This window comes from Vipera berus (assembly GCF_964194415.1).
Source record: "Vipera berus genome assembly, chromosome: 7".
Taxonomy (NCBI): Eukaryota; Metazoa; Chordata; class Lepidosauria; order Squamata; family Viperidae; genus Vipera; species Vipera berus.
Window position 1 is genome coordinate 64,818,543 of NC_138209.1, and position 72,089 is coordinate 64,890,631.

The 72,089-nt window shown below is 38.9% G+C and overlaps 2 protein-coding genes across 3 annotated transcripts in view; both read left to right on the top strand.

Annotated features, from left to right (window-relative positions):
* The first annotated feature begins 4,948 nt into the window (after nt 1-4,948).
* Nucleotides 4,949-54,901, top strand: KLHL2 (kelch like family member 2). Of its 2 annotated transcripts, XM_081332124.1 has the most exons (15): nt 4,949-5,337; nt 8,410-8,535; nt 10,641-10,747; nt 14,066-14,187; nt 24,431-24,593; nt 27,827-27,936; nt 32,394-32,510; nt 34,748-34,897; nt 35,588-35,705; nt 36,429-36,626; nt 37,353-37,454; nt 44,485-44,613; nt 49,034-49,174; nt 52,950-53,093; nt 53,943-54,901. In XM_081332124.1, the coding sequence occupies exons 1-15, from the start codon at nt 5,309-5,311 to the stop codon at nt 53,969-53,971; spliced, it is 1,785 nt and encodes a 594-aa protein (XP_081188250.1). In that variant the 5' UTR covers nt 4,949-5,308; the 3' UTR covers nt 53,972-54,901. The 2 variants fall into 2 exon arrangements, with proteins under 2 accessions (XP_081188250.1, XP_081188251.1); XM_081332125.1 differs by lacking the exon at nt 36,429-36,626.
* An 11,459-nt stretch (nt 54,902-66,360) lies between these two features.
* MSMO1 (methylsterol monooxygenase 1) overlaps nt 66,361-72,089 on the top strand; it is a 23,420-nt gene continuing 17,691 nt past the window's right edge. The window contains exons 1-2 of the mRNA XM_081332333.1: nt 66,361-66,508; nt 68,878-69,182. Coding sequence (XP_081188459.1) covers nt 68,928-69,182 — 255 coding nt within the window. The 5' untranslated portion in view covers nt 66,361-66,508; nt 68,878-68,927. The remainder of the gene's footprint in view (nt 66,509-68,877; nt 69,183-72,089) is intronic.

Here is a 72,089-nt window from a genome sequence, read left to right on the forward strand (position 1 = left end):
TAGCTTATGAATTCATTTTATATAAGGCTTATTCTTTATAAAAACTGCTTAGAGTTAGTATTTTAAAGTATAATTAAGAACCAAAGTGCAGCCATGTTTAACCGAAGCATGAACTCTATTACAGACATAGCTTCTAGATACAAAGCAGGCATTCTTATAGAAAAACAAGGGAAGACATAAATCTTTTATAATTGCAATTATCCAGCTTGGGTAACAGTTCACCTTGTAGCTAAGGCTATACCCCAAGTTAGCAGGATCTTACAGAAAAGGGAGTGAAGATAAGATAGAAACAAAAGGGCATTTGATCTAATAATTGGAGGTTTTGGTAATTGTAATGGTTGCTAGGCGGTCGGAAAGCATGTGACCAGGTGGGCCTATCAACTGGACTAAAAACCTATGCAAAAATTGTTTCAGATGTGGACTCTGGGATTTGCCATTACAACAGTTCCACCGCTTTTGCAAAAGCTTTAATAAAACTTGTTTTGTTTTCCAACATCCTTGGAGTTGAATTTTTTTTATTCCTCACACTTTCAAGCTATTTGTTACTAGTCAACTCATTTATGAGATTATTCTTTTATAGTGAAATATGATTGTGTTGGATCCTGCTAGCAATTTCTCGGTAACGTGCGCTAAATGCAACAATAGTTTTGCAACCACTGTTTTCTGTCAGTTACAAACATTTACATTTCACACCACTTCACAAGCACCATTTAAGTTTAATTCTAATATTGTTTCTTCCCCTGTCAGTTCCAAGGACAATTGTTTTAAGACACAATGATTGAGATTCATTTGGGGGTGGGGGGGAGCTAAGAATGATAATATCCACTCAGAGTGAGAGTGAGTGTGAGAATCACTGAAGTCCTCCATTATTACAGTTGCTTCTTTGCATGACTCCCTGATTTCTTTAACCATTAAAGATCACCATCACTATTTCAGTTATGTGGGAAACAGTGTATTCATGGATATAATTTATATTTCTAATTTATATTTGTGGCAAGATATCATGTAAAATTGAAGGGGAATTCAGTCTTTCAACATTATATTTTATACCTTCTTTGATATTAAGAGCACCACCTTTCTCAGTACTGTCCTTGCTCAGTCATTTGATTACTTCTGATAGACATAATTTCACCAGGAAGGTCTTTCAAAAATTGTTGCTTTCAGTTCTTATATGTTGATGTTTTATTAAATACTGCAATACTAAATAGCCATCTTGTTTTCTGCCCCCTCTTTTTCAATTGCCTTGTATGTTTTCAAGCATCCATTAGAGTCTGCTCTAATAAGCATTATCTATCTATCTATCTATCTATCTATCTATCTATCTATCTATCTATCTATCTATCTATCTATATATATATATATATATATGTTTTCTGAGGTTTTCGCGGGTGTTTGTATGTAGATCTTTGGTCATTCGGGTTTTTCCCCACGTAGAATTGAAGGTATAAGAGCAACGTTTCGACAAAATCTCATCCGTCATCCTCAGGCTGGCTATATAATCATTTTGATATCTTGAATCTTGAATAGTTTGCCTAGATCTACCATATCTTTCTCTCAAGTGGGAGACCTTTCTTTCTTTTTTTTACACCTATATAAAATATAAATATAAAAAGGTGACAAAAATCACAGAAAATTTGAATCTCAGCATAAATTCAAAATCCCAGGAGGGTCCCTAGCATACTGAAGGGATGTGAATTGGCATAACTTTCTTTGTTTTAATATTTATTCAATATAATCCTTTTTATCATTTACCCTGATCTGATCCTGTTGCCTTTGAATCCTAAAGGTGATTGGGGTACCAGCAGATTATGTTCTCTTGCTTTGAACTTTTTGTCCTTCCAAATAAACTACTGTTCTCAATGTATTGGCATTAATTATATCTGAATAAAAACACCTTTCTTTCTCTTCTTTGCAACTCAGTTCTTAATTGAGCACATTTTTCTTTATCTTTTGCTTTCTACTTTCTACTTTTCTTCAGCTATTTTTGTGTAGGCAGACAACTATTTCATTTTGATGAATTTTAGGATATTTTTATTGGTTACATCTCTAATGCTGTTATACATTTCAGTTTAGAGTTTTTCAAACACTTAAACAATCTATCCATATAATATATTCTTTACTTTTGTTGCATAACCATACTGAACATTGATGAGGTCATTTCTTATTAGTCTGTTTTATTAATTTTCTTTAGTTAAAATTTTAAAAGTAATTAAAAATCATTAAGCATCTGGGTTGTTTTTTTTGGTGATGAACTGAGCTTTTTTATCTTTGCTGCAGAATACATATTCAAATTGATTTCATTGTTGCCTATGTTTTGATGTCAATGTTTATAGCTGTCTTTTACATTATTGGAAGATATTTGATATTAACATTTAATTTTCTTTTCAGAACTCTATTAACCTTTCCCCTGCTTCATTTCATACACTAAGAATTTTCCCCATTATTCCAAATGCTATTTCTAACTTTAACATTCCTGTCTTCTATAATTAGTATGATATCTGTTTTGATGTTTTGTCAGTGTCATAAAGTTGCTAGTCAAGCTTCAAAAACTTGGAAGCTGGGTTCATGTACTTTATCCCTTATCAGTGACTGTGTTTACAGCTGAATCTCACTATTGCCTTTGATCTTGTTTCTTACTGAACTTCGTTTAATGGGAAATAACAAATCACTTATCTTTTCGAATAGTACTTTCAATGGTGTAGCTCATAGTTTCACTGGAATCACAGGTTACAAGTTAACAACTCATGAAGGGCAAGCCATAATGCTCTTAACTGTAAACCATTATTTTTAAACCACAATAGGTAGGTTCACGTTAAGCCAAAACCAGACAAACTATGTAATGGCTTAGAACAGTGCACTGAAATCAATTGGCAGTTTCCTGTCTTTTCAATAGGAATAATTTATTAAATGTTCATAACGGCTGACTCTAATGTATATGGCACCTGACCCTGGGTGGTTTACAAATTGTTAAAACATTTTAAAACAAGAAAACAATACAAAGGAAACAAAGATGCCAGAGATAACAAATCCAGATGGGAAAAAAGAAAAGGGGGCTTCAATCATATTTGTCAAAAGGCTGGATGAAGAGTTGGGTCCTCAGAGGCCTTTAAAACAGAATGCTGTTAAAAACAATTTGAACCTTCAGTTGATCTCAATAGGTGGAAGCAGGGCTTTTTTGTCATAGAACGCTCAGAACGGAGTTCCGGCACCTTTTTTGGATGGAACCTTGTAGGGTAGGCAAGGCGGGTTGTATGACATGTGTTGAGTTCTGGCACCTTTTTCTTTTACAAAAAAAGCACTGGGTCATGGAACATATAATAGAATCCACAGATCACTGAGAACAGTTCAGGTGACTGAAAAGTTTAGCTGACAGTTATCCACAGGTCTACAAGTACGGCATTACTTACACTCTGAATGCGAGACCTCATCATAAAAGTCATTTTCTAATCTTTCATTCACTGGAGAAGAACCTAATGGTGGGAAAGATTGAGGGCAAGAGAAGAAGGGGACGACAGAGAATGTGGTGGCTGGATGGAGTCACTGAAGCAGTGGGCGTGAGCTTAAATGGACTCCAGAAGATGGTAGAGGACAGGAAGGCCTGGAGAAACATTGTCCATAGGGTCGCGATGGGTCGGACACAACTTTGCAGCTAACAACAACAATCTCATTCTTTCAAATCATTTACAACCACTTAAAGACATCTATGAAGAAAAAGCGTGAAAAAGAACCTCCGGCCAACTGCTAGGCACAATGACCTGGTACCATTGAGATATTGTGTTTGTTGGGGATTCACAGACACATCCACTTCGACAAGGACTGCCTACACTTTGGCATCTAGGAATTACACCACTTATGGCTGAAGTATAACTTCAAGTAAGTTTATAAACAACCCTGTGAGATTCAGTCGGTTTAACGAAGAGCAAATGCCCCAAATTTAACCAAGGAGCTTTCATGTTTGAGGGTGAACTTCAACCCGGCTTTCCCAGATGCTAGTCCAGCAATTAAACTGCTCCATCACCTTGGCTGCCCTAGTTCCAGGACCACCACCCAACCACCCCTGCTCGTTGTGATGGGGGTCTCCCGATACTCCCATGTAACACCTCTACTCCGCGAGCTGCATTGGCTTCCGGTTGCCCTTCGGGTGAGATTCACGGTGCTGGTGATGACCTATAAAGCCCTAAATGGCGAGGGTCCGGGATATTTGAGGGAACACCTGCTGCCAGCATCAGTTTCCCATCGTCCTGTGCGTGCCCACAGGGAGGGCCTCCTTAGGGTTCCGCCAGTTAGAGATTGCCAGCGGGTGATTCCCAGGGGGAGGGCGTTCTCAGTGGGTGCGCCTACCCTGTGGAACCAGCTGCCTGCAGAGCTTAGGACTGCCCCCCCCCCAACCTCCGTTCATCCCGCCGGGACCTGAAGACCTGGCTCCTCGAGCTCTCCGGCCCAGGCTGAGAATTGTTTAATTTTAATTTTAACTGGGTTTTTTTATTTTTCTCAGGGTTTTATTTAATCTTTTTAAATTTGTTTTAACGTCTGTATTGATTTTTTTTAAAATGCCCTGTAAACCGCCCTGAGTCCTTCGGGAAAGGGCAGAATAAATAAATAAATAAATAAATAAATAAATAAATAAATAAATAAATAAATAAATAAATAAATAAATAAATAAATAAATAAATGCTAGGGCAGAAGTTACTTAAAATGTCTGTAGGGACCTGATATGAAGAAAGCTGCAGGGGGGAAAAGACGAGGGCGCATCCTTCAGCTAGTCATTTTCCAAACGGGAAAGAGAACCACGCTTAAGCACCAAATTGAATTTCCGTGTTTCCCCTCCTCTGCCTTCCTTGTATCCACCCCAATACCAGCTGCTTCTATGGCAAACCTGGTTCTCGCCTGCCCCTTAAGACAGGCAGAGGAGGAGGAGGAGGAGGAGGGGGAAGACGTCGGAGTCCGTCCTACTCCCCCCCCCACAAGTACGTGTTGACGTCACATTTTTTTCCCGATGAAGAGGATAAATCGGGTTAAGCTTGTCCAGACCCCGGAAGTAGAGGGGTTGGCAGGCTTGGAGGAGATGGTGAGGCGTAAGTAGGCGCTAACATTTGGCTCACGCTTGAGCGGAGGAAGGAAACGGTAGTAGGTTGCGCCGGGGCTGCGTTCGACGGGGAGGCTAGGCTGATTTTTCGTCTCGGAAAGTCTTGCCGCTCCCCCGGGCTTTCTGCCGGGAGAGTCCCAGCGTTTGCGGCTGGCATGGTGCTGGCGCCGGCGTTCGGTGCTCGCGTTTTTCGGAGGGAGCAGCCGGAGCGGAGGAGCCGCGATGGAAATGCTGCTGCTGCAACCGTTGGGGTGAGTCTCGGGGCCCGGCTTTCCCCCCCCCCCCCCGTTTGATCTCTTCCGGGTGTGTTGGCTTGAACACCCATCGCCCCCAGGCTGGCTGAAAGTGATGGGAGTTGAAGTCCAGAGGGACGCCCAATTGAACAGGACTGCTAGATAAGTCAAGGTGGGCCGGGCACTCTCCTGATGAGGTTTCTGGAGAGAATTGCCCCTTTGCAGAGTATCGTTATCTTCGAACAGCCCTTGGTCCTATTACTTAAACTGGAATGTCGCGTTTGTTTCTGGAACCTACGTCCCAATAATCCCCACCGTATTCTGAACATGTACAGAGGGCATTTCATATTTGATAGTAGCTATGGTAAAACAACAGCTCTCCTTTCTGGGTTTGGATAATTTGGTCGCTCTGCCTGGAAGGGCTGTTTCCAACCCCGTTATCTTGAGGGTTTGGCTGTGGTCAGTTTGAAGTTAGAAAGCCACCGAACAAACAGCCAGAGATGCTCCTTTTGCAATTTATATACTGTTCCAAAACAGGCCCTTGAAATTCCAAACAGTTTCTGGGTGAGTTCTGGCTTAGTTGAAGATTTGGATTACTTCAACCAAAGTTGCCAGCATATTTTAAGTAAGAGAGCAGCTTTTTTAGGTAGGTTGTCTTTACTTTGGTTAGCCTTGTGCTAAATAATCTTAAGTATTTGAGGGTCAACTGGGACCCACTGACAGAAAATCCTCAGGACAATGCAGATTAATCCTTGTTTGCTGCTTTTCTCTGCATGGAGAAAATTACTTTTTTCATTCTAGTCACACTTTGAATAACCAATAATGATAGTTGAATACTAGCAATGTGTACTTAAAATTGACAGCTGAAATGAAGTTTTTACTGTCATTTGGAATATCTGTCATTGTTGGTTTTGTCCAATAATAATCATTGGGTGAATAAAAAGCACCTAATGTGTTTCCATCATTCTAAATAGAAAAATGAAGGTAGAATAAAAACTTTATTGTCACTTTGAATGTACACTAATCAGCATACATTAAAATGAAATTTTGTTGCATACAGCTCTCAAAGGTTTCACGACCTCCAATATACACCAGATAAACATGACATAAATAAAAACAGTATTATGCATATACCCACATATATGACATAGAGAAACAACGTGGTCTAGTTTGGATTATACATGTGCATGGTGAGAAAAATGAACCTTGGGAGTTTACCAGATGGATGGCGTAGGGAACAAAGCTATTAAAGAATCGGGTAGTTCTGCTAGAAATACTTCAAAACCTCCTCCCAGAAAGGAGCAACACAAACAGACCATAAAGTGGGTGTGTGGGGTCTCAAAGCTTTGAGCTCTAAGCACATAGCGCTTATAAGCAGCATCCTGAATACCAGGTAAGGTAAATTATGTTTCTGCACCGGGAGTTTTCAATTTTAAAAAGTTCTAGGAAAAGTGGAGATTCATGACTGAAGAAATTTATGTGCACATGAAATGTTACTTTTGACTTAGTTTTTTTTTCAAAGTAAACTCTCCCCTGGGGTCTCTGCCAACAGGTATTGGATGAGGGTGGCAAGGAAAAGAGCTGATGGCATCTTAACTTTGGGATTCTTTCAGATGCTTATTAAGATTTAAGCACCTGATCTAAATTTGCCTTATTTGTCCAGGTGTTACAATGATTCAGTGAACCTGAAGCTGTTTTTAAATATTTTATTCTTAGTAAATGCTGCTCTTATTTTAGGTGTTTCATTTTAGAGGCAATGCATTAATGTTATTTTGTTGTAGACTACAGTACTTAAAAAACCCCCACAAATTTGGAACATATAGGTCTTTCACTAGGACCTTCCAAATTTATCTTCCAGTTGCATGTAATTCTTCTGCTACTGTACAGCTAGCTATATAATTTTTGTGGGCATCATAAAAGATCCATATTTTATTAGATTTTTTTTTTGTTACACGGAGTCCTTTCCAAAACTGATCCCCCCCACTCTGATTCTAATTACATTTTCTATTGGCTTCAGGTCTGGCATGAATTTTCATGAAGAAAGTTTTGGAAGATGTTCCATGGTTTCCTTCCAATGTTTTAGATTTTAACTCCAATAAGATATGGAGCATGTGCCAGTGACTGCAGAATAATTGGTAGTTTAGTGGCATTAAGCTCAAAAAAATTAGGGATTTTCTGGTCATTTCAGTGACATGAAGTTGGGAAAAGTTATTTCCTTATTATTAGTTTTGGTTATAGAGCAGCCCCATTTGATCAAATAAGATATTTTTTAATCAGATTTGTTATTTCTGTGATGAATCATTTATTATCTTTGTCTGAATGTCTTGCTGTAATACATGGTTGGATATATTGTGATGCTGCAAGTACTGCTAAACTACAAAAGCTTGGAAGTCCAGGTAGCCAAGCTAGTGGTAAGAGTATTCTAGGAACTGCACTTACTTCCCTGTTCCTGCTATAAGACTAAACCATGTATGAAGATATAAGTTGGGTCACAATATTGTTTTTGGTATAATGTTTGTTGGAAAGAAAAGTAACATTGGTTTTTTTTTCTTTCAGACTTGGTTAAAGGACAAGTGGTGTTTCACCTTTTTTACTGTATGCTGTTAGCGCTAACTTCAGTTTAGTGTGTTTCAATGTGTCTAATTGTAGTTAGTTAGGTCTCTTATCAATGATTTAATTAGATTGTGGATGTTTAAATTTTGGGCTTTTCCTAGTTTGAATTTCACTTGGGAGTTGGGGTGTTCATCCCAAAGCTTAAGGCATAGTCAAAGCTAAATGCACATTTCACTTGGCTTAATTGCAGAACTGTAAGTGAATATGTATGTAGATATTACAAGCTTTTGTGCCACGTCAGTCAAGGACTCTAAAGCAGCTTATAAGGCTATATAACAATAATATAGTGGAACAATAAAAACACACATAAACTAATCAGTATAGCTATAGTAATAATTAAGTTGGTTGTAAACTCTCATGGTTAACAAATTTTCTTTTTTCTTTTTCTTTTTTTCCAGATATACCAAATTATGCCTGCAGAAACCTCTGGATTTGAAATATGATTTAACACATTTTCTTTTTTCTTTTTTCCCCCAGATGTACCAAATTATGCCAGCAGAAACCTGTGGATTTAAAAGATGATAATACTGAAAAGCACTGTCCTGTTACAGTGAATCCTTGGCACACGAAGAAAGCTTTTAAAGTTTTGAATGAATTAAGAAGGTATTGTTCTTGAAAAGTAGGCAGTATCTTTAGTAGTTTTCCAGATTTTGCTCTTATTGGAATACAATGCTGAAAATTAAATTGCATTATTTAAATAAGATGCTGGGCTGGCCATTGCATTTCATACAATTGTTATTTTTTTTCTCTCCAAAGCTGGTCAATAAGATTTTGAAGGGGAAACTTGAACTGCCTAATACAAGTTTTTTGGATGGCAGAAATTTCAGCTCTTTATTAATGACAAATCTGTTTTCAAATGCTGATAGTGGTTAAATGTTGTAGATTAAGGATGTCATGTCATTTCCCCAACCCTGAAAAATTATGAAAGTATTCCTGTGAGAATAAAATATGTGGATAGGCGAATGATGGGATTTAGGCTTTGAGGATGAGATTTTATCCTCTTAAGGTGGTGTCTCCTCTTCAGGGTAAAATATTACTGGACCACCATTGGGTCACTACTACACTAATTATGCTCTTTTCCCATGTTTTGTAGATGCTGCTATTTTGGGTTAGGTCCCCTACTTTTTCTTCACTATCTTGTGCTAACTTGAACTATATACACCTTACATCTTTTATATCTCCTACGCCTCACTCATTTTGGCATATGACTAAAACTATAGTCATTTTTTTTGTTATGCCATTTATTTATTTTAAATGTTTCTTCCTAATGTCCGATAAGCTGTTAGCTATGATATGTTGAAATCTGGCCACCAGATTTTGCTGTATTGCTATGGACATCTGCAAAGGGAAAGCTAAGTATGAGCAGTATAGCATACCATGCCCCAATTAAATGAACTCTAATACCATCATAAGCATTTTGTGCACATCCATAAATGCATCAAACAATTAAGGAGACCAAGGTCTTATTCCATTAGGGATGAACCATTCATTAACCATCCTACATAATCTTATACTTGGTTTGCTTCCATTGTATTCTACTCTTACTGCATTCCACAATCAATTTTCAACTCCCTTTTGTAATCTTCTCAGCTGACTTCTTGTTGACTTTTTGCGGGAGCCAGAAGAGAAGTTTGTAAATGGTGATTGCATTATTATGGAGCACTTGGTAATTGGTTGTAAGTGCAAACAGGTTTCTCATATTGTGATCACGAGACTCTGGGGATAATGGTGCAATGTTTTTGTGATGGCTGGAAGTGCTTTGTAGGCCATAAAGCACCCATTCTGTTGGCGTTCTAATTCCAGATCATCATTAATTGAATCCTCATAAGTCGAGAATTACCTGTAGTAGCATGACAAGGTGGAGAAAACTGTAGCCTTTACATAGTATTGAATTACAACTTCCATGTGGCCATTTGTTACAGATACTGTACATCAGGGGTCCCCAACCCCCAGTCCATGGACCAGTACCAGGCCGCAGCATGCCAACACACAAACAAGCAAAGCCCCATCCACAGGATGCAGGCAGCACACAAAACCACGCACCCTCCGATCCGCGGAAAAACCTCTCTCCACGGAACCGGTCCCTGGTGCCCAAAAGGTTGGGGACCTCTGCTGTAGATTATAATTCAAGTTTCCAATCCTGGAATTAAAGAATAAACTGCTTAATTTCTCAAAAATGTCTTTGTTTTTAGTCTTATGTGTTTACTGTACTTATGTGGTAAAAGTAAGCTTATTAAGTCAAAATACATGTGAGGGAGGGAATTGTATACAGAAGCAAGGTTCTTAAGCTTTTTACTACTGTTGATAATGATAAACAGATTTATTCAACCTTCCTATGATAAAAGGGATAGGACTGTGTAAGAAATAATGTTCCTCTTTTAATTTTTAATTTTTAATCTTTCTGAGATAGGTTCTTAAATCTAATGGAGCTTGCATAGAAAAGGTGGGGTCCAAAGCCTGAAGTGAGTTTTGGTAGCACTTAAACTTTGTCTTTACAAGTATGGTTAGGTTTTTTAAAAAAAAATAATTGCAAGATTTTTCCTTCATAAAAAAGATAAGCTCAATAGCTCTACTAGCAAGGAGAATGATAAGATCCTGAATATTGATATTTTATTAAACTTGTTGAATATCCACAGTAGCCTGTAACTAATAAGGCAATGCTTATCTTTCCTGTGGTCTTAGGTTATTTTTGTTTTCTTTCTTAATAGTCAAAACCTATTATGTGATGTGACAATAGTAGCTGAAGACATGGAAATTGCAACTCATCGAGTTGTATTAGCAGCTTGCAGTCCTTATTTCCATGCAATGTTTACAGGTACCTTTTTTTCTTCTTGTCTCTTGCAGTTGAACTATCTCAGCCTATTTTGAAAGGCATAAGCTTAATGGGTATTTCCTCAAGACATTGCTGTGTTGTATGTAAATATGCACAGTGTATTTAAAATACTTTAATAAGTAAACTTTGTTCTTGAAGCTGATTCCTAGAAGTAAAAGCTGTGCCTTGGAAGCTATATTCTTGCTAGTACTGCTATCTTTGGTGTCACCATTAGTTGGTAAAATGCGTTCTGTAAATTGCTGAAATACTGTAGCAGAAAAAAAATATATGGATTGAGAAACTATAGAATTGAAAGAATGGATGGAGGATGATAGCTTTACATCTTACGTTGGAGTGCTTTTTGGGCCCAATTTCAGATGATTGGACCATGTGTTTTGCCATGATGCTTTCTATGCCAATTGCATTTTTGAATGTTCATGCTCTGCACCAACTGTCCTGTGTATCCAACATAGGTATGTAAATTGGTTTGCAAGTAATTGTTAATTGTTAATTGAGTTTAACCACATTCAGTTCATTTGAAGAAACATTCTTTCATCTGTAATAATTGTATTAACTTGAAAATAATACAAACTAAAAGGGAAATGAAGGGAAAAGTGCATGAAAGCAATACACACACATATCCCTTACCCCTAAGAAAATGACTTTCCATCCCATCATACCAAATATAAGCAATTCTATAATCTTTCCACCTCCTCATAGCTAACAACTATAAAATTCTTCATCCCATTATGTCTTTTAATAATATTTCCAATCTGATTAACAGCAAATCTTTCAATTCTAAAATATTAATTAACATCTATAAAATGCAACAAGTGTATCCTGACTTTTAACTGTAACAAAATCCCATTTAAAAAGCATAAAATGGTCCTTTTGTGCCAGGAGTGTCAAACTCCCGGGCCGCAGGCTGCACGCAACATCTGGAAGCCACGCCCACCCCATTGCCGGCAATGGCAAAACTGTCCTGATATGTTGCACAACTACGTCTGATGAAAATAACTATTTTGGCAGGGATGAATTAATATCATGCATTTTGGGTTATAGGAGCATCTCATTCACTTGAACCAATGTGATCATATCTTTAAAATGGTATGTACAAGCCATCAATAATGTGGTTGCTAATATAGGTAGGTCTGGCTTATGAGCTGTTTGTATTTAAGGAGATGCTCACAACAAATTCTAGTTTATTTGGTGAATGCCTGAAAGATGCATTACTTCATCTAAGCCAGACATGTCAAACACAAGGCGCGGGGGGCCGGATCCGGCCCGTGAAGTGGTTTCATGTGGCCCGCGAAGCCATCCTGGAAACAGTGAGGGAACGGCCCCCACTGCCTTGGCCCTGGCCCAGAGACCCTCCTTTTGCCAGAGACCCTCAGATCTGTCCCACTCCTGCCCAGGCCCCCATAGGCACCCTTGATGCGAACGATGTAGAGCTGGCCATGCCCACCCAGTAGGCCATATGCACTCTAGCCACGCCCACCCAGTAGGCCACGCCCACCCTGGCCATACCCACCCAGCCCCTTGAGGGCAACCGCAATGCTGATGCGGCCCTCAATGAAATTGAGTTTGACACCCCTTATCTAAGCCAAAAACAGTTGAAAAAACTAAAGGCAATTATGAATTAAACTTGGCTCAAATCTCAAAGATTTGCAGGACGAGAATTGGACAAAACTTTGGAATTTACTATGAACATTTGCCTTAAATACAATAAATTAAATTTATGTTAAGAATTCAATATATAATTTTTAATTATATAAATATATAAATAAAATTATATAAATAAAAGATTAACAAGATGAGAGTTCCTGCACCTTTTTTTTTTAAGAAAAAAAGCACTGCCTCTTCCAGAAACTACCATCTTACACTCTTTTCATGAGGGGCAGCCATAAGGAAAAACAGCTTGGGCAATCTCACCTCTCTCTCTTTTTATCCACAAATGTTAAAATGTCCACAAACGCTAGTTTCACTTTTCCATGGAGCTGCCTTCAGTCCACCATCTTCTCCCAGAAGGTCCAACAAATATTTTTTTCATTCATCTTTTGAGTAATAGCATCTCCTCAACCAAGTGCCTCTTTTAAAAAGAAACAACAACAACACCACAATTCTTCTGTTTCAAACAGTAATGAATTTTGGCTGCAGCATTCCTAAGAGATATTTAGATAAAAAGGTAAAATGTTAGATTCTTGTTAAGGATAGGTAATTTCTGCTTTTCTGAGATGTATATAAATAAATGACAGGTGGTCAGGGTCTAGTTAGTTTGGTAATCAGCCAGCTTCTGATGTTATGAAGCTAGAGAAGGATTTGTTTTCCTTAGTATTGCTTGAAGTTCAAGTTGCTATTTTAACACATTGGATATTGTAGGCATTTTCCATTGTTAACCAATAGATTTTGGATCTACATCAGAAAAGCTCCTCAGAGCTGAGATTTGCTTTAAATTCTCTTTTGTAAACATTCATTCTGGCACTACAAATAGTTCTATACCAATCTCCACAAATTAAAAAGGTATCTTGTTATATTTGCAAAGTGATGAAATTGTTTTATATTACAATAAATCAAAATGTTGCTGCTATTAAATCGTCTTGATCCATGCTTGCAATTTGTTTTGAAACTTTTTTTTAAAAAAAATCACTTTACATATAAAATGAATTGACCAAATTGGTGTACATTCCACTATTTATTTATTAAACACTTTTTTCCATATACCGTTACGATATGATACCATACCATATCTAGCAACTGCTGGCAGTCAGACTACTCTGTAGATTTTTCTGGCTTTCAAATACATGGCAACGATGCTAGTCCATGTATGATATGCCATAAGATGGATGGATGGATGGATGATCATAATATAAAATATGTAAGTCCAACAGTGCTTAAGCTTCCAAGCAATCAAGTTATGAGTAATAGTGAAACATATATGTACCTGATCTTTCAAAATATTTGTGTAATTTGAACAGGAGGTAAATTAAGTTTGATTACTGCTTTTTAATTCCAGATTTATCCTTGTAGAGTAATGCTTAAAAATCAGTTTATTTCTCTTCCTTAAGAACAGAAAGACCTTCCTTTCTAGTCCCTGGGGCTTTTGAATTATGGTTGTACAAAATTAGAAAATTATGAATTCTCGTCTAAGATCTCAAAAATTCTGAAAGGCATTCAGTATCTCTTGGCTGGTACTTTGGTACCTGTGGGTATTATATTGTCATTTCCTCTTTTATTACTGTGGATTTTTTTTTGCTTCCACATAAGATCTTTTTGCAGCATGTCTATTCCACTTGCCAATGTCTGAATCAATCTGTTTTGCAGGTGAAATGAGTGAAAGCCAAGCAAAGGAGGTTCGAATAAAAGAAGTTGATGGTTGGACCCTTAAGATGCTCATTGAATACATTTACACAGGGGTAATTACGGTTACAGAAGAAAATGTTCAGGTGAGTGAGATGATTATGTTCATTTATCATAAAATACTTATGATGGTGGGACAAATCTCTCTGGGTTTGGCAAGAGTAATATTTATTTCTTAGCATATGACTGAAAAAAATGTGCATCTTTTAACAATATTTCTGTGGTCTTCTTGCCCTGTTGTGGCACAAAACAATCAATGAGCAACTTGCATCTGATTGCATTTTAAAAAGATCTGCTGAGTTGTACAGTCCTTTACAAAGTACTCTTAATGGTATCAAGCAAATGGACAGAAAGGGTTAGGGTTGGAAACCATTGAAAATCTAAACAATCTATTGTTTGAAAAATACATCTTAATATATTTTTATTTCAGACTAAATACTACCGTGGGCTCTGAAGTAAGCACTGGGACTTACTTTTGGGTAGGGCCTACTTTTTGCCGGTACCAGCAGGCTGTGAGCGCGCAGAGCGGTGTGCGGCCTGCGCATGGTGTGGAGACACAACACGGCGAGAGCATGGTGGCGGACCAGTTTAAAAATAAAAAGCACAGTGCATATTGTAGTAAAATATAAAGGGGAAAAAACGTTATGTTAACTTTTTAGTACTATTCCAATTGACAAACAGCCTAGCAATTTGGGCTTAACCTTTTCCCATATGCTTTCATGACAATAGATACCAAAACAAGATCTTTTTCAGAACTTTGATCGCTCTGCATGTATTCTGTCTATTGAGCTTCAAGTAGTTCCAGAACTTGTCAGCAATTAGATATCTCGAGTGCTGTTGATGGATGGCTTCAGTGTCCTTGAAGAAAAGTTGTCACTGAAGTTCAAATATTGCAAAATTTTAATGATTTTTGGAATGTTTTTATTTTACATTAGATGAGGTAAGTAGTTGTTATTTGGAGTGCAAACCATGTAGACGGTTCCCAATGTAGGAGTTTACTGAGGTTTGACATTGTCTCATAAACTAAATATTCTTTATTCTTTATAAGTGTGATTGGACACTTATTTCTGGTGCATAAGCTCTCAGTGTAGATACAAACAACAAAGCGATATAAGATGCCAATAGGAGAAGGTAATAGGAAAGATGAGAAGGATAATAGTAATACATCCCTTCCGCATGAGTAAATATGCTTGAGCATAAGACAGGTCTGTGGGAATTAGGTATTTAGCAGAGTGATGGCATGGGGGAAAACCTGTCTTTGTGCCTAGTTGTTTTGGCATGCAATGCCCTCTAGTGGCATCCTGAGGGGAGAAATTGAAACAGTTTATGTTCAGGATGTGAGGGGTCAATCTATAGATATTTCCTTAGCCGTCTTTCTGGCTGGTGTAGTATGGAAGTCAGGCTGGTTGCAGTTGTTGTTGAAGTCCTAACTATCCATTGAAGTCTCTACCTCTCCTCTTAGGTTGCTGTACCAAACCAGACAGTTTTAGAGGTGCAAATGACAGACTCAATAATTCTTTTGTAGAACTGTATCAGCAGCTCCTTGGGCAATCTGAGTTGACGCAAGAAGAACATACTTTGCTGTACCTTTCTAATGATGGTTTTAATGTTAGGTGTCCATTTCAAGTCGTGGGAGATTGTAGAATGTTGGAATACATGTTAGAATGTAACAACTGCAACAACTACAAAATTATTCAGCCAGTAAACGACAGCAGTTAGTTTGCATTTATAGTTATAATCTGTGGTTCCTTTATGTTCTGAGGTGAGTTTCCTGTGACAGTTGAAACCTTTAAGCAGCAAGGCCCATGGTGAGTGTACACTGTACACTTTATTTGATCTGTATGGCTGTGTAACCATCCTCTGCTACCAATTTTTATGGCTATATAATAATCCTCTGCTACCATTTCTATATAATAAAACAGAATTTCTAATATAGAACCTAGAAGCTTGAAGGTCTCTACTGCTGACACTGTCTTGTCTAATATTGTAAGATGAAAAATACAACAAAAATGACCAAAAAAAAGAATCCTTTTCTTCCTCTCTCATTGTTTTTGGTAAAATGGGAAGTAAAAAAGAATTGGAACTAGTGGATTTTACTCCACTAGTCATTGCTGACTGTAAGGGATGGTACTCATCTCCATTTCCAGGCCATTGAGCCAGTGCTGTCCAAAGACGTTTTCGTGGTCATGTGTCCAGCATGAGATCATGAAGCACTGTTACCTTCCCACCAAAATGTTACCTATTATCTACTTGCATTTTCATGCTTTCAAATTATCTAGGTTGGCAGGAGCTGGGGCAAGTTTGGGAAGTCACCCTGTTGCGTGGTACTTGGGTCTCAAACCTGGGCTACCAGCTTTTCAGCCATCAAGCCCAGTGTCTTAACCACTGAGCAACCGCACACACTAAAATGGGAAGTAAGGTAAAGGTAAATGTAAAGGTTCCCCGCACATGCGTGCTAGTTGTTTCCGACTCTAGGGGCCGGTGCTCATCTCCGTTTCAAAGCCGAAGAGCCAGCGCTTCACCGAGGACGTCTCCGTGGTCATGTCGCCGGCATGACTAGATGCCAAAGGCGCACGGAACGCTGTTACCTTCCCACCATAGTGGTCCCTATTTTTCTACTTGCATTTTTACGTGCTTTCGAACTGCTAGGTTGGCAGAAGCTGGGACGAGTCACAGGCGCTCACTCTGTTACGCGGCACTCAGGATTCGACCCGCCAAACTGCCGACCTTCTGATCGACAAGCTCAGTGTCCAAATCAGACCTTTCGTTTAGTATAGTATTGGTTGCAGCTGACACCCCACAATATCCTCCTTTGTGGGGGTGAATTTATCAGAGATCAAACTTTGCAAGAAACATATGCTAAATAATCAGTGAACAATGGTTCCTTTATCTTCAACATGATTATTTGTTGCATAATTATATCAGCAAAATGCACTTGAAACAAAAACGGTTGTTAAAATCATATTGCAATTCCACTTTGTTATGAGACCCTGTTAAAAATTGCTGTGAAATGTAATTTCTTCTGTAGTTCCACTACCCTACAAGTATGAAATATGACTAAAATCTTAGCACAGGTGGTCCTCACTTAACAACCACTCATTCAGGGACCATTCAGATTTGTGATGCCACTGAACAAAGTCCTGGTCATTTGAGTTCCAGCCATTGCAGCATCCCTGCAGATCTGGTTACGCTTTGTGACCTTCCCTGCAAAAGCTTCCCACAAGCAAAGTAGATGGAGAAGATGGCAGAAAGTGGGAAGTCTCGGTCACATGAAGTCCTCACTTAATGAGGGCATCTGTCAGAATAGCCATTGCTAAGTAGCACAGTCACATGACATTGCACTTTATGACCACATCACTTGCCAACAGTGATTCCGGTCCGAACTGTAACCAATCACTCCCTCTAAACTACTCTTCTCAGTTTGGGGGCAATTGGAATTTATACTCTAAACATTAGAGCTATGCTAAACATTTTGGAAGGGTACTTCAGAAAGCCCTGACTGGAAATATTAAAATAGTTGCAGTTTTAATGGTTCAAGGAACATTAAGGCACTTCTATCAAGCAACAGGCTGGCTTTAACTGTTGCAGTGAAAGCACAATTTCTAGTTGTATGCTTGGGCAAGCCCAGCCACTTAGTTTTGGTGGCAGTCCCTGTGGAAGCATTGTTTGACAAGTAGTGACAGCAGATGTGAAAGCCTTCAAGAGGATGTGGATCTTTTATCACTTCAAGTTGGAATCCTTCACTTAATGCTAACATATTTTGAGAGTGTTCAATGCTTTGCCTAGGCTTAGTGAAGGCCATTAAGCTACTAAACAAGGTAGAGTGTAATCATAACAGAAACTTTTACTGAAAGATGTTGCCAGTTGCTCACTACAAACACTCTTAAATTGCCATTTAAAATGTTTAATCCACAGTATGCTGTTTCAACCTTTTTCTGATCCCTCAAGAGTATCAATATAATATACAACAGTTTTCTGTTCCATGGTGATCTCTAGATGTGTGAAGATAGCAATTATCAGAATTCCAAACACATTCTAGGAGCCGGAATCCTAGGCATATCTAAAAGGTAAAGGTTCCCCGCACATGCGTGCTAGTCGTTTCCAACTCTAGGGGCCGGTTCTCATCTCCGTTTCAAAGCCAAAGAGCCAGCGCTTGTCCGAGGACGTCTCCATGGTCATGTGGCCGGCATGACTAGATGCCAAAGGCGCACGGAACGCTGTTACCTTCCCACCGTAGTGGTCCCTATTTTTCTACTTGCATTTTTACGTGCTTTCGAACTGCTAGGTTGGCAGAAGCTGGGACGAGTAACAGGTGCTCACTCTGTTACGTGGCACTCGGGATTCGACCCACCAAACTGCCGACCTTCTGATCGACAAGCTCAGCGTCCTAACCCACTGAGCCACCGCATCCCTTTGTGGCATATCTAGAGGGCAGCAATCCATTTTGTTAAGTGGCACTGAAAAAAAGTGACTTATGACCATTTTTCACACATGACTGTTCTAGCATCCCCATGGTCACATGAATAAAATTTGGATGCTTGACAACTGACTCACATTTATGACTGTAGTAGTGTCCCAGAGTCGAGTAATCCCTTACCTTCTGACAAGCAAAGTCAATGGGGAACCAGATTCACTTAACAACTGTGTTACAAATTTAACAACTGCAATGATTCACTTAACCAATGTGGCAAGAAAAGTTGTAAAATGGGGCAAAACTCACTTAACAAGTTTCTCACTTAACAACATAAATTTTAGGCTCAATTGTGGTTGTAAGTTGAGGACTACCTGTAGTGAAAATTATATGTGTGAATATAGAGTCAAGGCTTTTTCATTCCTCGTGCTTTCTTTTTTCACAGAGTTATCTTCAGGAAGATTAATAGCGAATCCAGAAATAATGTGATACCTTATGACTTGTTGTTTACTGCATAATAGGGGAACTTCTAACTCTATTGAGCAGTGTAATATTTTGTACTTGCAGTCTGTTTCTATCCATGGGCTGTACCTGGATTATACTGTAGTATAGAGTAATGATTACTACCCGTTGAGCAGAAGTGTGAGTCCAAGAGGATCCCCATATTGTGCAGTATCCTTGAATAGGGAAATACAATCCCATCACAGGCTAAAGATGGATTATTCCAATCCAATGAAGGAGAATATTTGTAGCTCAGGGTTGAAATTTTGATTTTGATTTTATTAAATTTATATACCGCCCTTTCCCGTAGGACTCAGGGCGGTTTACAAGGTGCTTAAAATATCAATACAAAAATTAAAAAAACAATTAAAAAAGATTAAATTCAGGTGTCCTTGAGGTGTCCTTGATGCTCTCTCAGCTTGCTTGTTTTCTTGCAAACGTTTCATTACCCTAACTAGGTAACGTCATCAGTGCTGGTAAGGAGTGCTGTTTGCTGTCAGTTTATATTCTGTTATCTTGCCTGTCTGGGTGGATGGGGGCAGTTTTAGGGATTCTTTGGTTGGGCTGAAATGCCAGGGGGTTTCTAGAAGCCTGGCACTCTTGACAAATCAGCCATCAATAGAAACATAGACATTAACAACATCTATAGACTATGCAAAAGAGACTATCACCCAGTCCAAAAAGGAACAAAAAGACTCCAGCACCTCTCCACCAGCAATCAGCACTCAGATCAGCATACATTTAACTCCAAGGTCAACTTCAGACCAACAATCGAGTAAGCAATACCCCAATCAAGAGACTGCCAAATAGCCATTAGTAAACTGCCCCCATCCACACAGACAGGCAAGACACCAGAACATAAACGGACAGCAAACAGCACTTCTGACTAGTATTGATGATGTTACCTACTTAGGGTATTGAAACATCTGCAAGAAAACAAGTAAGCTCAGAGAGCACTAAGGACCCCTCATTCCAAGCCCAGGTGCCCCTAATAGCCACAGTCACTTAGCCTTGGTAGGATTCAGTCAGAATCAATTCCGGCCCATACAGCCTCCAAGCACTGGGGCAGAGCTTTGACAGCCTCACTTAGCTGGACTGGAGTTCTAATATATTGAACCCAAGAATGGTGGATTATCTCATTCAGTAATTTCCTGTGGATACTAAAAAGTGGAGATCCTGCAGGAAGGAAAAGAATTACAGGTAGTCCTTGACCTATGGACATTTATTCAGTGGCTGTTCAAGGTGCTGAACAAATGGTGGTTACAACCAGTCCTCAGAGTTCCAGTATCCTAGCATTTCCATGGTCATGTGATTGTGATCTGGGTGTTTGGCAACTGGTTCATACTTATGACCGGTTGTAGCAACCCGTGGTCATGCGATTGCCATTTGCAACCTTCCCTACTGGCTCCTAAGAAAGGTCCAGGTGACTAGGGTAATTCCTCAGCCAGACACAATTTTCCGGCCCTTCTGCACTCAGGCTACACCGGCCACTTTCACACCATCTCCAACTTACACCACACCCCATTACAACCTCACACTCCATCCTTGACCTGCAATACACACCTCTCGCATAACCACCCCAAACCCAGGCTGTGCCCTTCACACACCCCCACACTCTTCTGCCTGCACCTTGACCCATGCCGCATCTCTCATGCACTCTCCCCAATCCATGCCATGGCATAGACTCACACTCTCACACCTTCCCTGAACCTCCCTTGTGTCATCTCACACCCTCTCCACACCTACCCTGCACACTTTCATTCCCTTTTACATGCCAGCCTACATTTACAAATTCCTCCCAAATTCCTGCCCCACTGAATTTGGTTGTGGGTAGCTGGTAAGAAGTTTTGTCACCTAATAATTAATTACAGTAACCAGGACTGCTAAGCAGTGCGCTAAATAATGCAGACCACTTAGATACTTAAATTCTTGTCTCAATTCTGCCGTACATCAAGGACTAGTTGTACCAAAAAACAATGCCCCCAATTCCCAATCTCTAGAGCCAATCCAGATGTTGATGTTATCAAAAGGTGCTGAGAAATCAAAGAGCACAACAATGGATGTACCACCTCCATCTCAGCTGTCTTACATCATCTATAACACGGGTATCAAACTAGATCGCGTCATGTGATGTGACGTAGTGCAATGTTTTTTGCCTTTGCAGAGGCAGGGTGGGCATGGCCTGTGCATGATGCATCCAGTCCATGGGCCATCACTTTGACACCCCTGATCCATAAGTAGGTCTCTTCTAAATACCAGACGGAAATGGGGGTAGATGCATATTAAGAGCATGTTGTGGGAGCAACTAAATTTATTTTGACAGAAGATCTTTTTGGTTCCAGGATGAGATGAGAGCATGTCCAAGCACCTGTGTGATTGATTCCCAAGTTCCTTTTACTATATGCTTTACTTTTGATAATTTACCGTATATACTTGAGTATAAGCCGAATTTTTCAGCCCACTTTTTGGGCTGAAAAATCCACTTCAGCTTATACTCCAGTGAACAAAAAAAAGAACTTACCGAGGACTTGCGCGCGGCCGAGCTACTTTGCCTGACGCTGCTGGGGTTGCGTCTCGGCCGGGCCTTGCAGGATCTGGGCCGGGCGCCTCTGCTCGCCGCTCCGGCTCCTCTGCCGGGCTTGTTTCGCATGTGATTCCGGGCCAGGTGCTGCTGAGGGCGAGCAGAGGCGCCCAGGCCGGATCCTGCAAGGCCCCGGCCGAGACGCAACCCCAGCAGCGTCAGGCAAAGTAGCTCACATGCAAAACAAGCCCGGCAGAGGAGCCGGAGCAGCTCCGCTGCTGGGGGCGCGTCTCGGCCGGGCCTTGCAGGATCTGGGCCGGGCGCCTCTGCTCGCCGCTCCGGCTCCTCTGCCAGGCTTGTTTCACGTGCGAGCTACTTTGCCGGCCGCTGCTGAGGGAAGATCTCTGGAGAGGAGCATAAGGTGAGCTGCTGCATTTCCCAGCCTCGGCTTATACTCGAGTCACTAACTTTTTCCATTTTGGGGGGGGGTGAAATTAGGGGTCTCGGCTTATATTCGAGTCGGCTTATACTCAAGTATATACGGAAGATTTTCTATGGTAGACTCCAGTTGAATTGAAATAATATTGAAAGAAAGAAAAAAAACAGGTAACAGTTCTAAGTTTTTCTGGTTTGATTTTAAAAGTTTCTATGTCTGTAGACACTTTATGAAGAGCAATATATTAGTATGGTGGAAAGAAAAAAAATAAGAAATCTGGTAGCACCTTTTGCCCTTATCTCATCCAAATTTAAATCCTACATCAGCTTAGCCACTCTGTGAGCTGTGGCTCACAACAGCTTATCCCTTTTAATAAAAGTTGTAAACTGGGAAATATGCTTTTTGACAATGTCAACAGACCACTTAAATCCCCCAAAATGCAAATGGAGTTTGGGTCATTAATAAACAGTGTTCTGTACGTATGCTGCTATGGGCACTAGGACATTTAATGGCTGTCAGAATACAGGCATAATATTGACCCATCCTTGTGTAAATGTTCGGTGCTGCTGAACAACAAGCATTTTAAATAAATCTACCTACTATGTCTATAAATTGTATTTGAATGTCAAATGTTACTTTAGTTAATAACTTAAATTTCCTGTTCTAGTAAAACCTCAAGGTGCAACAAATGGTTTCTGAAATCATTCACATCTGAAACGGATGTTAATAGCCTTTTGGCGTGAAATGTAAAGTATTAGCCTTCTGCTTTGTGGTACCGATGTCACTTTGTATTTTTAGCTTTCTTTACTGCCACCTGCCCACCATTACAGCTGTTTATGTTGACTCATATGTTCTTCAAAGACATTCACAAATATAATGACAAGTGTTTTTGCTTGAAGTATCTTGGCATCTTTTGTATCAGTCCAATAAACGTTTGGAAATCTCACAGATTTTTTAAAATCTAGTCTTGTGTAGAAAAGAATGAATTAGAAACCTGATTTAGTAACTAGTTCAAAGTTCTCTCAGTTTGTTAAAATCAGAAATTTTTGTTACATTCAAATTTTCAAATATAGCGTAGAAATGTTTAGGACAGTAGAAAGACATAAAGAGCTTAATAGGAAAAAAACTTCTTGAATTTGTCTTAAGTTAATGCAAGCAAATAATAGTGTTCCATTATTATGAAGGCCTTATATGTCAGGGGTCCCCAATCCACCCGGTCCGTGGACCAGTACCGGGCCATGGCATGCCAGCAACAGGTCCACACAAACAAGCAAAGCTCCATCCATGAGATACAGGCAGCACACAAAACCACACACTCCCCGGTCCGCGGAAAAACCTCTTTCCACAGAACCGGTCCCTAGTGCCCAAAAGGTTTGGGGCCTCTATTATATGTGATACTGTGTCATGTTAATCTTTCATAAATCTGCTGGGATTTCTGATCCTGTAGTTGTTCTGTCCCCTAGATAAGTAAGTTATATCACATATTTATCAAATCCAAATACAGTAACAAAGAGACTGTTGTTGATATTACTGGGTATCATGCCATAAAATGTTAGAGTAATATTGAACAAAGATAAATAATATTTGGTAGCTGCTTGTTTTAAGGGGAGAAAACTGCTAAATTTGATAGCTGGTTGCTTTTTTCTTTTCTTTTTTTACATCTGTTACGCTATTCACAAAGTAAAATGAGTGTGAAATTGTAGACCATCAGAGGGGCAGCCAAAGAAATAATAAATAGCCAATGTATCAAACTGTAGTGAAGATTACAGGGCTCTCTTTTTAAAACTCTCGTTGCTATTTTCTATTCCATTCACACTGGAATACATTTTGTTAGCCAGTCCTACCTGTCTGAAAGATGTCAGATGGTCCAATGGTTAGTGTACCTGAGCTAGTTTCTCAGGTAATAAAGATTGTAAGCTGCCTAGGGTCATCTCTAGGTGAAATAGGCAGCATGTAAGTTTAATAAATATAAACAAAAATAAACCATTGCAGTTTTTGCAAGCATTACACAATGAATCTTTCCAGACAAGATAAGATATGGAACTATCTCTGAACTATCTCTTCATATCCTAATCTTGTTTGACAAGTTTTAAGTATGGTATACAAGCAATTTCCTAGACTGAGTCCCTGCTCGCTACAATGAAAAAATTATAGAGAAGCAAAGCACATACAGTATACATGGATATTATGTATATCCTATCTATTGAGTCTGGATTCATTTGTTGAAGTACAGCCTACAATTTAAATAAACAGCTGTGTTACTGCTGTCCTTTTCTGTCAGTTCTTCATCACTACCCATGATGGGTAAAGGTGCAAAACAGAATTAAGATAGAAGCATAGTGAGAATTTGCCTATTAGTTATATAATTAATTAACCACTTACAGACTGTCATAGACTTAGAAATTCCTTTTTTATTTTTCTTGCTAATGATACTGACTCCTTTAATTTTGGTTATTGTAGGTACTACTCCCAGCAGCTAGTTTGCTTCAACTGCAGGATGTAAAAAAAAGTTGCTGTGATTTTCTGGAAACTCAGCTTCATCCTGTCAACTGTTTGGGCATCCAGGCGTTTGCTGATATGCATGCCTGCATTGAGCTTCTAAACAAGGCCAACACATATGCAGGCAAGTGCAGTTCTAAAAAGGAGGATTGTGGTATTATTTTTAACATTCCTTTTTTTAACAATCCTTTCTGTATTGCCCACGTGTAAGAGAATGTAAATTATAATGAAGAAATTAAAGTTGTAAGGGTAAACAAAAATTGTTTTATGATTTGATATTAGCAAAGGAGCCAAGAGGCTAAATAAATTGCAAAAAACTAAATTTAAAATAGACCTTTAAATTTAAATAAAACAGTATTAAATCTTTGAAAACAGGCACTCATTCTTTTTCTCAAAATATTAATGTAGTAATACAATAAATAGGATTCAATCTGCCAAAATAAAGTAGGAATTATTGTTAATGTGGAAATTCAGTAGACAGTAATTCAGTTTCCCAGAATACTTCAGCTATAATATTGATAACATGGCAAATGCAACTAAAATTTTATCTGGCCAGCTATCATTTCTGAGAAGCGTTCTTCTGCATTGTATTTTCAAGGGCCTATGTTGAGAATTATTCCCCTTGTATTAACCATGCATGTATGCTTGCATCTATGGAGTTCACCTTATGGAAAGCAATTTCAGTACACTTCATTTCATATGTTAATTTTATAGATAAAAAATACTGAGTTCAGGCATATAGTAGCAATAGCACTTAGACTTATATACTGCTTCACAATGCTTTGCAGCCCTTTCTAAGCAGCTTACAGAGTCAGCATATTGCCCCCAACAATCTGGCTCCTCATTTTACCGACCTCGGAAGAATGAAAGGCTGAGTCAACCTTGAGCCGGTGAGGCTCGAACTGCCGAACTGCTGTCAGCCGGCAATCAGCAGAAGTAGCCTGCAGTACTGCATTCTAACCACTGTGCCACCACAGCTCTATAATACTTCATGGAGTAATATTTCCAGTTATGGATTGGGTGTTAATGTCTTTCCTTTGGGAAAATATTGCATAACAATTCCAGTCATAGCTATAAAAATGAGACTCTGCCAAAACTGTGTTCTCTTCTAACATAGGTTTTCACCACTAGTCTATGCCATTTGGCACATAAGCCTCTTGTTCTGCAGCAATGGGAGGTTGCCCTGGCCCAGCTCAAGTAACCCAACCAGATTATGGGAAGTATTTTTGGTCTGGTACCCACACATTCTCCTGTCTTCATGGGTGCCTGTTTTCTTGAACTAGAAGGTGCAGACAAGAATGGTAATTAGCAGTGCTTTTTTGTAAAAGAAAAAGGTGCCGGAACTCACACATGTCATACAACCCACCTTGCCTACCCTACAAGGTTCCATCCAAAAAAAGGTGCCGGAACTCCATTCTGAGCGTTCTATGAGAAAAAAAAAGCCCTGGTAATTAGTAACACTCCCTTCCCAGTTGTTTTTTCTGACATGGAGTTCCGGTTCCTCCCTAATAGTCAGCATACTCAGTTCTTCCTTCTTAAAATTTGTTTGTCCCCAGCTATTTTTACCTAAATCATAGAATTCCACCGTGTTTCCTCTTGTCATCTCCTACAAACATGCAAGCACTACTACGTATTTATTGGCACATATGCCTAAATACCAGAAATAGGGTGAATTATGGAATTTTCCCCCCCACTGGATATCCGTCAAGCTGCTTCCCTTTCTTTATTTAAACAACGATTTGAAACTTTGTGCGTCAACTAGCATCCTATGGAATGGTGCTCATAAGCTTGTGAACACTTTTGAATTTTCAATATTTATGCATAGTTATGATTTGAAACGTGATCCGTTCTTCCACAAATCCTGACACTAGTTTACAGTATTTATTGAGGAAAGTAGCTTTTAAGCACCACCATATGTAATCAGCTTTATTTTGTTTGTATGATTTCTTGTATGATTTTACAGAATTAGAAGATATGTTTTAAATTGGATATGGTTATTTTGCTATCCTGTGTTCTAATGTTTATTTATATCATGCCTTTATTATTTTTACTAGCGTCAACTAGCATCCTATGGAATGGTGCTCATAAGCTTGTGAACACTTTTGAATTTTCAATATTTATGCATAGTTATGATTTGAAACGTGATCCGTTCTTCCACAAATCCTGACACTAGTTTACAGTATTTATTGAGGAAAGTAGCTTTTAAGCACCACCATATGTAATCAGCTTTATTTTGTTTGTATGATTTCTTGTATGATTTTACAGAATTAGAAGATATGTTTTAAATTGGATATGGTTATTTTGCTATCCTGTGTTCTAATGTTTATTTATATCATGCCTTTATTATTTTTACAAATAACTCTTACAAATACAAGGTGGCAAACATATCCAACACACCTTCCTTCTATTTTCTCCACCTTCATGACTAAACTGAACTCACAATCTCCCAAATTGTAGCCTGGTGCCTTAACTACTGGACCAGGGATAGGCAACCTTGGCTCTTTTAGGACTCATGAACTTCAACTCCCAGAATTTCTGAGCCCGCATGGCTAAGCATGGAAACCTCTCTCTTTTCCCTCAGCATGGCTGTCTCAGGAATTCTGGGAGTTGAAGTCCACGAGTCATAAAAGAGCCAAGGTTGCCTACCCCTGTACTAGACCAAACTGCCTCTCAAATAATGTTGCCTTATTCATGTACTTTATAAATTTATATGATTTTATGACCATCCACCACATGCAGGTGATTATGAGTGGCTTACAGAAATCAAACAAACCCATCAAACATAACCCTTCAGCTTCCATGGATAAATTGTTAATCCCACTTACCATTAATAATAGTAGAGTTCGTCTATCACGTTTGCCAATATTTGTTTATATATGCTCTTGGTGTATATAACATTATGCATGCTTTCTAACATGCTCAAGTGTACTGGGAAAAAAATTATAGACAGGGTGTTCTAAAAGTCTTAGTATAGTTCTGCATTAAGATTTTGGGACACCCCGTATATGAAATAGGATTTATCCAGTCACAGCCATGATTTCAGTCTTTGAATCTTATTATGTATTACATGTTTCTGAATGAAGCTCTTATTGTCAGTCTTATTTTCCAAACGTAGTGGCCTTATTTTAGAAATTATGTTGGCAGTTGCACACAAAGTCCAGTTGGGTTTATAAATGAGATTTCCACATTTTAAATGACATTACTCTTTCATAGACATGATGTAGACAGGAGCTGTATCTTCTAGCAATTTAACCAGAAGGAAAACTATTCCGTATCTCTATAAGGATAAAGTGCCTTCTTCATGTTGCTTCTGTTTGCTGCAGTCTATATGTTTATATATATTTTTTCTTGAAATAGAACAGCACTTTACTGAGGTTGTACTAGGTGAGGAATTTCTCAGTCTTGGTGTAGAACAGGTGTGCAGCTTAATATCCAGTGACAAACTAACAGTAGCATCAGAAGAAAAGGTAAGGTAATATCTTCCTTATTTGGACATTATGATATGTAATCATGTAGAGGTATGCAGACTGTTTCAGATGCGAATGTTTAAAATTTGAGTTTGAAATGAGGGTTCTGTTCTTTTTTTATCTGATTACTCAGATACCGTGTCCTTTTTTTTGCCAGAAATATTCCAATATCAAAACAATTCCAGTAAGGTCAGAAGTGTCTAACTTTGGGGGCTTCTGGTTATGGTGTTGCGGTGAGGCAAATGCTGGAAGACGAGCTCCAACTTCCGTATTTGACTTTGCCCCACTGGGGGACGCTGAAAAGGGTCAAAAGCCGCCCCATAGAGGTGGCAAGCAAGGAGGGGACCCTCGTTTGATCATGGGGGGGAGACGTGTGGCAGCCCTCCCATTTGATCCAAGAAAGCCCTCCAAATTGGTGGGGGAAAGACTGGCTACATTCATGTAGCTGAGGGGTGTCAAACTGCCGGCCCACGGGTTGGATGCATCATGCAGAAGCCGCGCTCACCCCATTGCTGGAAATGGCAAAACCGTCTTGATACGTTGCACGATGTCACGTGATGTCACAAGTTTGACATATCTGGTGTAGCCAGTCAGAAACTGTTGTCAACGGAAGATACCAAGCACTACTAAGCAAGTTTACAGCAACATGGATGAAACCAGGTGAGATCTAAGCCCCTCTTTATGAATTTAAGACCTTTTCCTGAAAATCTGCCCAAAGCACTCCCCCCCAAAGAGAAGGGGAAGGGAACTTCCATCTCATTCCCTTAGGAAAGCAGCAAATTAATTACCTGAGGAAAAGGAGAAACCTATAAGATTAACTTGGAACTAATATATAAATATGACTTGGAAATTTGGGGACTAAAAGTGTTTTCTAAGACTTTTTTTAAAAAAAAGCTGGAAAAGCTTATAAGTTTTGGATTTAAAAACTGAAAAATGGCGTTGATGACATCTAGTGGTGAATGTACGGCACTACAATTTATTTTTGCCTAAAAGCAGCCTGGCTTGAAGCCCAGAGTCAGATAAGACTTTGGCTGGCCTTGAAGCTCTGACTTTTGAGATTTGCAACTGAGAAAATGGAACAGGCTTGGGACTGCTTGAGACAATAATATCATTTTAAAATTGGCCTGTCTGAACTATGAACAAAAATACTGACTTCTAGAACTGTATTGTGGATCTGTTCTCCTAAAGAAGACATATATACTATTGCTGGATATGATGGAACACTTTGGATTATAAATCTTGATTATTAAACAACTTGTAATGGTTCTTTTTTTTCTCCCTGGACAGAAAGGATATCTTTCTCGTTGGACAGAAAAAAATGAACTTTACTTATATCTGATTAGGGGAGGTTGGATAAACTCATAAAGAATACTTACAAAATATATAATGGATGTTTCCTACTTAATTTTAAATGGTGAAAAAGCATCTTTAACACCTGTCTCCAGAAGCCTCAGTTTGCCATATTACCAAGAAAATACTGAGGAATCACAGAAAGAAATTCTCTCCATGTTGAAATCAATACAAGAAACAATCACTTTAGCTCATGATGAGTTTAAAAGAAACACAAAGGAGATAAAAGAACATTTTTTTAATTTTAATCTACAAAGCCAGAAAATAAATACAGAGAAGGAACCAGCAACTCAGAAAACAGAAGGAAAAATAGAAAATGCTGACACAAACATTGAGGATCTGAAGGAAGAAAATTTTGACCAGACTCAGAAAAATGAAGACTTAGAAGACACAATGAGAATATTGGAAATGGATCAGACAGTCTCAGAACATACTGGAGGATAAGGAAGGAGAGCTGATGGAATGGAAGAGAAAGCTGTCAACAGAATTGTGGGAATTGGAGAAGGAGAGAGGCTGTTTAATGAATATCATTGGGCCGGTTCTGCCAACAATACCTTAATGAAATTGATTCTCTTGACTCAAATAATATATACAAAAATAGAGGAAGAACTATTTGATGATCCAAGTGTACTGACTTGGAAAGTTAGTTGGCAAAGAAAGAAAGCTAGAGTAAGACTGACAGAAACAGAAGCTTTGACCTGTTAGAGGGGGATGTTATAGTATCAATTTGATGTTTGAATATGGTTAAGAATAGATTGTTAGAAATAGAAATATTATTATAATTAGATAGATAGGATTTGTAACCAGAATATCATATCTTGGTATAAAAAGGAAAAGAAGAATATGTTAAGAATTTTGAATAGGGGAAACGTTTGGTTACCCAAATATACCGTATATACTTGAGTATAAGCCGAATTTTTCAGCCCACTTTTTGGGCTGAAAAATTCCACTTCGGCTTATACTCCAGTCAACAAAAAAACTTACCGAGGACTTGTGCGCGGCCGAGGCTTTGGTGCTTCCGGGATCGCGCGCACCTCTCCCAAGCCACCGCCGTCCGGAGACCTGCCGAAGTTTGGGGAGGTTTGGGGAGGTGCGCGCGCACCTCCCCAAACCTCCCCAAACGTCGGCAGGTCTCCGGACCTCCGCGCCCTGCCTGCCTGCTTCTTTCCGCTGCCTGCTTCTTTCCGCGGAGGTCCGGAGACCTGCCGACGTTTGGGGAGGTTTGGGGAGGTGCGCGCGCACCTCCCCAAACCTCCCCAAACTTCGGCAGGTCTCCGGACGGCGGCGGCTTGGGAGAGGTGCGCGCGATCCTGGAAGCACCGAAGCCTCGGCCGCGCGCAAGTCCTCGGTAAGCTCCGGGCGGTCACTTGCTTCGCGTCTCCTGAGGGAAGGGGGGGCGACTGGAGCGGGCGTGTTTCCTCGCCTGCTGGGCGCCGCGATTTGCCCGGGGAACGCGCGGGCCCCGAATGGCAGCGTGGAGTGAGGAAGCGGACAGCCAGGGCTTCCCCGAGAGCCGCGTCCACACAGGGTATTCCTGTGTATTCAGGCTTGCAAAATGGCGGATCGAGCCTCTGCTGGCGGCAGAGGCTTGCAGAGCGCGGATCCAGCCTCCGCCAGCGGCGGAGGCTTGCAGAACGGCGGATCGGCTTATACTCGAGTCAATAACTTTTTCCAGTTTTGGGGGGTGAAATTGGGGGTCTCGGCTTATACTCGAGTCGGCTTATACTCAAGTATATACGGTAACTTGTTTTGAAATTATAAATGATTGGGATATTTTGAACATAGATGGGGAATTAAAATTGTAAAAAGCGAAAATAGGATTTAGACTGAATAATTGGATATTGAATGCAAATGCAATTAATATATGTTTTGGTTAGAAAAGCTATTTTAAACTGATATTATTGACATTTTTAGAAAAATATATCGATAGGCAATTCTATATTTACTTACAATAATAAGAATTATATTTGCTTAGTGTGGAAAAATGTTTATTACTAAAAGGGAATTAGAACTGAAAAAAGCAAAAATAGGATATAGATTGAATAAACGGATAATAAATGTAAATGCAATTAAGATATGCTTTGGTTAATAGATATTTTAAACTGACATTATTGATACCTTTAGAAAAATATAACAAATGTTGATAGGCAATTGTTTATTTATTTACCACAATAAGAATTGTATTTTCTTAGTGTGGAAAAATGTCTCTTACCAGATGAAGAGAGGATGTATTGGAAGATGTAATATTGGATTAAGTATGAAGAAGCTTACATGTACCATGAAATTACTAATGGACCCAGTCATCATGTTGTTTAATTAGGCACTTGATTGTAAAAATAGAAAATCAATAAAATATTTATATAAAAAAGAACTGTCTAACTTTGGCTTTGAAATATTTCTAATGCAGAAATTTTTACCTTTAAAATCATGGAATCAGATTAGAAGGGCCATTGTTGAAATATTTATTCATTTACAATATAGTTTGATAGGAGGATATAGGAGAAAGATTTTTGAATGTTTTTTTTCCCTTTCACTCCAGTCATTTCATATTTTTTTTCCAGTTGTGACTCCCAAGGCAAAAATGTGTGAAACTCAAAGAATTAGCTGGAACTAGGGTTTCCTATCAGTATTTATACTTTTAAACTCTTGTACCTGTTTAGCAGTATGTGTATCATTATATACAGTTTGAGTCTGATTGCTTTTTTCCACAATTGGTTTTCCTTGAGGAAATAGACATTACCTCCACCAGCTTATTAATAGTTGGAGATAATGTAGTAGTCCCCTTTCTTGCTTAGAGAAAAGTCAGAAAAAGAATACATAGGAGGAGAGGAAATTAAATGTGCTATTCTTTGTAATGCCCAAACTGGCAAGTTATTGTTACATTTTAAAACACATTAATCTGGTCTAGATAAGTTAAAACTTCTGTAGCCAATATGTCTTCACTTCTAAGAGATGAATGGGTGGAGACAATGGAGAATTAGACAAGACAGTTCCAGCTGGCTTTTGTTGGAAATGTTCTCCCTCTCTAAACAAAATAATAGAGTTCTATATGTATCTGTCAAGCAAACCATATGCAGAACTCATGATGTGTCTTTATTTTACACAAGGTATTTGAAGCAGTGATTGCTTGGGTTAACTATGACAAAGATGTGAGGCAAGAACTCATGGCACGTCTGATGGAACATGTTCGATTACCTTTACTGTCAAAGGAATATTTGGTCCAGGTAATTAACTGGAGGCATTTCATTTGTGGTCTTGTTATACTACAAGATAAAAGCTTGTGTAATTGGGTAAACATAACAAAGGGTCTAGGCCAACTTGCTGCAACCAACTCACCACAGCCAACTCGCCGCAGGACAAGTCAATTGTTGTATTAATTGTTTTATACTTTTACTATTGTTGACCACATTTTTGTCGAAATGATTGTAACTCTTGTATTTCTGTATTGACTTTATTTATTTTATTATTATTGGCCATGGTTCTGTCGAAAATTTAACTTTTATTTGTTGAATTGTCCTGTGGCAAGTTGTCTCGTGGCAAGTTGGCTACAGCAAGTTGGCCACAGTGAGTTGGCCCATTTCGGATAATAAAATCCCCCAGATTGATGCTTTCTGTAAAAGTTGGATCAGTCTTTATAATCATACTAGGCAACTTATGCTTTGTTGGGTCATCGTTTTGTAAGTATTTCCTTGCTTAAACAGAGAAGCAAATGACCATACGTGAGGGGGGGGGAATCAGGGAGAGGAGAGCAACTTCCAATTTCCTGGTGGCTTCCCCATTTAATTTCTTTGTGGGAAGTTGGCAATGAGTGTTGGAAGTCAATCAACCCTCCCTCCCTCCGCTGTCATTTCTTCCTTCCTTCCTTCCTTCCTTCCTTCCTTCCTTCCTTCCTTCCTTCCTTCCTTCCTTCCCTCCCTCCCTCCCTTTTCTCCCCTCCCTCCTCTTTCTTCTTTCCTCTCTTCCAATGCAAGACCATTCATATATACAACTCCTGGGGGGAAAAACCTTTGAGTTCCTGTACAAAGATGGGGTATGGATAAATGTGCAGGTTTGTGTGCCAGATAAAGGGCAAGTAAAGAGGGAAAATATCCAGGCCTTTCTGACACAGTGAGTCAATTCCTTGCTGCTGGTGTTACAGAAGTGTGCTCTTAGGCTCAGCTTATGTAGACACTCACAGGCCTAGAAAATTGCCGCACTCAATCCCAAATCAACTGAACACTGAGGCACAAATGGTTCTTAAAGTACACAGAGACTCAGTGAAATTAAAATAGCAAACTTTTACTGATATATTTTTGCTTTTACACACACACATACACACACTCATCCACACTTACCCAGCACCCTCTACTAGGCTGCCAGGCACTAGCCAGAGGGATGGAAACTGCCAAGTCTGGGATCCAAAATCACTCAAAGACTCGGAAGACTTCAGGACCTCTTTTTATCCCCCAGAATTGGTGGGGAGGGGCTTCCCATGCAGGCCCAACTCCTTTGTTGGTGAGACCTGAGAGGGGGAGCTTCCCATATGCTCAGACCCAACTTTTGTCCTTTTGTTTTCTTAACAACTTGATTCCTTCCCCCGAGGGAGCTTTTCCTGGCTTTTGTCCACCCTGCTTACGTGCCTTTCCCACTTATAGGTATGGTGGCTTTGGCGCAGTCTTACACTGGGTACGAGAGGGAGTGAAGGATTGCGAGAGTGTCAGGGAAACTGTTACAGAATGATCAAAATGACCATCATGTGACCACAGCAGCAGCCCAACCGTAGCAGCAACGTGAAGAAGCCACGACTTTTCAAAATTTCATTCCCTCTAGATTGGATTTTGGATACATTTTCATATTAATCCATTTGAGTTATCTTAGTTCAAATATTGTTGCCCTGTGATGCATCCTCACCAACATATTGGTAGTGACAATGAGAGTTTTTAGTAGTATTGTATATAGATTGGGCTTGTAGGTTTGAGAGTTATATGACCTAAGGGTACCTTGAATGGGATACTAAATTATATGAATATAAAACTATAAAAATTTATAAAATAAATTTTATAAACTAATAAATAAAAATAAAGTCTGAGTCAGTTTCCCAATCTAAACAACTTCAGACACGCAAACTTCAGCTTTCAGAATTCTTTGGTCTCTCAAGATGAGAATTCTGGAAACTGAAGTCTGCACAGCTAGAAGTTGCCCAGGTTGAAAAACACTGATCAATACCAATAAACAAATATTTATTATTCTTATAGAAGAATATTTGAAAGAGTACTTCATAAAAAAGATACATAGATTAGATTGTCATTATCTCTTTTTGCACTGGTTTGTTTTCATTTTAGCAATACTTCTTGGAAAAACAATTATTTTAAAGTTCTCACTGAACCAATTCAAAACGAATAACTACATAAAAACTAAATTCATGCAAATTAGTCAGTGTGTTCTTTCTTGCTAAGACTGCATCAATATGGCTAATTCACAGAGAGTTGAAGAAGAGATACTTGTTAAAAATAGCAGCGCATGTAAAGATTACCTAATTGAAGCAATGAAGTACCATTTGTTGCCACTTGAGCAAAGAGCTTTGATGAAGTCCATACGAACAAGGTTAAGAACACCTTCCTGTCTTCCAAAGGTAAGCATGTGACTGATAATGTACTTCCTTTTTGAAATGCCTTGCACTGTATGGGGAAAAAAATGCATGTGATTTAAGTCGTGGACTCTTTTTTATTTTAAAATATAAATAATTGGAATAATTGAAATTAAATACAGAATTATAGAGTTGAAAGAGGCCATTATGTCAATAAGTCAAATTTCCTGTTCATTTTAAACCATACTTAAATCTATCTGGTAAAATTAATAAAGCAGCCAGAGAGTCTTGTCAGTATTCAGCTGCATAGAAAATGTTGTTGAGTTGTGTCTACATTCTTGCTAACCTAGGACTTTACCTTCTATTTAAGAAAATTTGAAAGCTATTGTGTGGCATTAAACAGATTTAAATAGACTTATAATTCACAAAGAAATGACTCTCCTTACTAAGAACACTGCTATGTAGGAAAAGAAAGATACCCTCTCGGTTTATCATTAGTGGGAATTTTGGGGGTATAGCCTGTTTTTTTCCCCCAGGGATAAGTCAACAAAGGCTGCAGCATATTCATATTAGCAGGGCTTTCCTTGAAACTTTTGAACCCATCCTGAATAATGCCACTCCGAGAAATGAAATAGTACTGCAGATAGGATTTTTTTTGTTCATTGTCAAGAGTCTGTTCAGGTCCCCCCCCCCATTTAATGAGTATCTAAGTTTATGATGTTGCTTCTGTTAAAGGTGATGGTAGTGGTAGGAGGGCAAGCACCAAAGGCTATCCGCAGTGTGGAGTGTTATGATTTTAAAGAACAGCGATGGCACCAAGTTGCTGAACTGCCTTCCAGAAGATGCAGGGCAGGTACCACAACACTTGCATGCAAGCTTCAATCTATGTCAGCCATTTCCTTTTTATTTATATAATACAATGTTTTTATCAATTAAACAATTGACCATATCAAACATGAGCATCAGCCACAGTAAAATGCAAAAAAAGAGATATGATACAGTGAAATGAGATAAAATAGCTATAGTGAAATAATATAGAATAAAATATAGTAGGCAATAAAGTGAAGATAGAAGAATATGATAAAGTATAAAGTAAAATGGAAGAAGAGTGTCAGAGCATGCACAGTCTTATTGCACTGAGCTAACCCAGGAGTAAGCACAGTAAACAGTGGTTTGTATTAAATGGTGTTTTATCTTACATTATGCACAATATCATACACCAGGAAAAATATACATACAGGTGTTAATACAGCAGATTCCAATACACCACAGCAGTTACAGCAGGAAACAGAAGAGAGACAACACAGCAGCAGAGCCTTCCCTTTTATACAAAGGCTCTTAAAGGGACATAGATCCTGCTGAGATTCCCATCATTACATCATACATCTCACATTATGCAAGCTGGTTAGCTGTTAAATTATTACCTTGACAAAGAAGAGCTATTTCTTTTTTAAAAAAATATGGCCTGGCATTTATGTTATATGAAAAGACTCTCATACTATGAGATTTTAGAAGGTAATTTATAGACATCAACATCTGAGAACAGGTGATGAGATGGACACCTTTTTTTTTCCAGGAGTTGTATACATGAATGGTCTTGTCTTTGCTGTTGGTGGCTTCAATGGCTCCTTGAGGGTTCGTAGTGTGGATTCTTATGATCCAGTAAAAGACCAGTGGACAAGCATTGCTAGCATGCAAGACAGAAGAAGCACTTTGGGCGCTGCTGTATTAAACGGGCTTCTATATGCTGTAGGAGGTTTTGATGGGAGTACAGGTATATAATTTTATACAGTGACATCACTATACAGCTCTTCTTTGTATAGGACATCTAGATTGTGGAGTGTTTTTGTTGTAATCATTCTCACTATCTCTCTCCCCCCCAACCCTCCCCCCCTGAAACACATTTTGGCTTTTTTTTCTTAAATTCAAAACAGAAAGCTCCATTATCAAACATACTGAAATGCTAAATGGAAATCATTAGAAGTAGGATATTTAGAAACCTTTTTAAAGTTTATTTTCTAGAGTATATCTTCTCATTGGTCTCTTTTTATCTGAAGAATATTGGAGCCGAATCTTAAGGGAGGGGTCTGCAGGCATGCATACACACACTTATGTGTGCTGTTTCAACTGGTGGCATTACCAGTTGACTTAGTTTGAGCTTCAGGCCAAGCCAGATTAGATCTGAGTTAAAACTTGGATAGCAGATCATCGGGGGAATTCCGGGACTGCAGGCTAAATTGGGAAGTCAAAAAATTCATCCTAAAGGAAAGCATTGGTAACCTAGTGTTGTTGCATAGATATGTCTATGAAGTCATCAGAAAGAAAAAATCTGCCCAAAGGTACTTTGATTTATGAGTATTTAACCAGCTTATTTAGCCAGTTATCTCTAATGGTAGCAAAATGGTATGCCTTTACATGCTTATTACTGTAAAAAAAAAACCAACCACCCAAAATTCAGTAATACTTCATTTTGATTAGGTTTCTTTATGCTTTATTACAGGTTTATCCTCAGTAGAAGCCTATAATATGAAGACTGATGAATGGTTTCATGTAGCTCCAATGAACACAAGGAGAAGTAGCGTTGGAGTAGGTGTAATTGGAGGTAGGTTTTCTTAATCTGAGTTGACTCTTCTCTCTGCATAACTCAACTTTTAAGACAGCTAATCCTAAAGGCCCTGCCTATTCCAAGAAAACCCACCTTCTAATCTAAAGCATATTGAGAACGGTATGAAGGCAGAATACTGTTCCATTTATTCTAAATGGAAGGTCCAGGAATGCTGCTTCATTGTTCTGCTCTACTTTTCCATCCTTCTTTCCTATCGTTTTTTTGTGCTGCGGCTCTGACAGTGTTTTCTTGACTTATTCTAGAAAATAAAATTATTTCTTTTATGAAATGGCTAGTCAGATTAAAGGCTTTATTGGGAAAAAAAATCTAAAAGGATTTGCTACTGTGAAATGTGATAATGATTTACATTATAAATATTCCTTCTTCATTGAATAAGCAGCTTGATTAGCATATTTATTTTTATCCATAAAAACTATTTGATTCATAAAATAGGGAAGTGGGTTTATAAAATGAACAGAATAATATATAATTTAAATCTTCTCTCGAAAGCCATGAGAACAACACAATACTTTTTCTGTTTTTTAAAAAAATGAATAAATGCTGCACTTGTAATTTTCAAAATGTTTACAGCTAAATTATTAACTTAAAAAGAGTACATTTGTCCTTAGAAAGTAAAGAAGCACTTACTGTCATTCAGGAGTATATAGCATGTAAACTGGAAGAAGTACGTTTGTTAATACAAAATAGTGTTAATTCTCTACAGCTCCTATAAATATTGTTGTTAGTTGCGAAGTCGCATCTGACCCATTGCAACCCCATGGACAATGTTCCTCCAGGCCTTCCTGTCCTCTACCATCTTCTGGAGTCCATTTAGGCTCACGCCTACTGCTTCAGTGACTCCATCCAGCCATCTCATTCTCTGTCGTCCCCTTCTTCTCTTGCCCTCAATCTTTCCCAGCATTAGGCTGTTCTCCAGTGAGTCCTTCCTTCTCATTAGGTGGTCAAAGTATTTGAGCTTCATCTTCAGGATCTGGCCTTCTAAAGAGCAGTCAGGGTTGATCTCTAGGACTGACCGGTTTGATCACCTTGCAGTCCAAGGGACTGACAGGAGTCTTCTCTAGCACCATAGTTCAAAGGCCTCAATTCTTTGATGCTCAGCCTTTCTTATCGTACAGCTTTCACAGCCATACATTGCAACTGGAAAGACCATAGCCTTGACTATACGCACTTTTGTTGGCAGGGTGATGTGTCTGCTTTTTAGTATGCTGTCTAGATTTGCCATGGCTTTCCTCCCCAGAGGCAAGCGTCTTTTAATTTCTTGGCTGCAGTCCCCGTCTGTAGTGATCTTGGAGTCCAGGAAAATAAAATCTGTCACTGTCTCCATTTCTTCCCCATCTATTTGCCAGGAACTGAGAGGGCCGGATGCCATGATCTTGGTTTTCTTAATGTTTAGTTTCAACCCAAATTTTGCACTCTCCTTCTTCACCAGCAACAAGAGGCTCTTTAGTTCCTCTTCAATTTCTGCCATTAGAGTGGTATCATCTGCATATCTTGGGTTGTTAATATTTCTCCTGGCAATCTTAATTCCAGCTTTTGATTCATCTAGCCCTGCCTTTCTCATGATGTGCTCTACATATAAATTAAATAGGCAGGGCAACAGTATACAGCCTTGCCGGACTCCTTTCCCAATTTTGAACCAATCAGTGGTTCTGTGTCTTGCTTCTTGACCCGCATATAGGTTTCTCAAGAGACAAATAAGATGGTCTGGTACTCCCATCTCTTTAAGAACTTGCCACAGTTTGTTGTGATCCACACAATCAAAGGCTTTAGCATAGTCAATAAAGCAGAAGTAGATGTTTTTCTGGAACTCCCTAGCTTTCTCCATGATCCACCGTATGTTGGCTATTTGATTTCTAGTTCCTTTGCCTCTTCAAAATCCTGCCTGTACTTCTGGTATTTCTCGATCCACATACTGCTGGAGTCTAGCTTGTAGAATTTTAAGCATAACTTTACTAGCATGAGAAATGAGTGCAATGGTGCGATAGTTTGAACATTCTTTGGCACTGCCTTTCTTTGGAATTGGAATGTAAACTGATCTTTCCCAATCCTGTGGCCACTGTTGAGTTTTCCATATTTGCTGGCAAATTGAGTGTAGCACTTTTACTGCATCGTCTTTTAAGATTTGAATAGCTCAGCTGGAATAATGTCACCTCCACTAGCTTTGTTGTTGCTCAGCTTTTCTAAGGACCACTTCACTTCACATTCTAAGATGTCTGGCTCAAGGTCAGTGACCACCTCATCGTGGTTATCAAGAACGTTAAGCTCATTCTTATATAGTTCCTCTGTGTAATTTTTCCACCTCTTCTTAATCTCTTCTGCCTCTGTTAGGTCCCTGCCATTTTGGTCCTTTATCATGCCCATTTTTGCATGAAACATTCCCTTCATCTCTCCAATTTTCTTGAAGAGATCTCTGGTCCTCCATATTCTATTGTTTTCTTCTATTTCTTTGCACTGTTCATTTAAGAAGGCATTCTTATCTCTTCTAGCTATTCTCTGGAATTCTGCATTCAATTGGGCATATCTTTCTTTTTTTTCCCTTGCCTTTCGCTTCCCTCCTGTCCTCAATTATTTGCAAAGCTTCCTTAGACAGCCATTTTGCTTTCTTGCATTTTTTCCCCTTTGGGATGGTTTTAGTTGCTACTTCTTGTACAATGTTGTGAACCTCCGTCCATAGTTCTTCAGGCACTATGTCTATCAGATCTAATTCCTTAAATCTATTTGTCAACTACTGTATATTCGTCAGGGATATGATTTAGTTCATACCTGAGTGGCCTAGTGCTTTTCCCTACTTTCTTCAGTTTAAGCCTAAATTTTGCAACGAGAAGCTCATGGTCTGAGCTACAGTCAGCTCTGGTCTTGTTTTTACTGACTGTATAGAGCTTCTCCATCTTTGGCTGCAGAGCACATAGTCAATCTGATTTCTGTGTTGACCATCTGGTGATGTCCATGTGTAGAGCCGTCTCTTGGGTTGTTGGAAAAGAGTGTTTGCAATGACCATTGTATTCTCTTGACAGAATTCTATCAGCCTGTGCCCTGCTTCATTTTGTATTCTAAGGCCAAACTTGCCTGTTATTCTGGTTATCTTTTGGCTTCCTACTTTAGCATTCCAATCCCCCTTGATTATAAGGACATCATTTTTTGGTGTTACTTCTATAAGATGCTGTAGGGCTTCATAGAACCGGTCAATTTTATTCTCTTCAGCACCGGTGGTTGGGGCATAGACTTGGACTACTGTGATATTGAATGGTTTGCCTTGGATTCGAACTGAGATCATTCTTGGGGATTGTATCCCAGTATTGCTTTTCCTACTCTTTTATTGACTATTAAGGCTATTCCATTTCTTCTGAGGGATTCTTGCCCGCAGTACTATACCTGATGGTCATCTGAATTAAATTCACCCATTCCTGTCCATTTTAGTTCACTGATTCCTAAGATATCGATGTTCAGTCTTGTCATCTCTTGTTTGACTACATCCACCTTGCCTTGATTCATGGATCTTACATTCCAGGTTCCTATGGAGAAAAAATCTTTATAGCATCGGACTTTCCTTTCACCACCAGATACATCCACAGGTGAGCATCCTTTTGGCTTTGGCCCAGTCGCTTCATTCTTTCTGGAGCTACTAGTACTAGCCCTCTGCTCTTCCGCAGTAGCATATTGGACCCCTTCCGACCTGAGGGGCTCATCTTCCAGCGTCATATCTTTTTTCCTTTTGGTACTGTCCATGGGGTTTTCATGGCAAAGATACTGGAGTGGCTTGCCATTTCCTTCTCCAGTGGAGCACGTTTTGTCAGAACTGTCTGCTATGATCTGTCCATCTTGAGTGGTCCTGCACAGCATAGCTCATAGCTTCATTGAATTACGCAGCCCCTTCGCCACGACAAGCCAGTAATCCATGAAGGGGATATATATATTGCTATTGTATGTTAATATACAATTATAATAATTATAGGATTGTTTAGCAATAAAGCTTGACCATTTTCTATATTTGTCTGTTAAAAAGAAGGGGAAAAACCAGAAATCAGGCTTTTCTTCTTGAAATTGAAGGAGGGCTACAAGAAAAATAAAATCTATATTTTGATTCCAGAATACTACTTGTTGAAGGATAATGGCATGGGATAATTTCTACATTCTTGGAGCAATGTTTTTCAGCCTTGACAACTTTAAGATGTGTGGACCTCAACTCCCAAAATTCACTAGCCAGCATTCTGGGGAGTTGATGTCAAGACATCTTAAAGTTGCCAAAATTGAAAAGCACTGTCAGAGTATGTGAGCTTTTTGTTACCCATTTATTGCAGAGAGGAGTCCCGTTTTTCTTTCCATCATGCCACCCTAACTGGGCCAATGTTTTCAGTTGCAATTTGAGGACTGGGTATTCTGTATATTACTAAAACTCTCATGTCTGTTTGATTGATTGTAATCTTCAATTGGACAAAATTAGAAGGTATAAAAAGCAACAATTATTGAACCAAGGTAATTCAACTTAAAGGATGTTGGGACCCATGACTTCTGTGAGGATGAAATTTGGGGAAGTTGTTGCCACTTCAGCACTACTGCCCTGCTGCTGTTCAGTGTTACTGCGGTCATCATGTGATCCTCATTTTCAATGTTCCCTGATAGCTTTCCAAAAGTAGATGGGGAAGCCAAAAGGAACTGATACGATTGCTGATGCTGATGCTCCTTGCCATCTTCCCACCAGCAAAGTTTGCAGGGAGAAAATAAATGGAGCACTCAGCAGGGAAGGTTGATTAAAACGGAAATCAGAGTGATTTAATTAAGGTTCATACCTTATTATTTGATCATAAATGCTTTGCTCAAGCTGGGAGCAGACTTTTCTGGTGAGGTTTCATTTTATGTTACGGATCTTTAACAGAGTGAGCGCCTGTTACTCGTCCCAGCTTCTGCCAACCTAGCAGTTCGAAAGCACGTAAAAATGCAAGTAGAAAAATAGGGACCACTACGGTGTCAAGGTAACAGCGTTCCGTGCGCCTTTGGCGTCTAGTCATGCCGGCCATATGACCACGGAGACGTCCTCGGACAAGCGGTGGCTCTTCGGCTTTGAAACGGAGATGAGCACCGGCCCCTAGAGTTGGAAACGACTAGCACGCATGTGCGGGGGAACCTTTACCTTTACCTTTTACCTTATTATTTGATCATAAATGAGCAGACTTTTCTGGTGAAGTTTCATTTTATGTTAGGGATCTTTGGCTATTGTGAAGATTTTTGAGATGGAACTAAACCAATTTGAACTCTCTGGAGCACAGAGGTTTCCAACATGAGATACAAATGTGATATCTATCTGCTCAGTAGAGCTAGAAGGAGTTATTAATTTGTTTTATTAATCAGATTTATGTAGCCTCCCAACTCAGCCAAGGAGACTACTTAGGTACCATGCCTGGGTCTAGATTGCTTAACTGGATTTGTTCATCTAGTGATTGGAACTGTTTCATTACAACTTTCTGCCAAGTTAATTAGATAGAAAATATCTTGTATCTTCTACATCGAACATCTTCATCCCCAGCTTGCTTTTCTTCCTCCATATGTGGGGATATGAGGTTTAAGGAGTATTTTGTCTCTTGAGCTTTTTAATCTGCTTGTAGTACGACTAATAATTAAAGAAGTTAAAACGTCTGGCTATAGAACGTCAACAATGTTCAGCTGTTTGGTTGCTTTAAGTGTTTTCAAGATCCCAGAACTGCTTCTATGCCTCTTTTTGCCCCTAGGCTGAAGCAGAGAAAATTATTTTAAGAATGATCTTCTTTCTTTACTCTGATAAATAATTTCTGAAGGCTAAAGTAATATTGATGGGACATTCTCCTTGCTGACTTATCTCAAAATTCATCAGGGGTTTCTGCCACTGCCTGGATATATTTTTATTTTTTTATTTTAATCCCATTTATATCCCGCCCTTCTCCGAAGACTCAGGGCAGCTTACAATCTAAGCACAAATCAAATGTGCTTAGCAATAGCCTTCATTCTATGTATATGCCTGCTTATTAGGGCTTTCGCCCGCCCCCCACCCCCCAAGCAGCATTATTACAAAGTCAGCTTATTGCCCCCAACAAAGCAGCTGAAAAACAGGTTTGGTGTACTTTGTCCTTTTCAAATGTATTTTCTCTAGGTCATGTTATGAAATATCAGTCAATTTTTCCTTCTGTTCTATAAGTCAGTCATGGAGAATTTCCCTGTCTGTCAGACAGACATGTACTTTACGAAGTGCCTGAGACCAAGATACAACCTAAAACTTGATCAAGGCTGAGTGTTGGCTGACCCAATGTTTCAGCTACAATTGCAAGTGCTGCTAATAATCTATAAACTCTTTAATGACTTTGGAACTGGGTATTTGCAGGATCAGAATCCTTTCTATTAACATTTGGAACCTTGTAACATCCTGTCTGTTGGATGGGCATTCAGGGATTAAGTAAGCAATCAAGTATGCATCTGAGATGTTTATGCTCTAATTGTAAACTGTCGAGAGTCATGGATATGAGATGGGTGGCTTTATAAATTGAAGGAAGGAAGGAAAGAAAGAAAGAAAAAGAAGGAAAGAATATTTGGATATATGGATAGTTATTTTGTTGGTATTATTGTTTACATAACTTTTGGAAAGCAGAGATTCCTTCAATTAAAGCAGTATAAAAACACTGTCGCTATTGTCTGGAAGGGGTGGTACATCACTTTAATCTAGATGAAGAACGCTCAAACCTGTGTGCAAATCAAAATTCTCTACAGAATTAAGATAATTAGAACTGTAAATAGTTTCCATAGTATTCCTGGGCTGTGATAGAGAAATCCCATTTCATTGCTGCCTTGCCTAGGTATTTTACAAGGGAAATTGAGCTTTTTAAAAAAAAATTAAACTTAGCTGTACAAATAATCTTCCCGTACAAATATTTATAATTTAAACATGCTATCTAGTGAATAGATAGTCACTACTTGTTTGTTTATATGTAAATATGTAATATGTGCACATTTGCACACATATGTCTCCTAAACGTATTTCCAGGTATGTTGTATGCAGTTGGTGGCTATGATGGTGCATCGCGTCAGTGCCTTAGCACAGTGGAATGCTATAACTATAATACAAATCAGTGGGCCTATGTTGCAGAGATGAGTACTCGACGTAGTGGAGCTGGTGAGCAATCAGAACTTAAATTACATTTGTGACAGAAAATGTATCTCTCTCTCCCCCCCCCTTCTCTCATTCTCTCTCTGCCTTTGAGTCGGTTTTAACTTTTGGCAAATGCTTGGACAATCACTGCAATTTTTGTTGTTGTTAGTTACGAAGTCGTGTCTGACCCATCGCAACCCCATGGACAACGTTCCAGGCCTTCCTGTCCTCTACCATCTTCTGGAGTCCATTTAGACTCACGCCTACTGCTTCAGTGACTCCATCCAGCCACCTCATTCTCTGTCGTCCCCTTCTTCTCTTGCCCTCAACCTTTCCCAGCATTAGGCCCTTCTCCAGTGAGTCCTTCCTTTTCATTAGGTGGCCAAAGTATTTGAGTTTCAACTTTAGGATCTGGCCTTCTAAAGAGCAGTCAGGGTTGATCTCCTCTAGGACTGACTGGTTTGATCGCCTTGCAGTCTAAGGGACTCTCAGGAGTCTTCTCCAGCACCATAGTTCAAAGGCTTCAATTCTTTGGCGCTCGAACTTTCTTATGGTCCAACTTTCACAGCCATACATTGAAAGACCATAGCCTTGACTATATGCACTTTTGTTGGCAGGGTGATGTCTCTGCTTTTTAGTGTGCTGCAATTTTTACAGCAAGATTATTTTGGAAGTAGTTTGCCATTGCCTGATTCTTATTGCTGAGAGAGTGTGACTCTCCTAAGCTCCCTTAGTTGGCTTTGTGCCTAAGGTGGGACTAGGATCCACAGTGTTCTGGTTTCTAGCCCGAATTAATTATTACACTAAACCAGCTCTTTAGTAAGTTCTCTCACAGAACCGATCAAGCGGCCTTGAACAAATTTCACTGCACATTTACATATGAGTTAAATACAGTTTAAGTAGCCAAAGCACTGCAATTCAGCTGGAGTAATTTGACTTTTGATATGCCTGGCTCTGGGTCAACCCAGGCTAAAAACTAAAATTGGGCTATTTTAAAACAGGTTTTATTTTAAAATAGGTAATACAGTTCATTTTATCACCTCCAGATATTTATTGTAGAAGGAAGGTTATGTTGTTCTTTGGTAGCCTGAGGATAAAGAATTTGGCAGCAACTTTTGAGATTAAGAAATTTAAACCTGAACACAAGGGCTGTTTTTGCTTTGGCACTTGTGCCAGCCAGTGCAATTCACATCCTTCAAACATATGGCATATTCTGTACATACTTAGGCCTAGAGCACAGGTCTGCAACCCGCGGCTCCGGAGCCGCACGCGGTTCTTTCAGCCATCTCCTGTGGCTCCCAGTCTTCTGCCATGTGCAGTCCCCAAAAAAAAGTGGGACTAAAAAAGTTCAACCAATCAATTCAAATATGCAGGGTAGATGCATATTTCGCCTTGGCTCCACTCTTCAGTCAAACCCTGTTCTGCACATACGTGCATGTACGCGCATGCACACACATTTTTTTGCGGCTCCCAGTTTTTCCTTTTGTGAGGGAACCGGTTCTGAGTGGCTCTTTCACTGTTTCAGGTTGCTGACCCCTGGCCTACAGTATTGTTATGATAAAATAATTCCTTCTCATCAGTTAAGATTATACAACTCCCATCACGCTCAGTCAATGCAGCCTATTACTGAAGGGCTTAGAGTTGGGGGAAGCTGACAAACAAAAGTCCAAATGTCTTATGCAAGCAAAGAAAATAGAGACAGATAAATGTGCCCTGATGTGTTTCTCTTTACACTGCAAACTGCAATGTTAATGTTTAAACATTGCTTAAAACATCTGATGCAAGAATGCATTTTGTTCCTTGCTTTCAGGTTGTCAGCTCCATGTCTAGCAATGACTTCTTTTTAACACACAAATGTCTTTTTGCCCCCTTCTAGCCAATTGTTCAGACACGTGCAATTTCTCTGGGGAAGACTATGGCACTGCTGCCAATCTGCAATTACAATCTGCAACCAGATGCCCTTTTTAATTTTCTTCTCTAGGCAGCTAATTTTTAGTTAGCTGCCCAGAGTCATGTATTTCAGATGGGTCGCTATATAAATGTAATAAATATATGCACACTGTTCAGCTTTTCTTTCTGATGAGTGATTTCTTTCTTCACTCTTCTCTCCACTCTCTGTCTGAAGATCTAGATAATACTTGTATCATTAATTAATATATTAATTACATATATACATATATACATATATGTGTAAATTTTTTGGCTTGCTAACAAAGAATAAAGGGAGACCGATATGATCATTTCAAACTTATTTGTTCTCATCAGTCAGCCATACCCTTCTGAGATTCGAACCTGGGCCGACTGCATCTTAAGCAGTTGTTTTAACCTGTAGGCCACAGGCTCTCTCTCTCTCTTTGTTAGCTGAGAAGCAAGGAGATATGTGTTAAATGTTTGTTAAGCATTCAGAATACACTTGCTTGGTCCCAGACATGGGACAGATCTTATTTCCTGTTTCAGCCTAGCCCAAGGCCATCTACAGGGAGTAGCCACAGCAGTGGCAGCTCATATTTGTGTAATTTTTTTAGCTTGCTAACAAAGAAGGGGTTAACCTAGGGATTAAAACAACTGCTTAAGACGCAGTCAGCCCAGGTTCGAATCTCAGAAGGGTATGGCTGACTGATGAGAACAAATAAGTTTGAAATGATCATATCTGTCTCCCTTTATTCTTTGTTAGCAATCCAAAAAATTTACACAAATATGAGCTGCCACTGCTGTGGCTACTACCTGTAGATGGCCTTGGGTTAGGCCGAAACAGAAAATAAGATTTGTCCTGTGTCTGGGACTAAGCAAGTGTATTCTGAATACTTAACAAACATTTAACATATACATATACATATACATATTATTATTATTATTATTATTTGGATTTGTATCCGCCCCTCTCCTGAAGGACTCGGGGCGGTGTACAGGGCAATTAAAACACTATATACAACACATAATATATAAAAATTAAAACAAATTAAACAAGTAGTCCTGAACAATAAAACACATTCTAAAATTTAAAATTTTAAATCTAAGATCCCAGTCCCTCAGTCCAGGCCGGCAAGTTCGAGTAGCCAAGTCTTCAGGTCGCGGCGGAAAGAGCGAAGGTCAGGAACCATCCGGAGCTCAACAGCTCCGGAGCTGATTCCAGAGGGCAGGCGCGCCCACAGAGAATGCTCTCCCCCTGGGGGCAACATTCCCTGACCGACGGCACCCTGAGGAGGCCCTCTCTGTGGGAGCGCACAAGACGATGGGAAGTTAATGCCGGCAAAAGGTACTCCCGTAAATAACCCGGACCCATGCCATTTAGGGCTTTATAGGTCATCACCAGCACCTTGAATCTCACCCAGAAGACAACTGAAAGCCAATGCAGCTCGCAGAGCAGAGGTGTTACATGGGAGTATTGGGAGACCCCCATCACAACTCGCGCGGCCGCATTCTGCATATACGTATACGTACACATACACATACATACATACATACATACATATAAACATATATATATATATATATATATATATATATATATATATATATATATATATACATACATATATATATATATATATATATATATATATATATATATATATATATATAATGGAATTATCACATTTAATTATTATTGATTGTTAATTAATTATTATTGTCCTTTTTTTCTTGTTAAAATATAAACCAAGACAACACGCTGTACACCAGGCACTTGCAGAGTGAGCTCTGCCTGATCCTCTAGAAAACTGTATGCACAATCCTTATATCTAGCTTTCTAGGTCAAACACCTTTGTAATGCTTTAAACTACAAAAAATCCTAGCCCAGGAAGTCCTCCCTGTTTATTCCCTTTGACATTTTTAAATAGTGTTCTGTTTCCAACCAAAATTTTAGAGACTCCATAGAAGTCTGCTTTGGTCACCTGTGTTATGTTGCCTTAACCAATAAATGAGGAAAGGATCTCCCCGTTTTTTTCTGAATGTGGTTTGTGGCTCTATAACAGCCCCTGCATTCCAAAGTTTAAAAATGTGCGGTACATTTTTCTGTTTAAAGGAATAAACTTTGTTTCATCCCAACTTAAATCCTACATCTACCACCTCCATTCATCTGATGAAATTAGCTGTAGCTCATGAAAACTCAAGGCTTTTCATAACATTTCTTAGGCTGAGAAGGTAGCACCAGACTCACGATCCATAATGTATAATATTATTTAATATATTTAATATATTTCACATTAAAAATCATAATTAGCAGCAATTTTTGGATTTTTATACTTAAGATCTTGGAGGAGGGCTTATAAATGATGTTCTCGTATTTAAAATGTTTTAGTCATATGATCTCAGTAACTTTTTAACAACTAAAATGTTGATGCAATTCTCTCCTTTTCATTATTTTTTTAAAAGGTTGATGGCATTTTAGAAAACAATAACCTCCTTTCTCTGATTTCTGAATCTTTTTATTTTATCTTTGCAGGTGTTGGGGTTTTAAATAACTTACTATATGCAGTTGGAGGACATGATGGCCCTTTAGTTAGAAAAAGTGTTGAAATTTATGATCCCATCATCAATGTATGGAAACAAGTTGCGGATATGAACATGTGTAGGAGAAACGCAGGTAAATATTTGAAGTCATAAAGGATTTTTTAATAGTCAATTTGAAAAAGCACTAGTTATCATGCAATTTTAAAAAGTCATCAATACAATCATAAATAAGGCAAGGGAATATGTTAAGAGTAGCCTTTTATGGGAATATTTTAAGAGTAGCCAAAGGCATAAAGTATTGGTTCATTTTCTTAATGGATATACACTCAGACAACATTATAGCAGTTCCTAGCAATTTTAAAACTACAATGCTTTCTATTGTTTCAAGGTTAACACATCAGCAGAAGACAGAAAAAGAAACAAATCAAAATTATGATATAGTTCTATCAAGATTGCATTTGTCATATTTAAATTGCTCATATTTTCTGTTTTGTTTTTATTTTGTCTTAATTGTTAGTTGCTCAGAATCAGGTATATGAGATATGTCACTGTATAAATTTAATAAATATATGCATACTGTTCAAGTAAACAATGCATATTGGTTTGCTTAAGCATTTTCCATTAAAATTGTTAAAATTGCTCCCAGAGATGCTTACAAATATACTTTTTAAATATACTCATGGGATATTTTTAATTTAATTTTCTTTACAAAAATACACAAAAAAAGAATGAACAAAGCAGATTGAAAAACCATAATACACTTGCCCAGTAGATGACCTAATTGTTAAATTACATGATCAAAAAAGAAAATAAAAACAAAAAACTAAACTAAAAATTATTTAAATTAAAAATTATGTTAAATTCATAATTCTCTAAATATATCACATCATATTTAATAATCTATAAAATTACTCAAAAGATTTGTCTATTATAAAATATATGATTCTGCCAAACAGAAACATGACTGTGTTGTGGGGTTTTTTTTAATTAGTAGAAAAAAATGCCGCCTTAAAAATTGATGCTGAACAATTTTTGAACTCTAATGTCTAAAGTAAGTATTTTTCCAGTTTAGTATAATTATTTAGTCACAATTTCCAACTTTGGAATACAGTTCAAAATAATATTCACAAATTTAACACATTGTATTAAAATATTCTACAATAATGAACAATGGACAAAACTAAATGATATGGAAAAAATCTTATTTCTAACAAGGAAAATCTACAGGTTATTCTTTCTGATGTATTCTTTGAAGCCTCTGACAACATCTTATGGAATAATTTCTTTTGATGAATTAAAGAAATAAACTAATACCTTTTACTTACATCTATTACTTTTACTTACATCTATTAATGTTTCATTATTGGATATCTCAGCTTTTATCTCATATGTCATACATGTCAATTATTTTAACTTTAAACATAGTTTTAAAACTTATAGATACAAAATTTATTTGATTTGAAAACAAAAAAAAAAGATAGCAGCTCAGACTCTTTTGAGGCAACTGTTTGGTCCTGCTGAGGTTAGATTATAAAGGTGGTTGAGTTTATTATATTGCCAATGTTCTATATTAGGGAAAGAAAATTCCATCTTAAGTTGTTGGAATTCATTAATATAATTGATTTAAAGTATTTATTCCAGACTCAGTCCATTCTTTCCAATAGAATGTCTTATCACCTATTTCTAAAGTAGAATTTTTCCATAAAGCATTCAAGAAACCCAGCATTGAAATCCAATCTGTGTCACAGTAAGGCCCAAATATATCTAGCTGCTCTCAAACTAGGAAATGAAGGACATTTTTTGTTATATGTTGACCCAAGAATTGCCAAAATGCTAACAGAAAAAAAACATTCCAATGAAGCCTATAACTGTGCATAAATATAGATTATAATATACACTTATTTGTTTATTTGTCAGTCAAACTTGCATGCCATCCATCTCGGCAAAGGCAACTCTAGGAATAAAATGCACTATAAAATATTAAAACAGTAAATAAAGATGATCCATTTGTTTTCTTGGTTGTCCACATTATTCTCTGTAGTCAGAAGTGTCAATACTCTTCCTCTTTCAAAGTCCAAATTCTGTTTCCATAGAGGGTCAAGGAGACTACCATTGCCTGCAGGATTCTGATTTCTGTAGGTATAAATACATGATGGAATATTAATATCTTTTCCAAGGCCTTCATGACTACTGTACTGAGTGCTAGTCTGCAGTGTGTTTCTTGACTGCTTGTTCCTTTACTGTTGATGGTTGATCTTAAAAGGCAGAAGCTGTCTATTATTACTTCAGGGGTCCTGACAAGGATTTTTAACATCTCCTTGCAAACGTCATGTGTACCATCATGCTTGAAAGCAGCTACCATTGTCCCAGTCCCCAAGAAAACTGCAGTTGAGTCCCTGAATGACTACAGACCTATTGCATTAACGTCTGTAGTCATGAAATGCTTCAAAAGATTGGTTCTCCAACATCTTAGGACATGCTTCCCACTGGACTTTGATAAACATCAATTTGCCTACAGGGGAAATAGGTTGACAGACGATGCCATAGCTACTGCTTTACACTCTGTGGCAAGTCATCTCAAGAGACCTGGAAGTTATGTCAGGATGCTTTTTGTTGACTACAGCTCGGCTTTCAACACCATTTTGCCGAGCATTCTCATCGAGAAGCTGACTGACTTGAAATTCTCCCCCGCCATCTGCGATTGGATTCAAGACTTTCTTAGGGATCGGTTACAAACAGTGAGGGTTGGGTCTGCTTTGTCCACCCCCCTGAAGCTTTGCACCGGCATGCCACAGGGCTGTGTGCTTAGCCCCTACCTGTACTCTTTATACACTTATGATTGTGTATCATCTGACCCATCCACTGCGATAATCAAGTTCGCAGATGATACAACTGTGGTGGGTCTTATTACAGGTGGGGATGAGACAGCATATAGGGCGGAGGTACGAAAACAGGGTAGAACAACGGCTTATGACCCTCTTTTACCGGTCTACTATAGAGAGCGTCCTCTTGTATGGTATTGTGGTTTGGTATGCTGGTCTGACAGCTGCGGACAGGAAAGTATTACAGAGGGTAGTGAGCACAGCACAAGACATTGTGGGCTGTCCCCTGACACCACTGGATGACATCGCCAGGGCTCGCTGCCTTGGAAGAGTGAGGAAGATTCTCAGGGATGACTCACACCCTGGACGGTATCTCTTTACTCTCCTACCATCCGGTAGGAGATATAGGAGTATAGCCAGCCATACCAACAGGCTGAAAAATAGCTTTTATCCGTGGGCTGTTAGGCTTTTGAATGGGACATAATCTCTGTGAACTTATGCAGAATTGACTTGGGAGGCCGGTGTGTGGTGTAGTTGGTTCACATGGTGTGGTAGGATGGAGGGTTTGTTGTCACTGTGTGTTGGGGGGAGAGAGCATGGGGGGAGGCTCAGCTAATCTCAATGTACACATGTTGTACTTTGACAATAAAGGTTTATTTTATTTATTTATTTATTTAATTTATTCAGTCTCTTCACTTTCAGTTCTAAGGCTGGGTACTTGTACCTGTTGTCATAGCTCGGTCTTTGCATTTATTTTAGTTTCATATTTTTACTTGCTCCTTGATTTTTATTACTAAAGCTTCCAGAACCTTTGCACAGCAGATATTATTATGTGGAGAGGACAATTTCTTCCTTTTTTGTTCCCTTCTGCGTTTGATTTCTTTCCTATCATTGTGTTTTTGTGCTGTAAACTGTAAACCATGCTTAAGTGCTGGGAATGAGGTGACATATAAATTTAATAAATTACTATTGTTATTATGGTAGTTATAGTTTGTTCCTCCAATGTTTCTTCCAAAACTAAACTAGCAAATATTGCCTGGCTGGTGAGCAACCAAGTGATAATGTTTTATTTCTTTTTCATATTAGGGGTTTCTGCTGTAAATGGACTTTTATATGTAATTGGAGGAGATGATGGCTCCTGTAACTTGGCCACAGTGGAATATTATAACCCAACGACAGATAAATGGACAGTTGTATCATCATGTATGAGTACAGGAAGAAGTTACGCAGGTATTGAAAAATAAATTTGGAAAATACTGTTCCCTTTTTTATCATCATCATCATCATATTCATCACCACTATTCTGAGTATATGGGGAATGGAAGGAAGTATGGCCCTGACATTAGCAGAATGGGCAGGATCTTTTACTTTTTTAAATGGAAGTCATACCAATTATAGCATATGGTGCAAAATGTGCATAATTGTGGAATCATTGAGGTTGTGGTCAGGCAAAGAGAGAGGCAAATGACAAAATGCATATTGTGATATCACAAAATGATGGTGTCATCATTTTGACACCATCACAGATTTTGTGGGCAATTCTGTGGATTTGGATAGCTTATACTTTCTCAGGTTCAGTATCCCGTCTTCATCAAGGTGGTACTCATGACAAGTATTACATGTATATGAAGCATTTGTGAATAAACCGTCTCCAATATTATTTAGCAATGTTCCAATAAGGGACACGGTGGCTCAGTGGGTTAGGACGCTGAGCTTGTCGATCGGAAGGTTGGCAGTTTGGCGGGTCGAATCCCGAGTGCCGCGTAACAGAGTGAGCGCCTGTTACTCGTCCCAGCTTCTGCCAACCTAGCAGTTCAAAAGCACGTAAAAATGCAAGTAGAAAAATAGGGACCACTACGGTGGGAAGGTAACAGCACTCCGTGCGCCTTTGGTGTCTAGTCATGCTGGCCACATGACCACGGAGACATCCTCAGACAAGCACTGGCTCTTCGGCTTTGAAACTGAGATGAGCACCGGTCCCTAGAGTTGGAAACGACTAGCACGCATGTGCAGGGGAACCTTTACCTTTACCTTAATGTTCCAATACAAATAATTGATCTCTTGCATCTCTCTTTCTAGGTGTGACTGTTATTGACAAACCATTGTGAATTGGTGCAGATTTTCTCCTCTTGATTATGCACTTAAAAGCAAGCTTTAACAAGTAGTGTTGAAGTGATTAAGCATCAAAGCACTTCTCAACTTGTAGCTGTGCACTGACACATGTTGGAAACTGCAATTAAGGTTTAAAATGAAGATTATTCCAGGTTGAAGCAAAGTGTAGCATTATTCCACAGTAGACTGCATCTACTGGAGATGTACAAAACTGTATGGACCTTATTTGCTAGATTTCTAGACAAAACTCATTTTCTTAAGAGCCAATCATGTCTCCCATATGGATGACTATAGTTTTTTTTTCCTGGTAGAACATAACGTAATGTGTTCTGGTGAAAGTAAAAAAATAAGAGATTTTGGGGGGGTTAAATGTCCATGAATAGTAGGTTTTATGCCTGCATTACTTTTTCTCACTCATCTTTGGTCATATTACAAATGTTTGCATATTTATAAATTTTCTTCATATTTGTTAGGGACTTGCTGATACTATTTATAACTGGCATGGTATTCCAAAATGTGCCAGTACTACATTGTAAAACAGAGGTGTATATTTTGATATTTACTAATGCCATAAACTGATACCACAAAAATCTCCATTAAAAAGTGTTTTAACTTATATACTGGTGATTTCTAGTCAGCAAGATCCCTTTGTTATGTTTTGATGTATTTATCTTAATTGTAATTGGACATGGTAATAATTATGGATTAAAATGAATGTATGGGATTATTTTACTTGCATGGCATTTAAAACTCTTCCTGTGTAACAATGTTTAAAGTTTGTGTAATTATTTAAAACTGTTAACTGCTATTAATTACTGTAATATATATCAACATATTTGTACAAGAAATATATTAAACTGGATGTGTTAAATTTGACCCAAAGTATTGTCATTTTGATCTGTTTTCTTTAATAAAAATTTACATACTTTTACCAAGTTTGGGATTGCTTTTTTATCTGGTTGGTCTTTCATTGGCAGATAACTTCACTCTCATAGTGAAGAAAAATGTGGGCTAGACAGCATCATCACCAGTTGGATTTGTAACTGGCTGACAAACTGTACTCAACTAGTAGGCCTTAATGGTACTACATCTACATGGAGGGAAGTAAGCAGTGGGGTACCACAAGATTCTGTCTTAGGCCCTGTTGTGGTTCGGATGAGGAGTCGGATATGGAGAGGGAGCCTGGGTTGGCACTGGAGCTTTTGGAAGGCTCCGACTAAGCAAGAGGCCTCAGAAGCGGAACTGGGACCTTCTGCTCACACTTAGGTGTAGAAGCAGCTGTTTCCAGGGCCTGAGCTGAGTGAGGAGGAACAGATAGGGCCCGTCCCAGATCCATGTATGCGCAGAGAGAAGAACCGAGGGTTATGGGTTGGCTCTTAGGGAAAAGGAGGAGATGTTAGCCATCCTCTCCCTGGCTTGAACATAAATAGGAGGGGTTTGGGAGTGTGTCAGAACTCATATTTTTAAGGGGCTCTTTCTAATTCTACTATTTTTTCTATTCTTCTGGGTTCTGTCATACTACTGGAAGGGAGGGGAGAAGGCGCTGTGGGCTGCCTCTTTGCTTTTCTCTATCTCTACAATGTAACTCACTGTCTCTGCATACACACTCTTTGAACTGTCCTCCCTTAATGTCAACTAGGAAGTGGGGAGAAAGGAATGTGCCTCTGGGCATTTGGCTTATCTCCTATTTGGAAGGGAAGGTGCGAAGACCCAACAAACACCGCTATAAGCCTGAGACAGACTGGCATTATCAGCAGTTTCCCACAGCGGACTTAACACCTGGGGATTGGCCCATTCAAACTGACCGGATAAACTATTGGGATTGGGTTTGCTTGGGACTCCTTTAACCTATTGATCTGAGCGGGAAACCCTAAGATCCTGTCTACTATGCTTGCTATCAGCTTCTAATAAAAGTTCCTTTTGGAAGAAACTGCTTCCACAAGTCCTTCTTTCTTAGGATGTTTTGAAGTGGGCCCTGACAGAGTGGCTGTTTGTGACTGTTCCATGTTATTGCATACTTCAATCAGTTTTGCCAGGACTCTTTGGGTCTGAAGTGCTAACTTAAGTCTCCCTGCTGGGAGCCAATTGACATTAAAAGTGCCTTAGCCATGTCAGCTGGGGCTGCTACTGCTTGATCAAGCATTTGAAGACTTGTTAACTGGGGTTCTTCCATCAACATAGTTTGTTGTTGTTTTGTAAATAAAAGGGGTTTCTACTCATGATTAAGCAGTTGTTCAGTACTCGCAAGGGCTGGGTCAGAACAGGCCCAGTACTCTTCAATATCTTCATAAATGACTTAGATAAGGGAATAGAAAGGGAACTCATCAAATTTGCAGATGACACTAAGCTGGCAGGAATAGCCAACACCCCAGAAGACAAGCTTGGGATGCGAAAAGATCTTTCTTTAAAAAAAAGTTTTTATTGGTTTTTTCCCCCCATACATTCAGTAATATTTATTCAACAAACATGCTGTCTGAGTTTACATTTGCTGATACATATTTACTTCCTAACCCTTTATTTTTTCCTCTTGCCATCGATAAAATAAGTCCCAAGTTTAGTTATATTCCGTTTCTTCTTTTTCTTTCAATCTCATAGTCAGTCTATCCATCGCTGCACATTCTAGTATTTTTAAATTGTTTCTTCATCTGATGGTATTCCATTTTTCCAATATTGTGCAAATATAATTCTTGCCACTGTTGTAACATGCAAAATCAAATATATATACTTTATCACTCTTTTCTGGCATTATACCTAATAAATGTTTAGGTTTAAAATCTACGTGTTCTCCCAACATCTTTTCTAGCCAAGTATGTATCTTCTTCCAATAACGTTACTTTGTCACATGTCCACGAAACATGATAATAAGTGCCTGACTTATGTTTACATTTCCAACATCTATCTATCTGACATGTTTTTAAACATTTTTGCTTGTCTTGCTGGTGGCAAGTGCCATCTATAAAACATTTTATATAAATTTTCTTTGTAGGAAGTTCACATTGTCAGGTTATAATTTCTTTCCCATAAATTTTGCCATTTTTCTAGTTCTATATTCAGTACTTTTTTTGTAAAAGAAAAAGGTGCCGGAACTCACACATGTCATACAACCCACCTTGCCTACCCTACAGGGTTCCATCCAAAAAAGGTGCCGGAACTCTGTTCTGAGCATTCTATGAGAAAAAAAGCCCATTGTATCCAAAAATTTTCCCCCATCTCATCATTTGTTTAACTTGTTCGCTTTCCATTTTCAAAGTTAATAAGAAATTATACATTTTCTTAATTAGTTTCTCATCAGAGGTTGACAATATCTTATCAAACAGTTTGTTCCTTATAAAATCCATAGAGTTTAACATCTTTATCATATCTAGCTTGCATTTGTAACTGTGTCTACCATGATAAATTGATACCCTAATTTTCCATTTCTTGATTTTAAATTCGCTTCAGAGTTTAGAATATTTCTATATGTCCAGATTTTTTCAAACTAAATATGGGTGTACTAATGCTTCCATTGTTGACAACCATCCTGGAATTTTCAAATATATTTTACATTTTATTTTTTCTCATGTTGTTAATAATGTATTTCTTACATAGTGATTTTGGAAGTATTTATGAATTTTATTTTTCCTGTACCATAAAAAAGTGTGCCACCCCAACTGTAAAACATGCCCCTCCAGATATAACAACCTTTTGTTTCTAAGAGTTATCCATTATTTTACCCATGGTAATGCAGATGCTTGATAACATAAAACCCACTCTGGTAAACCAAAACCTCCATTTTCCTTGGCATCTTGTAACATTTTCATCTTAATTCTAGCTTTCTTTCCTTGCCAAATAAATTTCAAAATTAATGAATTTAAATCTTCAAAAAAATTTCTCAAGTTTTATAGGTATTGTTTGGAATAAAAATAAGATTTTAGGTAGTATATTCATTTTCACTGTAGCAATTCTTCCTAATATTGACAATTGCAAGTTTTTCCATTTTTCCAAATCCACTCTTACTTAATTCAATGGTTTTGTATAATTATCTTCTTTTATTGTTGAACATCTTGCTGTTAAATATATTCCCAGATATTTGACCTTTTTAACTATTTGCAATTCTATTTTTTCCAACATTTTTTTTGTTTTATCTGTAAGATTTTTAACTATTAGTTTGGTTTTTTTCTCTGTTTATTTTCAGTCCTGCCATTTCTCCATATTGTTTTATCTTTCCCAGTAGTTTAGGAATCATCTCCAAAGGTTCTTCTAAAATAAATACCAAATCATCAGCAAGTGCTTGTAATTTATATGTTTCACCTTTTATTTCTAGTCCTTTAATTTCTGTATCTTGTCTAATATTTCTATTTAGAACTTCCAATGGAGATAATGGACACCCTTCCCTTGTACCTTTTCTTATCTCAAAGTTATCAGTATAATCTCCATTCACAATCACTTTTTCTGTTTGTTTATTGTATATTGTTTTAATCATATTTATAAAGTTCTGTCCAAAGTCCATTATTTTTATTTGCTGAATCATAAATTGCCAGGAAATATTATCAAATGCCTTTTGGGCATCTAGAAATATTAGTGCCAGTTGTTTCCCTGGATGTAATTCATAATATTCCAATACATCCATTATCACTCTTATTTTTAATTTGTCTCTGGTAAAAAAAAACATTTTGGTCTGAATGTATGAATTCAGCTAAGAATCTTTTCAGTCTCTCTGCCATTATTGAAGTAAAAATTTTATAATCTACATTTAGTAACGATATTGGTCTATAATTTTTTATCTGTGTCAAATCTGAATCTTCTTTTGGTATTAAGGTAATATTTGGTTCTATCCATGCATGTGGGAGTTTAGCCTCCAACAAAAGTTCATTGCAAACACCTTTCAACGGTTCACTTAATATATCCTGTAAAGCTTTATATAACTCTGCCGGTAGTTCATCTGTCCCCGGTGTTTTCTCATTTTTTTGTCTTATGGCCTCTGTTATTTCCATCATTATTTTTTCCTCTAACATAGTCTTACAGGTTTCTGAAATTTTTGGAAGATTATTTTCTTCCAAAAACCAAAAGTCTTTATTGATTAGCCCTTGGGCCATATCAAACTGCAAAGTTCCAGCAACAAATTGTTACTAAAATTTGATAAAAGCAATTTAAAATGGAATTAGAATAAAATACGATTTAAAATAATGGTAATAAAATACAATCTAAAATGAAATTGTAATAGTGTACAATAATTTAAGATAAAGATAAAATATGATAAAATTACATTTCAGAGTCGCCCTTGCAATCTACCCCAATCAGTCCCATATATGCAGATCTCAACCGAACCATTTTGTTTAAGTACCATGCTATGTTAAATGTTATTTTCAAGTTCTGGCCGGACATAAGATAAGTCGCTTTGATATGGGGATCCCAATGGGTCATTCGTTTGGTATATATACCAAGATACCTGTCTCTTACCCTCTTACACAGGCAACAGTCAAATAGTATGTGAGCCAGGTCTTCTACCTCTGCCGCTCCGCAAATGCATGGGGTATAGCATGAAATCTCCCATATTTGACCATTGTGTCAAGCTGTTCGAATCTCACTCATGTAAATATCTCCCTAAGATGTTTTGGGAGTTGTAACTTCAAATAACTGTGTACTTGAAAAATACGTTTGTATTTACTCAGCCATTTCAAGTTACCCACCTTACCAAGGATAGCTATATCAGTTTGTGCTTCCATATCCTTAATTCTTTAGGCAACTCTTTTTTTGGATTGTTCTCCTGTTACGCAAGAGACAGGAAGGCCACAGCTTCCTACAAAATTTGTTAGTTTGGTGATCCAGGAGATTTGTGATTGTAGGTTTATTTGCTCTAGTAGGCATAACTTGGGGAGTCTATCAGTCTCCATTTCATTAACTTTGCACCAGTAGTTATAAGCTCTAATTTTAGATAATGCATGAATTGTATGAATTCCCAATTCAGCTCTAACTACTGCAGCAGACGTTCTTGGATCTACAGCCAAAATACATCTCAATGCTGGGACTGTGTTTGTTCTAGGACTGTGGTTGAGTAAAGACCCCAAATTTCTCAATACAAGAGCATTGTGGTAACTTTAGCCTTATAAACCTGGATTAATGGGGCTAGGGACCCTGGGTAACTATGGTTCTTTAGTTTGAGCAGTAAATTCAAAAGGGCTTTTGCTCTAAATGTACTCTGTTGATGATGGCAGGTCCAAGATCCAGTCTTGGAAAAAGTTACGCCCAAATATACAAAGGTGTTAACCAGTTCAGTTGGTACACTATCTAATTGACTGAGGGGTTTTAATTTAATTAATTTAATTGGGTTTTAGTTTAACTTCAGGGACTGTAATTTAATTATAGTTTTAACTGATTTTAATTTTGTATGCTATGTATTTTAATTTTCCCTGTAAACCACCCTGAGTCCTACGGGAATAGGGCGGTATATAAATTTAAATAATAAATAAATAAATGCCACTTATGTCTCTGATCGTTTCTTCCAAACACCGTTATTTTTTATTTAGATTTGCTAATGATTAGGGAGTTGTCCTGGCAATAAGAGCTGAATCTTCTTAATAGCCTATGTAATCCTACCTGTGAGTATGATAATAAAGTCATATCATCTGCATAAAGCAAGTACAGTAAGTACTTAGGATCATCGGCATATGTACCATGGTATCCTTCATTAACCCTGGCAAGTCAATGATGTATAACTTAAATAATAATGGGGCCAGGATACAGGCTTGCCTTATCCCTTTATTTTTGTGAATCCTGTTAGTCAGGGCCCCATTAACCCCATACTGCACCCTTAAACAGGTACTTGTGTAAAAGGCTTTAATCAAAGCCAGAGTCTGGGTTCTATTTTAAGAGATGTCAATTTACTCCATAGTACTTCTCTATTTACCATATCAAATGCTGTTGTAAGGTCTATGAAAGCAGCAAACTGGGGTCTCCTCTTATAGGCATATTTGGCAATTAGATGGTTCAAGACAGTTATCAATAGTGGATCTGTTCTGTCTAAAACCTGCTTGTTCTTCTGTGAGGAAGTTATTTCCTCTACCCAGATTTCAATTGTGTTCAAAAGGTACCTAGCATATATTTTTGCTACAATGTCAATCAGGCTGATGGGCCTGTAATTACTAGGATCCTTTTTATTCCCTTTTTTATATATGGGGACAACTATTGCGATCTTCCACCCATCTGGTATATGGCAGGTGTTATTTATGTGTGTAAAAAGACCTGCTAATACAGGGCCCCACCAATTGGAAAATTTCTTAAATAATTCTGCTGGTAAAAAATCCTCACCTGGGGCTTTATTGCTCTTTAAGCTTTTAATGATGGACTGTATTTCCTTTTCTGAGGCTGGTGGCCAAGGGGGGGAGTTTAGGGTTTACTAAATCACTGTTTAAAGATAGTTTCTTTACTGGTTCAGTGGGAGCAAACAAGCACTAATAATAATTCTCCCAGTCCTCATCAGAGATTGGTATGTCAAACGTAAATCTCCGTTTCTTCAGGATACCTGCTACAAAGTGCCAAATTAATACTGAGTTATGACTTCTGGCAGCCAACTCGAGTTCTGACCAGACTGAAATGGCAAAACTTTTTTTCTTTAACGTTATAGTTTTTTTTATATTCCCTTCTTGTCTGCAGCATCTTAGCTTGTATATGGGCAGTAGGATTCCCCTGGACAAGCGTTATGGCTGCCTTCAAATTCTTTTTCAGTCACTGATACTTAGGATCAAACCAGCGAGGTCTACCCACTCGGGCTCTTTTTGTAGCAGGTTTAGCTGTTAGGTGTTTTTTCAGTATATTACAGAGATTGGAGAATGCATTGAAGGCTGACATCCGGTCAGTAGTAGATGACTGGATTGTTCTAGCCCACTTAGTAGCATTCTCTGTTTTAAGGCATTCTAATATTGCCTTAGTATCAACTTTGGCCCAAATTAACCTTTTATTTTGGATCACCTCTACCTTTTTGGTGAGCCATCTGTCAGCCACGTTATATGGTCTTAAATTTGAGCGGCCTCGCAATGACACGCTTACAAGCTATTGTCACTAAGGTGTGACCTCCGAAAAGAGGTCAGCCTTATCTCTAGACACACAAAAGAGATCCAGTACGCTACTTGAATTGGCCGAGTGGTATGTATAAGGGTATGTGTAATTCTTATCCTTACCTCCCAAAATTAGAAAAACTAGAAAAATGGCATAATTTATGGGAAAGAAATTATAAACTGACAATGTGAACTTCCTACAAAGAAAATTTATATAAAATGTTTTATAGATGGCACTTACTACCAGCAAGACTAGCAAAAATGTTTAAAAACATGTCAGATAGATGTTGGAAATGTAAACATAAGTCAGGCACTTATTATGTTTCGTGGACATGTGACAAAGTAACGTTATTGGAAAAAGATACATGAAAAGATGTTGGGAGAACACATAGATTTTAAACCTGAACATTTATTAGGTATAATGCCAGAAAAGAGTGATAAAGTATATATTTGATTTTGCATGTTACAACAGTGGCAAGAATTATATTTGCACAATATTGGAAAAATGGAATACCATCAGATGAAGAAACAATTTAAAAATACTAGAATGTGCAGAGATGGATAGACTGACTATGAGATTGAAAGAAAAAGAAGAAATGGAATATAACTAAACTTGGGACTTATTTTATCGATGGTTAGAGGAAAAAATAAAGGGTTAGGAAGTAAATATGTATTAGCAAATGTAAACTCAGACAGCATGTTTGTTGAATAAATATTACTGAATGTATGGAGAAAAAAACCAATAATTTTTTTTTAAAAAAGATCTTTTCGCATCCCGAGCTTGTCTTCTGGGGTGTTGGCTATTCCTGCCAGCTTAGTGTCATCTGCAAATTTGATGAGTTCCCTTTCTATTCACTTATCTAAGTCATTATGAAGATATTGAAGAGTACTGGGCCTGTTCTGACCCAGCCCTTGCGAGTACTGAACAACTGCTTAATCATGAGTAGAAACCCCTTTTATTTACAAAACAACAACAAACTATGTTGATGGAAGAACCCCAGTTAACAAGTCTTTAAATGCTTGGTCAAGCAGTAGCAGCCCCAGATGACATGGCTAAGGCACTTTTAATGTCAATTGGCTCAAGGAAAGCTTCAAGGAAAATGTTATAACTGTGGAAAACCTGGTCATTTTAAAAGGGAATGTTGAAATCCAGTGGGGGGGCACGTCTGCAGCGTCCCACAGCCCTTTCTATCAGAGGTTGAAACCAAAAGCAAGTGGTTTTTTTCTTTTTCTTTTAATCTGGCTCTTTGGACTATTTGATTCTTTTGTTGGAGGTGAGGACACCTCCCACTTCACACCTACAAAAGATCCCAGGTTCAATATTCCTTTTAGTCTTTCCCCACTGTCTTTTGAAGTTTGTGGGATAAATTGTAAGTAACCATAAATTTCTTTTAATTAAAAGGGGAAGCTTGTTTTGGCCTCAAACTCCAAATTGATGTGTGTTTTGTTTTGTTATATATATGTCTGTACATTTGGAACATTAAGCTTGGACTTGGAATGGTGAGAAAAATGGGAAATGGTTAAAGGGCCCTATAAAACTGTGTTTGGTTGGAATCACCTCCTGGTTTTTCTCACTTCTTGCAGCAGAAGCCATATGTCTAAATGAATGTTGTTTTATTAGTATCTGTGTATATATGTCTGTCTATGTTGTTCTGTGTTATCCAAGACTTGGAAGAGGGTCTAAATCCCATCTGATAACAATAAACAAAAAGGCCTTATTTAAAAAGAAACAAACAAACAAAAAGAGATTTGGAACAAGGAGCTCATTGGCTTGTAAACAGCTCCCTGAAATTATAATAATAGTGATTGGTTTGCCTGGAGAAAGTATGAAATGAATTTTTTGTATGTAAAATTGTTTATGCCGGCAGTTGGGATGGACGTGAATGAGTTAATTTGCTGATGTGTAAATGTGTGTGTTAGCCCTCAAACCCACCTACCACCCCCCACCCCATCCCAGGCTGTGAAAGGAACAGTAAACTGCAGATTTTATTGTTGTAAGTGTGTTAGACACAAAAATAGACACAAATTGAAATCCACTCTGTTTGAGTTACAAATACAAAAGAAGTTTATTAGACTTCACAACAAAGTCTAAAAAGTAACGGTTTGCAACGCATGGTGGATTCAGGAAGGCAAACAATGCAATGTAGCCAAGCACCCCAAATTCCAAAATCACATATTATTATACATCCTATCGCAATGCCCTATTCCCTCCCCCATGGCCCCATTGGCTTAGGCTTTGGAGGTTACAATCTATCAGAAGTGCCTAAACAGAATACATTATCTCCACCCCTGTTCGCTTACACAATTACTAAGATCCCTCCCCTACTATCCTGTTTATGTACATGCTTATCAATTCTAGAGGAGAGATGTCTCCCATCTTCTACACCTGCCAGGGGTACCAGGCACCAGAAGGTACTTAAAAACAATTCCTAGATGGTTGACTCACACTGGTCCCCATGATAACTCCTGTTCTCCCCCTCCCTCCACTTGAGGCTTGTATTTTTCCCCATATACTCAAAGCATCTACTCAGGTAATTGATTATAAAATGATTATTGTAAAATATGAAATATGATTACATGATAATACTAAAAGAATATATATATATATATATATATATATATATATATATATATATATATATATATATATATATATATACACATACACACACACACACACACACACACACACACACACATATATATATATATATATATATATATATATATATATATATATATATATATATATATATATATATATATATACTCACTACTTCCAGTTATTTTCCACACTTAGACTGCAAGGCGTTCAAACCGGTCAGTCCTAGAGGAGACTGCTCTTTAGAAGGCCAGATCCTGAAGCTAAAACTCAAATACTTTGGCCACCTAATGAGAAGGAAGGACTCACTGGAGAAGAGCCTAATGCTGGGAAAGATGGAGGGCAATAGAAAAATGGGACGACAGAGAATGAGGTGGCTGGATGGAGTCACTGAAGCAGTAGGCGTGAGCTTAAATGGACTCCAGAAGATGGTAGAGAACAGGAAGGCCTGGAGGAACGTTGTCCATGGGGTTGCGATGGGTCGGACACGACTTCGCATCTAACAACAATATAATACGTTGATGTTATTTCTACTACATGATTTGGTACTATGGTGTTTGAAGCTTTGGTCTACACTGAAGCACTGTACTCCTTAAGATTGAAAAATTTGGTGAGAAGTTAGGTGCTAATGAATTTTGGAGAAGAGGCTTCAATTAAACGAACATCTTTAAAACGGTACAAAGTGTCAGGTTTACATTCTGAGAAGTGTCAATTAACTTCAGTCAATGAAAACAGATAGTAAAACAGCTAGGTGATGAACCTTTACACACCATAAAAATGTCCTTGAAAATATGATAAAAGAAAAACTAGTTAGTTATATAAAACTCACTGTCAGGACCCACCCCAAACCATGTCTTAGGAAGACAAAATTCTTGGAGTCAAATCTATTCCAAAAAGAATCTTTACTATGACATGCTTGGTTGTAGGAAACGAGACAGGACTTAATATTATTCCATGAAGTAAACCCTTATAAAGAGTTCCCGGTTTAACACCCCCCCTTACCCCCATTTGGTCAGTCCCCCATCCTTTATCTTGTATCATCCCTCTCGTGGGAAAAAGGAACTTAGGACCCTTCATGTTTATTGCTCTCTTCCGTGACACAAGCCAGATGCTAGCCCCCCCCCCCTTTTGTTTCCCCAGTTCAAAAGGCTTCTCCTTTCCTTTGAAATGCCTAATACCGGTTCAATACACATCTATTCTCTTCTCTTCGGGAGATGGCAGAATCCATGGGATAATGTTAGAAACATTCCATTTATGAATATGATATAAATGGATTCTGACACTCACTTCAAGTAGCAAAAAGATCAGAACTTGGCCAGTAAGACTCCATAATAGCTGATTTTGACCGCATCTGCAATTCTCCGGAGAATTGTGTGTCTTTCGTTTGGCAGCCGAGGTTGGGAGTACTAAAAGAGAAAAGAGAACTGTTTCGTTTGCCCAGATAGCTTAAGCTATGTATTTTATTACATTCAATGCGTCAATGAAAGATTGCATGACAGGATCGGCTTGAATGCCGGCATTCCTTAACCTGCTTCCATTAAATCTCAATTTCATTTAAACAAAACAAGACGATGTAGGAAACCACCTTGCGGTTTCCATAGTAACGACCAATTTCTAGTATCTCACCTTACCCTCATTGGTGAAGCGATGTTCACTATAGGCTGCTCCCGGAAACCTAGCCATCCTCACTCCATTCCTTCCTCCAATAGTAACTCGCGGACCTCCGTTGTTGTCGAGCGAGCGCACGCCTGATCGTGACGACATCTCGCGCTTTAGCCAATCGGAGCAGAGCAGCCTTGCGAGTTAAAAGGAGGGAATAATCTTTCTAGAGCCGGCGCTAGAGGAAGAATGTGTGCATTTTCGCCCTGAGTTTTGCCGAGAGAGCTGCGCTTGGCGAGGTAAGCGAACCAGAGACGTCGCTGTGTAGTGTGCGGATCTGTGCCTTTCCGAGTTTGTTTTTTTTTTTGTAAGGTAATTAAGCGGTTTCATCATACGGAGGTTGGAAATGCGGGAACGGGCGCTTTGGAAGTGAACGCGTTGCATTTCCTTACGTTAGCATGCTAAACATCTCCAAAGAATTAACCTAACGCCCTCCGCATTTTTATTGCTGCATGGGTTGTTGTTTTTTTTCCCCTTTCTCTTTTTTCTCCCCCCCTTTCGTCGGTGGCGTTGGGAGCAATGAGCTGCGACGTATTGTCGTTTATAGCTCTTTGCTGTCTCTTGTGCAGGGGTCTTCAAACTTGGCCCTTTTATGACTTGTGGACTTCAACTCCCAGAATTCCTCAGCCAGCAAAGCTGGCTGAGGAATTCTGGGAGTTGAAGTCCACAAGTCATAAAAGGGCCAAGTTTGAAGACCCCTGCTCTTGTGCGTCTCCCATCGGAAGCAAAACGGGTTTCTGAAGGAGGGGGAGGGAGGTTTGTTTCTTACAGGCGAGGGGATCGTTGAAAAGTGCTTTCCCAACAGATGGATGGGTTTGTTCGTAATGGTTGCCTGTTGTGACAAAATAAAAGGAACAGCCGGTGTACCTTGATAGTAAAGGTAAACGTCGCGTGGCGTGTCGCGACCTATCGCGGCTCTTTTTGCATTGCCGGAAATGGGGTGGGGCCGGTTTCGTGCAGTTTGACACACACACACACCCACACCTGCTAAGCGCATTCAAGGTAATATATCCGTCCCCCATGTTATTAAGCTGACTTTGTAATAATGCCGCTTGGGGGTGTGTGCGAAAGCCCTAACAAGCAGGCATATACATAGAATGAAGGCTACTGCTAAGCTTGTAATCCGCCCTGAGTCTTCGGAGAAGGGAGGGATATAAATGGAATTAAAATAAAATAAAAATAAAAAAAATATTGTCCCAAAGGTCTAGTGCAGATCAGCGTTAGTAAATGGCTTAAAATTCTTCAGGTGGAGATTACAGTTTGCATTCCTAATCAAATACTGTAGACCAGGGGCTTTTCCACCTTTTTCACCCATTGTACCACTTTTAGGATATGGCAACATCCGAGTACCACAGTCGCCTAGCAAGGTGTCAAAAACTTGATCAAGATCACCAAAAAAAAGGGAAAAAGTGATGAAGTACAGGTAATCCTCGACTTACAACAGTTCGCTTAGTGACTGTTCGAAGTTACAGTGGCACTGAAAAAAGTGCCCCCCAAGCCACAGCCAAGCAAGACGCCTGCCTGCCTGCCTGGCGGCGCTCTTGCATGTGTCCGAGGTTTTCATTGTTGTGAGCATTTCTGTTGAGGATTGGCAGCAGGGGGGGGGTGTTTGGTTTTTATTCCACACCCCCCTCTGCTGGGTGATTGCAGCAGGTTTTGGTCACTTCACATGACCCTGGGACACTGTGACCATCATAAATATGAATCAGTTGCCAAGCATCTGAATGTAAATCACAAGACCCTGGAAATGCTACAACAATCCAGCTGATCAGCGCTTCTTCTGGGCTCAGCAGAATCACCGGGATCAGTGCCAAGCTCCAGCTGGAGCCTGGCACTGATCCTGGCGCTTCCGTTGAGCCCTGACAGCCCTGCAGCTCCAGCCATCTCTCGCTCAGGCTTGTGTGGTGCTGCCACCGGTTCAGCTCGTTCCCCTCCCCTGCTACCACTTTTCTACCATCTGCCAGGTGCCAATGTACCACAGGTGGTACCCATACCACTGGTTGAAAAGCCCTGCTATAAACAAGCATTGCTCAGCCTGATGTTCTTCTTTAGTTGTAAGATAAGATAATCTAACTGCAGTTAGCAATTAGAATTGTATCACTAGACTTTTGGAAAGCAACAGGTAGAACAAGTCAGTTGTACCACTTTATCTCACAGGCCTTTGCTTGGTGATTATATAAAATAATTACATAAATTAAAACAAGCCTGGATAAACTCAGAATCACAAGACAGCCAATTACTTTTATCATGGATTCATGTGAATCTGTATCTAGAGCCATTACAATTACCCATCTAAAACTCTTTAGCTCCTACATGTGTGTTTTTACTGGCACCTGATATGAGAGCATAGTCAAAATGCAAATCATATCCATATTCTCAAGATGAGAACAATTACGAATCTCATTCTTTTTGGAATTTTTACATGGGATCTAGATAGAACCACTGTCAAAAGATATCTTTCTGCAAATTTAAGTTCTAGCAATCACAAATCTGTTTGTGTAATGTGTGCTGCTTGAACAGTTATTATATAGAATAAAGATATTAATATTGTACTTCTATTTATTTTTCTTGTCATTTATTTTTCTCTCAATAATTTGACATTTTACAGATTCATAGAAACTTTGTTAAACTGTCACTGTGATGTGCCAGAACTGAAAGATGATGAATAACAATCATTCTGAGATACTGCATTCCGCCTACCTTGCTGTAGAATACATTGACTCTTTGCTGCCTGAAAATCCATTACAGCAACCACTTAAAAATGCTTGGACCTATATGATAAACAACTACACTAAATTCCAGATTGCAAATTGGGGTTCACTTCTCCTTCACGAACTCCTCTATTTTTTAATATGCTTACCCGGATTTGTATTTCAGTTTATACCTTATATGCGGAAATATAAAATACAACAGGTAAGATGGAATTTTAACATTGTAAGAAGAGAGCCATGTTAGCCTATAGTGCTAAACATTCGGAGGAGTTTGGTAGCACTTTATATAGCTAAAACATGTTATTAAAATGTATAAATATTCATGATCTGCAACTCACTTCATCAGACTAATGTAGGATTTAAACTGGAGTGAGATGGTGGGAGTAAGGAGGGCAAGATCATTGGTTAGGCAAATGCAGTTTATATGTAAAATAGATTCCTATTATATTGGTTAGAATTTGTATTATGTTAAAAATACAGTGTTTGTTTAGACATTCTGAGATTGCTAAAACTTTTGAGAGGTATGTCTCTCCATCCATCCATCTGTGTTATTTTGGACATGTCATTCTCTTTCAACCTGACTGTTATGTACTGGGTTTGTTGCTTAATGACGAAGATGATGCGAGTGAGTTCAGCAAAGATCATCGATTATTGCTTGCAGGATCTGAACTGGGAAACAGGGCTGAGAATGCAGCAATTTATACCCTGGCCTCTAGGTGGCGGCCAATAGGTTTAAAGCAACCTATTGCCGCCCTAGAGGCAACCAATAGTGGCGCTGGAGACGGGTTGTCTGAGGAGCTGGGAGCCGTTAGCCAGCTTCCCTGCTCAAGCAACCTTTCAGCAATTACCCACATGGTGTTCCTTTAACAAAACAAGCCCAATACATTACACCCCTCCCCCCTAGAATGCACAAACATTATAGCAACAAAAGAAAAGTAATTACAGCAATACAGTTTACAAAAGGTATAACGATAGTGTGAGTTAACACGTTTACATCCTAGCTAATACAGGTGATTCCTAGCTAGCAGCACAATAAAGGTACATACAACATTATAGCTTCATTATTTCAGGACAAAATCTTGAAGATAAGCAGGAGGTTTGCGAGTCCTTGTGGAACGCCTGGGGGACCCACGGATTTCCTGGCCTACCAGCTTGCCTGCCGGGCTGGGTAGACCAGTGTCTCTTAGTTCAAGTGATTTAGGTTGGCTCGGCAATCTCTGGCTGGCCCTTCCAGGTTGGCCCACTCCAGAGTCAGTTTGTTCTGCAGAGTTAGCACAGCAGCTGTAGTACTCAGGTTGGCTTTCTCTGTCAGGGGACCCATGTTGTACTTCTGGGCTTTCCTCCCCTACGGCCATCTCCCCATTGTTCTGGCTGTTTTGGCACTCATAGTCTATGCATGGACTGGACTGGCTTTTATCCAGCCACCCTGTGTGTACCCACAATAGCACTCTACTTAGTGTCTTGTCTGCTGCCGTTTCTGCAGCTATGTCCCCTGCGTGGAGGAGAAACTCCGGCAAGTCCTGAATGGACAAAACGCGGGCCGCTGGGGCCGGATCTGGTGCAATTTGTGGCAGTGGAAGCCTGCTCAGGCCATCTGTGTGGCCCATATCCTTGCCGGGTTTGTGAATGAGCTTAAACATATAAGCCGATAAAAAATGGACCATCTAAGCATTCTAGGGGATAATATGTGGGGTGTCTGCCTGTCTGTAGTGAATAACCCCAATAGCGGTTTATGGTCTGTGAAGACTGTGAAGTCCCTGCCGTATAAGTAGTCGTGGAATTTTTTAACTCCAGCTACTATTGCCAATGCCTCTTTGTCAATTTGAGCGGAGGAGTGTCCTTGAATAAAAAGCAATTGGAACTTGTTCCATCTTTCTGTAAGTGACTTAAGACTGCACCCACCCCGTATGGGGACGCGTCACACGCTAAGCAGACTGGTTTATACTCTTTGAAATGAGTGATAGTGGAACTGACCAACAGAAGTGCCTTCAATTCCTGGAAACTTCATGAACAGTAGTCCACTTCCATGAAGCATTTTTATCTAAGCCTGTGAAGCGGCTCCGCCACTGCATCCTTGTTAGGAAGGAACGCGTGGTAAAAATTGAGGAGGCCCAGGAGTGCCTGCAGCTCTCCTTTTGTTTTAGGGCTAGGTGCCATCTGAATGGCTTTTACTTTAGACTCAGCAGGGTGGATGCCATCAGCATCAATGCAAAACCCCAAGAATTCAGTTGAGGGGACTCCAATACTGCACTTATTCTTTTTAAGCTTGAGGCCTGTTTCTCGCAGCCTTTGCAGGACGGCTCTGAGCCTCCTTGCTAGCACCTCAGTGGATTCTCTGGCGATGAGCATGTCATCAAAATAGGGACAAACCCCCGGAATGCCCTTGAGTGTACGTTCCATGATGCCCTGAAAAATGCCCAGGGCTACACTGACCCCAAATTGCAGGCGCTTTACTTTAAACGCCCCCCTGTAGGTTACAATTGTCTGAGCCATGGCCGTGGCCTCGTCAACAGGAAATTGCTGATAGGCCCGAGCCAAATCTAATTTCGCAAAAATGGTGCCACCCTGCAAGGATGCCAGGATGTGGCTTACTACTGGTACTGGGTATGCGTGTTGTTTGAGTGCCCGGTTAATTGTGCATTTATAATCTGCAGATTCTGACCTCCCCATTGGCTTTTAGTTGTGTTACAATTGGGGTTTCCTACTCACCCCTATCTACTGGTTGCAAAATGCCATGTTCAACAAGTTTATCTAATTCAGTGTCTATTTTGTGTTTGAGGGCAAATGGGACCCTACGAGGCTTAATCCTGTGGCACTACGTTCGGGTCTAGTTTGAATGCTATTGGCAGGCCCGTGTATGTTCCCAGAGCTGAATCAAATACATCTGAGAATTCCTTGCATACTGTCGCTAGACTCATGACTTGTGTCCAGTTGATTCCAGTTACTTAGATGCCTAGCGCATCAAACCAATCGAGCCCAGTTAGGCTCGTTCTCTGGCCCCCTACTACAACAACGTCCAGGTGCCCTGAAAACCCCTTAAATTTAACGGCTAGTGTGGCCTCACCCTTGACTGCAACTCTGGCATTCTGAAAATCAGTTAGTACAATGT

Bases quoted from the DNA above. Each gene is read 5' to 3' on its own strand.
- KLHL2 (XM_081332124.1), top strand. From the start codon at position 5,309: ATGGAAATGCTGCTGCTGCAACCGTTGGG. The intron at 10,748-14,065 runs GTACCTTTTTTT...TCTGTTTTGCAG, and splicing joins TTTCCATGCAATGTTTACAG to GTGAAATGAGTGAAAGCCAA. The intron at 34,898-35,587 runs GTAAGCATGTGA...CTTCTGTTAAAG, and splicing joins CACCTTCCTGTCTTCCAAAG to GTGATGGTAGTGGTAGGAGG.